Source organism: Gossypium hirsutum, chromosome D03, assembly GCF_007990345.1.
Source record: "Gossypium hirsutum isolate 1008001.06 chromosome D03, Gossypium_hirsutum_v2.1, whole genome shotgun sequence".
Taxonomy (NCBI): domain Eukaryota; kingdom Viridiplantae; phylum Streptophyta; class Magnoliopsida; order Malvales; family Malvaceae; genus Gossypium; species Gossypium hirsutum.
In genome coordinates, this window is record NC_053439.1 from 26,404,946 (window position 1) to 26,477,034 (window position 72,089).

The 72,089-nt window shown below is 31.8% G+C and overlaps 1 protein-coding gene, 1 long non-coding RNA gene and 1 other non-coding gene across 3 annotated transcripts; all 3 read right to left on the reverse strand.

Annotated features, from left to right (window-relative positions):
* Positions 1–21,984: 21,984 nt before the first annotated feature.
* LOC107950059 (agamous-like MADS-box protein AGL15) lies at positions 21,985–50,513 on the reverse strand. Its single transcript, XM_041089874.1, has 9 exons — positions 50,209–50,513; positions 49,792–49,867; positions 48,608–48,675; positions 48,069–48,168; positions 26,696–26,737; positions 26,547–26,588; positions 22,476–22,529; positions 22,298–22,363; positions 21,985–22,041 (listed from the first exon to the last, which is right to left on the reverse strand). The coding sequence occupies exons 1-9, from the start codon at positions 50,388–50,390 to the stop codon at positions 21,985–21,987; spliced, it is 687 nt and encodes a 228-aa protein (XP_040945808.1). The 5' UTR covers positions 50,391–50,513.
* Positions 29,922–32,007, reverse strand: LOC121215442 (uncharacterized). Its single transcript, XR_005911260.1, has 3 exons — positions 31,962–32,007; positions 31,450–31,524; positions 29,922–30,168 (listed from the first exon to the last, which is right to left on the reverse strand). It is a non-coding gene; the product is annotated as an uncharacterized lncRNA (long non-coding RNA).
* Positions 50,514–68,576: 18,063 nt separating the features above from the next.
* On the reverse strand, positions 68,577–68,683 carry LOC121215757 (small nucleolar RNA R71). The gene has a single exon (XR_005911732.1). It is a non-coding gene; the product is annotated as a small nucleolar RNA R71 (small nucleolar RNA).
* Between the last annotated feature and the right edge of the window lie 3,406 nt (positions 68,684–72,089).

Sequence of the window (72,089 nt, forward strand, 5' to 3'; positions counted from 1 at the left end):
GAGTCATCTTGGGACAATCTCTCTAAAGGTCATGCATGACTAGTTGTCCTAAAAATGAAATCTCATCTAATGAACCCACATGACAAAGTTTACCTTGGCATGCGACCAAGGTAGGAACTAGCTCGAAACTTTATCATGCTATCACTTAGGGACCATCAATGGAGGTCGTAAAATTTCTTGAACATGTAAAACCGGGTCATAAAATTTTGTAATATTTAAAACTTTTCTAAGACATGCATTTTGTCTCTTATATGGGCTTATAAAGCCCAAAACATCCTTTAGGATGGTTCGGGACTAAACTGAGATCTTTGGAAACTTTTGGGAAAATTTAGAAAATTTTTGTCAAAACAGGGGTCACATTTTAAGCCATAAGAACTATAACATATATGACAAAATAACCAAGCCTACTATACAAGCCATAACCCAAAAATTATTGTATCTAGATGTACCAAGTATTCCAATTGATAGTGTGAGCAAATCTCCAACGTCCACCGATCCTTGAGCTAACTTGGCGATACTACACGGCAAAGGAAAAGAGAAGGGAAGTAAGCATAAATGCTTAGTAAGTTCATACACAAATAATAAGAAATTAATAAACTTGTGTGGACAAATCCTCACAATAATTTCTTAAGATGATATAATCATTATATCACATGCTTACACCTTATTACTAATGTTCACATTAATCTGTCTACTTGAGTCATTGTCACTAAATTATATATTTCTTGAGCTACAGAGCTCCGAATGAAGAAACGTTAATTTTACCTGAAACTATACTCATATAATTTTTTACCATAGAAATTTCAGAATTTTTGGTCTAGCTAATTAATACAGTCTATTCATTAAATTTACCCCTATTTTGCTGTCCAATAGTTCTGACACTTCTTCACTACAAATCAATTTTCTCCTCGTAAAAAATTCATATAATGTTTTCGTTTAGTTCACTTGAAAGTAGACTTATTAAGAATTTCAAGCATATGAATTATACTTCATAATTATTTTTGTACAATTTTTAATGATTTTTCAAAGTTGGAACAGGGGATTCCAAAACTCATTCTAACAATGTCTCTCTAAATTTCAAATATCTTATAATTCACACTTCATTTGCTTACTTTGTTTCTTTTATTGAAAATTAGACTCATTAAGATTTAATTTCATATCTCACCCAATCTTTAATTCAATTTCCACCATTTTTGGTGATTTTTCAAATTTATACTAATGCTATTGCCCTCAACTGTTTTAATGTCAATTTCACTCATTCATTAATTCTTTATGTTCACTTTCATTTATACACACTTATACCAAAGCATATTATATATTGGCACATAAAAATCAAGTGATCATAGACACATCTTACCCGTTTGCATCCTTATCAATTATGCATCATAATCTGAGCACATTATTTATGAGTCTCGTATACATACCTGTGCCTAATCATAATACTCACATATCCTACTCTTACTTATCTTGCCCATACTCCTTGAATTTCCCGTTGAACTACTTGTAATAATAGGGATGTTCGGGATATCTCATACACATGATAGGATGCCAATGCCATATCCCAGATATGGTCTTACATGGGATCACATATCGGTGCCGATGCAATGTCCCAGACATGGTCTTACACTAACACTCATCTCGAGTCAATGCCATGTCCCAGACATGGTCTTACACTGACTCTCCTCTACCCGTGCTGATGCCATGTCCCAGACATGGTCTTACACTAGCACTCCTCGATCTGTGCCGATGCCATGTCCCAGACATGGTCTTACACTAGCACACTCACTGCCATGGTCCAACCATGGCCTTTTTTTGTCAATTCATCACGAGTTGTAGTACAAATGTACTTGACCCTGCATTTCTCATGATTGGTTCTTCAATCTAATCTCGTACTTGCATAAATTTATGATTAGATAACAAATATATATAAAATAATACATCATCTCAATCCAAATTTAATAATCGATCACTATGAACTTACCTCAACTGAAATCGATCATTTTGATTGACATTTCCCCGAACTTGGTCCAAATCTCGATTTCTTTGATCTAAAATGTTACATTCATCATTCATTGGATCCGCACAATTTGTACTAAATAATTTGTCGAATCTATAATGACGTTGCACAATTAGTGCTCTCTCTTATTTAACCAAATTGATCTTGGTATTGTACACTTAGTGCCCGTTATTCGACATCGCCATTTTTGTTTCACACACTTAGTGCCCGTTATTCAATGTCGTCATTTTAGTTTCATACACTTAGTTCCATTCGTATAGCCATAGCTATTCCATACTCGCACACTCAGTGCTAAATATCGGTAAATCACATCCACATCTATTTTTGTTACCCGAACTTAAACATATTCGGCTACATATATATATTTGCATGTTTTCCTTTCAGCATATATATAACTAATATTTATTTAGAATTTATATCATCTATTTTCTTATAAACTTACCTCGGACAATGATAAACCGGAACAGAATAATTAATCGACGACTTTTGTTTTCCCCCGATCTAAGTCTGATTTCTTTAATTCTTGATCTAAACATATTCAAATTAAACTCATTCAAACATAATTTCATTCAATTCAGTCAAAAACGCATAAATAAGTAAAATTTTCTTTTGGCCCTAACATTTCACATTTTTCACAATTTAGTCCCTATTTCACAAAATACAAAAATATTCCAAATTTGACCACACTATAGTTTGGCCGAATATTCCCTAGACTCATATAAGTCCATACATGTCATTTACTTCACATATTTAACACCTATTTTATAACCTTTACAAAAAAAGGTCCTTTTAGGTGTTTTCATGGTAACACCTTTCACAAAAGTTGTTTATTTAACAATTAAGACTCATTTTCTTCCATAAAAATGCAGCAACCAACATAAAGGCTCACATGGCAAAACCCTTGACTTCCAACCATTTTGCAAAATAGCCCCCTCATTAGCTAGCTCAAGCTACAAGGGTTCCAAAAGTACAAAAATTATCAAAGAATGATCATCAAAACACTTACTTGTAAGGAGAAAAGCTTGCTGAAATTTTTGAGCTATCAAACCCCTATTTTGCAGCTAATATTTTGGTGGTGAAGGTGGAGAAGAAAAGATGGTATCACTTTTTCTTTATTTTATGATAAAAATCAATTTAGTCACCAATTTTTTACCTAACCAATTGACCAAATCTTTTCTTTATCCCTATGGCCAGCCACCACCCTAAACAAGGCTTAGTTGCACATTAGGGATCTCCAATTAATATTTTATATCTTTTAGACACCTTTAGCTTGTAAAATAGAACTTTCACACTTTATGCGATTTAGTCTTTTTTTCAAATTAAGCACACAAACAGTAAAATTAAATCATGAAATTTTCACACATATTAATTCACAAATTATAAACATAGAAAATAATATTTAAAAATTTTTTGACTCGAATTTGTGGTTTCGAAACCACTATTCCGATTAGGATCGAAATCGGGCTGTTATAGTTATAGTGGCATACAGTAGTCCTAGTGGCATTCTCCCACTCAATATTTAAAAATAAAATGCAAGGGTTTTTTATCCCAAATTTCAAAAATGATCATACAGTAGTCCTAGTGGCATTCTTACCTAGTCTAAATGGCATGCTTCTAATATATGTATGGCATGTTATGACAATTTTATAATATTCACATTCATTCACAAGAATCAATCAATCATAAAAATAAACAAATTTGATTCTCCGTAGTTTTTCTTTTAAGTGAAAAACTGAAGTAGTGAATGTAAACCGTGCACCAAGTAGGATCCTAAGAAAAGGAGGTGAGTCAAATTTGACCGTTTAAAATCAAGTCTTTCATAGCCAGAGCCAATCCTAGACATGCACCTTCTCATTATCACACCTTACAGTAATTGAATAGCCTAAGGAAGTGAATACTACAATACAACACATGTATTTTCTCATTATCACACTTCTTATTTTTTTAATCGGTCAACTATGGATCATCTCATATATATATCACAATTATAACATTACATAATATAAATATTATAAACAATTATAAAACACATAGATAAGGAGATAGATAATTAAAATAAAATTACTAGCCAATGTTTTTATGGTTCTATTTCTAGAAAATAAATGAAAAATATTATAAAATTACATAGTTTTTTCGCCACAAGACATTCCTTGGGTCTTCAACCGACATCGCTCCATTTTCTCCTCATTATGGACTCCTTTTAGAAAAATTACATTTAAGTTCTATGCTCATTTTTGACTCACAAGAATTTTATGAATTTAAAAAGTAGCCTTACGTGAAGATGATAATTCACAGTCTATTTCCTCATAACCACAACCTCAGTAATAAAAAATAATTATATAAGAAATTTATAATATCGCATCCATTCTCATATATAACTCAAAACATGCATAAAATCTAAAGAATATCATTTTCTATGTAATCAAATCATTCAAGAAGAAGAAAAAATTATTTTGATTTTCTGTTTATACTTATAGATAGATCACAATCTGGTTCTGATACCAATTATTGAAAAATCAGGTTTGAAAAATGTAGTGGAAAAAATTTTTGGGAAAACAAAGTTTTAAATTTTTTTCCAAAACAAGATCTTGGTTGTGATATTTAAAATAATAAACACTTAATCAAAATTGTACCTTTTCGATTCGTCAAGGATGAGCGCTTCGACCGAGTAGTCTTCTCCGCTATCCTCAAGCTCATATCTGCCAAGTGTGGGTTTGCTTCGAATCAGAAATTTTTTTCACAAAAATTACCAGTGGAATAAGTTTTAAGTTTGAAATTTCTCTAAAATTTTGGGTCAAGTTGTAAATCAGAAAATTATCTCTAGAAATTTTTTGAAATAATCTCTTCAGAGAATTTTCTCTCTACAACTTTCTCTTGAATTCAAGTGTGTGTGAAATAATGATCCAAGGCTCTCTTTATATAAGGAGAGTTTAGAGAGTTCAACTATGATTAAATTTAATCACTTTAATATTAAATATTATTAAAATAATAGAATATTTATCTACAAGATAAATATTAAATTAAATTTAATATTAAGATAATCACTTTAATATTAAATTAATAAATACTATTAAGATAATTATTAAATTTAATTTAATATTAAACTATTAAAATAATATTATTTTTGGAATAATTAATCTAAAATCAAATTCTCTGGTAGAGTTCGAATAGGAGTGTAACTTTTTCACTGCTCAACCACCTAAGATCAACCGCCGCTGGCCATCAAAACATCATTGTCGCAGTCGTCATCACCGCCGTGTCCTGTGATACAGGTGCAACACCTTTACGGCACCCCAAGCTGATTAGGCTGTTGTTGGTTCGATCCGGATCAGTGAAAACCCGACTGGTCTGGTCCAGCCACCTGTTGAACCGTTGGCCTGGTTTCACATATCAGACCCAGTTCGATTAGTTTTTAGGTCTTGGTCTCGGTTTTGGGCTCCGAAGCCCAATTTACGATCTCAAGTCTAATTTTCAAGTTTAATTACCCATTATACCAATTGTCTAACTTGAAAATTAATTTCCAAAAATACCATATTAATTTTAATTAACTTGATTAATTTAATTTTACTTGATCAAAATTAATTTTTTTCAAAAATCACTTAGATTTTCCAAATTACTTTTTCAAGAAAAAGTTTTAATCAAATTCTTTAATTGAACAATTCTCACGACCTACTGATTTAATTCCACATTGAATAAATCAACTCAATTAAATTATTTTTAAAGTCGTAAAATTTTCTTTAGATTCAAATGCAGTCCAATCAAGCTTTTGTTGATGTAACATGTAACACCTCTTACCCGTGTTCATCGCCGAAATAGGGTAAAAAATATTATCAAACATAAAATACATATTTTGATACAATCGGAGTTTTTTTTTTATAAATTTTTTTGACATAATCCCTTTTACAAAATGTCTAATCCCTCCTGCAAATTTTCAAAATGCAATCTCAAACCAATTCAATATTTCAACTAATACAGCTATATACTTAAACATAATTAAATCATTCATGACATTCAAAATAACATCGCTAGCATTTTTTTAAAAAAAACAACCTATCAATTAATATACATTGACATCTTAAGCTAAGTAGTAATTAGTATATATATACATCATATTAAAATTAAGTCTTCTATATATGCCATAATTCAGAAATATTGGTTTCAAAATACCAAAAGATGTAGATAGTGTGGATGATCCCCGACTCTGTCCGAATTCCGAGATGATTTATAACACTATAAAACAAGAAAAAAGAAAGAGAAGTAATCATATAGCTTAGTAAGTACGTATGTAATTGATAAACTAATTTAAAACATGTTTCCATAGATAACATAATTTTAATCAACCATAAATTTGATATTTATTCAAATTCAAGCAAACTATTTTTCTGTGTCGTAGTCACTAAATTATTTTTATCTGGAGATACGGAACTCCAAATTAAGTTCCATAAATGTTTCCTGAAACTAGACTCATATACCGTATTATCATAAAATTTTCATAATTTTTGACTTGGCAAATTAGTACATTTTATTCTTTAAATTCACTCTTATTTCACTACTCAACATCTCTAACCTCTCTTCACTAAAAATAAATTATCTCACTGTACAAAATTTGGATAATATTTTTGTTTGTTTTTTTTGAAAATAGACTCATTAAGGATTCTAATAATATAAATTATATCTCATAATTATTTTTGTGTAATTTTTAATGATTTTTCAAAGTCAGAATAGGGGATTCCAAAATCAATCCAACCCTGCCTCACTAAAATTAAAATATCTCAAAATATACAACTCTTTTGCTTCATTTGCTTCTTTTATATAAAAGTAGACTCATTAAGATTTAATTACATATCTCATTCAACCAATAACTCAATTTTTACAATTTTTGGTGATTTTTCAAACTAACATCACTTCCACTGTTCGAATTTGTTCTGTTTCAATTTCACTCATTTACATAACATTACAACAATTTATTTTGTAAGCACAGTACGAAACTTCATCACTCCAGTTACTCTTAGCGAATTTTCACACTTTAATCACATACTCATATTTGTTTATCAATATATTATCCCGTTGAACACGTCGGTATAATAGCAAATATTCGGTGGTTTGCACAGAGTACCACCCATGTAATTATTATCATTCGATACACGTAGTAGCCTTCACATAGTACTACACACGTGATCAAACTTTTTGGTTCACGTAGTAGCCTGTACATTGTACTACACACGTGACCAAAGCCTTCCGGTACACATAGTAGCCTGCACATAGTACTACACATGTGACCATTATCTATCGATACACGTAGTAGCCTGCACTTAGTACTACACACTTGTTTATAGGCACTTTATTCAAGCCTTTCTTATTTCGACAATCCTACAGAGATTCTTACTTTTCAAGGATTTACAATTTATCCGTACACAAATCACAATTTCAATATTTCAGTCCAATCCCATAACAAATTTAATGATTCAATTCAACTACTTCACTTATTACTTGTCAATGATATATCCACAATTCAAGCAGATTTTAATCGATTCAACTATAAATTCTAAATTTCTAATTGTTATATAACTATTTCATATTCAACCATTTCTCATATATTATAACAAAATATCAGAAATAGTTATAAAAAATGTATTAATTACATATTACTTACCTCGATGCAAAATATAGGAATTTTGCAATTCAATCCACAATATTTTCCTTTCCCTTATTGAGGTTGATTCCACGTCTTTCTTAATCTATAATAGCAAATTTAGCTTGTTTAATATTCACATTTATCAAAATAATCCTCGACTCAACTTTTGAAAAAATTACAATTTTGTCCCTAAACTTTTGCATATTTACATTTTGCCCCAAAGTTCGGAAATTAAATTTTATTCCTTATTCTTATGTTTTATAAAATGCTGAACACTTTTCCCTTCTATGGCAACATCAAATTCTCACTCTAACTCTTACTTATGAACATTAAATATTTTTACCAATTATGTTATTTTGCTTGGTTTCACTTAAAATCGACTAGCAAAAGTTGTTTAACATAAATTCTAGCTTCATATTCTTCCATAAAACATCAAAATACATACATTTCACACATGGCTAATTTTTCAAATTTCAACCCTAGCTCAAAATAACAGTAGAAATAGATAAACCGAGCTACGAGAATCTCAAAAATGCAAAGAACATTAAAAATGGGGCTAAAATGCACTTACAATCAAGCTTGAAAGTGGCCAAAACCCTAGCTATGGAGTCCTTCAAGTTTCAGCAGCAAGCAAATATGATAACACCATTTTTTACATCTTTTTCCCATTTTAATTCTATTTATTTACTAAATAACCAAAATGCCCTTACTTAAAAAATCCTATTTCACTTATTTCTTGTCCATTTTTGTCCATCACTAACTAATGGTATAATTACCACATAAGGACCCCTAATTTATAATTCCATAACAATTAAATACCTTTAACAAATAAAACTCAAATTTTGCACTTTTTATAATTTAGTCCTTTTGACTAAATTGAGTGCCTAAACGTCAAAATTTTCAAACAAAATTTTCACGAAATCTTTCCATGAAATTGTAGACCATAAAAATATAGTAAAAATAAAATTTTCCTCTTCGAATTTGTGGTCTCGAAACCAGTGTTCCGACTAAGCCTTGAATCGAGCTGTTACATAACACCCCAAACATGGCCTAGACATTATGGTCGAATCTGACGATGTCACATGGTAGTGCTTTTTGAATAATATGTCGTCGCTAAATCCTCTTTTCTATTTAACCATTTTTTATTATCTTATGTTAACTTCAAATTGTGTCGTTCGTTTTCAAAATATTATTCATTTACAAATCATTAATCAATTTCAAAACATTTTTTTATTTTATTTTTATTGCGGAAGCTTTTAAATACTTTGCTTATTCGTGGTATTTTTGATAAAACATTAATTTCAATTGAAAACTCGAGTTTTACCTAACACTAGCAGATTTAAATCATAAAACCATATAAAATCTAAATTTTAAACCAAAATTCGTAAAGGCCATAATTATAGCAAAATACTCCCAAATAAAAGTAAAATCATAAATAGGTAGTAAACAATGTAAAAAAAGTCGTGTGGCCACCATTGAGTCCTCCGCTGTACCGATCCACCTATATCTAGGGATTACCTGTATAGATTAAACAGAAGGGGTGAGCTTATGTAAACTCAGTGTATAATCCCCATACAAATGAATAAACAGTAAAAAAATAATCACAGTCTGGGCTTAAGCCCTTTTCAGTATCAGTATCAGTCCAATTTGGGCCTTAGCCCATCTCAGTACAAAAACAGTCATGCAGTAGGGCTTTTGCCCATCACAGTATCAGTAGCAGTAACAGATATGCAGTCACAAAAATCTTACCCATCAAGCCTCTACACACCATCTCCGTCCAACCTTACATTCCATGTGGGGATATAATCAACCCACCCATCCCTACACTCCAAGTAGTACCGAATGTGGCACTAGACAGTAGTTTGCAGTTGAGCTGCCAGTAAATTAGGCTCGAGGCCTTTCAGTACACTTCTTCCAAACATTATAATCCCCCAACCCAACCCAATGCAATGTAATATATAGATATGACATGCTATAACATAATATCATTCATGTAAACAGGGCATACAGTATCAAATCAGTGGGACATCATCAGGCTTAATCATATCAATCATACAGTCATTTCAGTCAATTAGGGGTCTAGGTAAACTTACAGACCCTACAGTAGGTTCACAATCGACTTGGGTGACCCGTGCAACCTTATCATTCAAACAGTGAAAATGGGCTTACAAGCCTATAATGTTCGCCCGTGTGGGCCCACACGCCCTTGTACCCCACATGACCCAAATTGACCTTGGCCTCGTGATCCATTTTAATGTAACCCGTGCTGGTTAATTATTCATATGTGCTTCCACTATTTACTCATATGATCCTTCAAAGCTGTCTACTTGAGTCACTGTTACTAAATATTTTGTATCTTAAGCTACAGAATTCCGAATTAAGATCCACAAATTTTCCCTGAAACCAAACTCAAATATCTTCTTACCATAAAATTTTCAGAATTATTAGTTTATCCAATAAGTACAATTTATTCTTTAAAGTTTCCCTTATTTTGCTATCTGACAGTTTTGACCTTTCTGTACCAACAATTAATTATCTACTCTTACAAAATTCAGATGATGTTTCCATTTATTTCTCTTGAAAGTAGATTCATTCAAAATTTTAAAAATATAAATTTTAACCTATAATTATTTTTACACAATTTTTTAATAATTTTCCAAATTCAGGATAGAGGATTCCAAAATCATTTTGACCATGTCTCACTAAAATTCAAATATATCATAATATGAAATTCTTTTGCTTACTTTAATTCTTCTATGAGAAACTAGGCTCAAATATCTTTAATCCCATTTTTTTTCATCCTCTAATTCAATTTCCACAATATATGGTGATTTTTCAAAGTTAGCCTAGTGCTGTTGTCCAAACAGAAAGCAATTTCGGCTTTTCGTCGAATCCCTTATTTTTGTGTTTCGGATACACACCTAGTTTTGTTTGATGCTAAAACAGTCTCTGAGCACTCCAAAGCCTATAATTGAACAAATAACTCCATAATCAGTCTTACCTTGCTATTAATCAAAATCCCGAAACCAAAATACGTACCCATAAAACGATGAACACTTACCGCAAAAACTTCAAATCGATACGTTTACGAAGATCACGAGGAGAGCCTTAACCCTTGCAAAATGCTACTACCAACACCCTAGAATTAGACTATCGAACTCAAAATAATCTCTTAAAATGATACCCAACAACTTACTGAATTTGCACAAGTGTTGCTTAACACTACGAAATCATGAGGAAAGAATCGTTTAGGGGGAACAAGGGAATTTCGAAAGTAGAGGAAAGAAGAGAAAAGATAATTGAGTAATAAGCAAGGAAGAAAAAAAATCGGAAGAGATGGAAGAGAGAAAACGTCAAAAAGATGGAGAGAAAAACGTTTCTTTTTTTTCGAAAAAGGAAAAAGTGATCAGATTTTGGATATTATCCCCCATAATCCCCTAGTTCACTCCTAAAATCGCTCCCTCACTTCCCACTACACATCCACCACTCAGAAACCTCGTTCAGCACAGCTCTTGTCGTAAGATCCTTTTTCATAAACTCTTCTTGTAACGACCCAAAAGTCAGTGGAGTTGAAAACGGTGGTTTCAGAAAGTTGTTTTCCAAATATAGAATTAGTGAATATTATTTATTCATAGTTACAAAGGTATTATAGTATTATATTGAGGTTGATATAATAATTTTAATTATTAGAAAGTTAGACAAGGTACAAGTGTATCAATTCCAAAGTCGATAGTTTTGGGAATTGAGGTATCGAGACCTCATTTCCCTAAACTAGACTCGTAAATATTTTTATTAAATATTTACAGAGTTATATTAGAAGTGAATTAAATTTTTGGTTATGTAATTTTGACGAAAGAGTGTTTAATTAAAGTAAAGGGACTAAATCAAATAAGTGATAAAAGTAAGAATTAATATTAATTGCAAAGTGGGAATAGATTAAAGGACTATTTAAACAAATAGACCATTATTTATATGTGCTTTGCTAGTGGAGGAGTATGAGGTTATTATATAGATATAATATATGTATATGATAATTATGACATGTTGGTTAATTAATAAAATAATAGAAATAATAATAGTAAATGGAAGGAAACAAATAAGTTAGTTGGGGGGGGGGGAGAGAACAATAAGAAGGTAAAAGAAAAAGGAAAATGGAAATGGAAAAACTCATCCTTGCATGCCGAAATTGGGGAGAAAAGAAGTAGCAATTTTGGCCTTAACCTCTAATTTCTCAAGCTTAAATTGGTTGGTATTCTTTGATCCTTTTTGCATAAATTTTTTGTTTTTGGGAACTTAAAATCATAAGCTAAATTGCCCATGTTGAAATTTTTAGAGTTGTTAATGTGTTGGAAAATGTCATCGTTGTGAAAACTAAGTTTTTGATGTTATTTGATAGATTTTAGGGTTAAATTGTTTAATTATGTGAAGTTTAGGGACTGTTTTGGAAGTTTTTCTTTATGCTGGAAATTTAGGTTGAATTACTAAGTTTTAGTGAGTAATTAAAATATTTTATGCTATGGGTTTTTGCTAGTATTAACTTTTAAGGAGTTAAATGCTCTAAACTAACATGGTGTTAATTTATAAATTTCAAGAATTTTGGTATTGTAAATAAACCATATGTATATTGGTTAGTTATGGAAATTAAATGAAGATGTGATTAAGTTAAATATTGGTGTTAATGATTCAATTTTGTAATTGCCAATTATTGAGGGCTAAATGTATGAGTATGATTTTATGATAGAATGTTAAATTGAATTATTGTGATTTTGAGTTAGTAATTGAATTAGATTTTCGTATTTTAAATTGAAACAAGTAAAGCAGTCATAAACCGAGGGAAGGAGAAAGTTATTGATTAATCAACCTCGATCATCAAAAACTACCGTAAAATTTAGTAAGTTCGTAGTCTTTGAACTCAAACTCTATTTATTTAATTTAAATACTTAATTATTACTTTGATATCTTAATTATATTTATATATATGTAAATTATTAAATTATGAAAAGAGAAATAGTGAATTATGCATATATGAAATGTGGCATTATGAAATGAATCAGTGAATGATTAGAATTTAAATTGTTTGAATGAAATAATATGGAATTATATTGAATGTTATGAAATTCAATCTTGGGATATAACATAATTGATTAATGCGAAAGATTGATTATGAATTGATGGAATGTGATATATGCTTAACAAATTTAAAGTTGTGCCTTATTCATGACTGTCCAAAACAACCTTTATATGTTAAAATTTCAGCACTTACATGAGTGTTATTAGATCTTGATTACACTGTCTGAGCAGCCCAACATGTTAGAATTTTAGTATTTATTTAAGTGATTTGTAATTTATATTTATACATATTAAATTATAGCAATTATGCAAACGACCTCAATGACTCAATTAAGTTGTTCGAATAGTCCAGTACATATAAATTATCAACATCCATGTGAAGTAAATAAATATTTTCTTTAATGTTAAGTAAGTTCGTAATTCTTTAACTTGAACTATTTAAATATTTACTTGTGAACTTTGATGTTTATATATATATATATATGATACTTGTATACATTTATTAGCTATTTGGAGATATGATAAAATGTATATTTAATCCAATGAATGATTGATAAAATGAATAAATGAATAATTAGCCTTAAATTGATAGTATGGAAATGTTATATATGGAGATGTATTGCCAAATTGATGAGATTGAAGTTGAATAATGTTGATTAATGTATGGAGTCAAATAAAATCTTGTGTTTACATGCTAGGTAAGTTAGTAGTCTCGAACTTAATCTTCTTATTAATAATTTATTTAATTGATAATTAGATGTTATTTAAATACTGGATATACAATCTTATGTTCAAACTGGAATGATGATGTTAATTAATGAATGAGGAAATTGTGAAAATAAATAACTATTCATTTGTCTGTTTATCCGACTAGCGTTGGGCACTAATATCGTTGGTATATCCAACAAGAGCTGAGCTCATTAATTATTCGTTGGTTTATCCGATTAGCGCTGGGCGCAACTTCCATCAATTTATCTGACTAGTGTTGGACACACATTTGTCGATTCATCCTATTAGTGCTGGACGCAAATTCTTTCGCAGTTTATCGACTAGGCACCCGGTGTCGTGTATCAATCGGACTATACAGCAAGGTTATATGAACCATTGAAAAAGGCTGGTTATAGGTATTACTAAAGAAGAATTATATTTACTTATGTATATATATGTATTCCTTGGGAGATATGATATATTTCCTGAATTGGATTATTAAAGTTGTGAATTAAATTCAAATGCTTTAGATATATTTATGGTTATTCGAATAAATGAAGTTTACTTAATGTGGATTAGTTTCCATGTTTACAGGTAGGTAAATAGTAGACTCGGACTCAGCATCCTACAAGAATCCCGTACTCAATGTGATGCGATCCCGACCGCATCATCTAATGGCACCACCTAATGCCGTTGAGATTGGCCTAAACACGAGGGCCCCAAGTGCAAGATGAAGCTCATTTTTAGCTCAATCGAACTTCTTTTCATGTGGTTCAGCTCACTTGAGCTCAAGTCAGCTCATTCGAGCTCAAGTCAGCTCATTCGAGCTTAATTCATCTCATTGAGCTCGTTATTAGCTCTTTAGCTCATTTAATTTAATTTGCTGGAATAAATTAATTAGTTGAGTTAGTTATTTTAGCTCAAATAATTACTAAGTATTTAATTAAGAAATCTGGACATTTTAATTATATTTGTTTAATGCATGTTTTTAATTGTCTTAATTAGAACACATTTTTAATTTGTTCAGCTCTTGCACCTCTTTAATGTGTCCTGATTTCAACCGAATAAATGTGTGCGTGATAATTTTAATGTGATTTGATTTTATTCAGTTGCTGGAATTTTTAATGAATGATTAATAAGTTCTGGCCGAATTTATTTGATTACATTTCCAGCTGAATTAGCTAGCTTAAGGTCCAAGGAAGCAATTAAGGAAGAAACATGCATTTGGCTAAATGAATGGGACGACATTAAAAGGAGCAACTCCCCTTTGTTTCCAACTGACTTTTCGTGAAGCTTAATGGATTTCCAGCTCTTTAAAGAAGCAAATTAAGATGTTCATATTGATGAAAGTTCTTTTCACATTAAGTGGCTGATCGGTTTTGAGCATTTACAATAGGGAACCATTCAAATTCGTCCATTCACACTTGAGGACCATTGAAATGCCCAAGCTGCTCATTTAAATTACAAGACTATTTAGATTTTCAAGGCAGCTCAATTAAGGTGTATTAAGCTTCATTGGCCGAACCAAGACATCCAATTCTGCTCACCAACACTCCCATTCATGCCCAGCTGAATGGACTCCATCTAGAAGTTGTCCAATTGAATTCTCCATGCGTGAAGCTTCCCAAAACGTTCTAGGAAGGTTGCTGGAAATTTCCAGCCTCTTTTGCTTTAATTTTGGCTGACTATTCAGCGTCTTATTAGTCCATTGGGCTACCTTAGGCTTAGGCTATAAATATTTGCTCATTTGCATTTTGTAAGGACTTTTGAACTTTATATGAATTTTGATTACTTTGTGAGTTTGATTTCAACTCTCATTGTTCTCCAAAGACTGGTCTGATTTATCAAGTATCCCTTGTGGCGTCGAACCCTTTCTTTGTTATCCTGAACTTATCACTTTGTACCCAAAGTGTGGCGTTCACTTATACCAAGGTTCCTATCATTTTTTATAGCGGGTCGAGGTCTCATTCACCCATTTCACCATTCATTCACAACATTTTTTAAACCTAAGTATTCTTATAAGTCTCAGGTTAACATAGCCCATTGTATTAGTTCGGTCTTGAATTCTTAGCCAAGTCCATTCATCATTTCCTGAACCATCACATATTCCATTTGAACTTGTTTGTGCTGAAATATCCTCTTTCTTTAATCTAATCTTTGAAAGGTTTACAACTTACTCAATTCACGATCGGGCACATCAACGACTCGACTCACATCACCGAGCCGGATCGTATCATTTGGTATCAGAGCTAGCTGAATCGGAGTAAGAATCGACATTTTCGGCATTACGATATTGTAATTGAAAAAAAAATCGAAAAAAAAAATCAAAAAAATTCGAAATACAATTGTTCCTTTTGTATTCAGTATCTAGATTCTAAAAAAAAGAATTCGAAAATTATAAAAAAAAAGAAGTTTGACAAAATTCATTGTTGTTGAATTGTAAAGGTGTAAGTTGCTGCCCGAAGTACTAAATTCATTTCTAGCCACACTTAACCTTTCCATTTCTCCTCTTTTTTTTGATAGCCTACCCATTTCCAACATCATTACCCACCAAGCCAAATCAATTTTGTAAGCCGACCCCAAACGGTACTGATTTGTCCACTTAGTTTGTGGAGAACATCGAGAGGTGAAAACCGAGTGGAAAAAAGGCAAGAGAGATTGGTGAGACTAGCCGAGAGATTAAAAGCCAATATAAGAGTGAAAACACGAGTGGAGTGTCCATCACTTTATTCTTTCTTTGCGAGAGATTGGTGAGGATTTTGAATTGGTGAGGTTCAATCGTTGTTTGTTTAATCTTTCGTTTTCTAACATTTTCTTGAATCATGTCCCAAGAATTTTTTAAGTCTGATTTGCAACCAGCTTTCGAAGATGAAGCCCAAGACATCAAGATGAGTTCAATCCTTCAAAGATTGGAAAATGAACCACAACGTGAAAATATGTTTCACACGCGTTGTCGTGTCCACGATAAAGTTTGTTGCCTCATTATTGATGGTGGAAGTAGATCAAACATGGCCAGTATTTGAATGGTGGAAAAACTTGGCTTGGCCACTACCATGCATCCACGACCCTATCAATTGCAAGGACTTGGGGTTGAAGGCAAATTTAAAGTCACTCAACAAGTGTACATCGCCTTTTCCATCGGTAGATACAAAAATGAAGTTGTTTGTGATGTGGTGCCTATTCAAGCCTACCATTTGTTGCTAGGAAGACCATGGCAATTGGATAGAAATGTCACTCATGATGGACATACCAATAGGTGTTCCTTCAAGCATCAAGGAAGGAAAATCACCTTAGCGCCGCTCACACCGGAACAAGTCCATGAGGACCAAATCAAATTGAAAAATTTAGTTGTAAAAGAATGTGAGCGAGAAAAGAACAAAGAAAGACAAGAAATGTTTATGCGAGAAAATGAGTGAATATGGAATGAAATCGAGAGACGGAAAAAAGAAATGAAAGAAAAAGAAGATGAGTATGAGAAAGAAAAGAAAATTGAAAATGAGATTGAAAGTAAGAGTGCAAAAGAAATCAGTGATATGATAAAAGAGAGAGGATTTGCAAATGAGTTGAAAAAAGAAATAAACGAAAAAGATGAAAGTCAAAAAGCGAAGAGTGTTTTTACTAACCATCCTGTGAGTTCTCCTTGTGTTGTTTCTTCTTTTCAGGTTTCTCGAAATCCCATTGACAAATTTCAACTTCAATACCTTTCTGTTGAGAGACAATTCTGATTGATCGAGAAAGGTAAGAACATAGAAGACCCTTGTCCACCGGCACATAAAGGTAAGAAAGGTGAGGGTTCTATGTCGTGTAAGTATCCATCATCCCACTTGAACGTTTGTGATAATATTGCTGATGACTTAGTATTTGAAAGGTTTACAACTTACTCAATTCACGATCGGGCACATCAACGACTCGACTTACATCACCGAGCCGGATCGTATCACAATGTCGGTGATGTTCTCTTTTGTGTTTTTGGCATATACCTAGGGGGTATTACTTGATTAAAAATATTTTGATTATAAATAGTTTGTATAGGACGTTTTGTAGTGGTATCTTGTGAATATGTTAATTTTGTTTTGGTATATATATATGTTTTAAAGTTTGTATTTGATTTGGTGAACCATAACACTTCATTAAGTTATGTCATTTTGGTACCTTAAAATGCTTGTAAATGAAATACTCTTGGTATGTTGATGATAGTTTGGAAATGAGGCAATATTGGCATGTTTTGATAGTTGAAGTTTTGGTACAATTGCGGTGTCTTTGAATGGCATATTGGTTAGGTGATTTAGGTTGTTTGAAATGGCATGTTTATGTATGTTTGGATGATATTTGAACCCCTTAAAGATGTGCCCAAACTGTATGAATGGTTAGGTAGGATTTGGTTTTTGAATGGCTTGATTTTAGGTAAATTTTGGGCTCACGCAGCCTGGGACACGGGCTGTCACACAACCGTGTGAGGCACATGTCCTAGTGCCATAGAGTTCAAGTTAGTGAGTTACACGGCCTAGCACATGGCCTGGCACACGGGCATGTGACACGTCCGTGTGACCCTACTTAGTAAGTTACACAGTTTAGGACACGGACTGAGACACGGTCGTGTGTCCCTTGTTCGAAACTTACACCGCCTGGGGATATGTCACACGGCCTGGCCACACAGTCGTGTGACCCCTATTTTTTAATTTTTGTATCTTTTTCTTAAACTTTCTGTTTTATTTCAAATTAGTCTTAAATTGCTTCTATGGTATTTTTAGGGCCTCGAAGGCTCGATTTAGGGACAAAGTGCATGTGATTGGATGGATTATGATATGTTTAATCAATTTGAATATTATGATGTTAAATGTTTTAGATTGTGCGGTAATGCTCCGTAACCCTAATTTAGTGATGGAGACGGGTTAGGGGTCTTACACTTCTCATACATATATATAACCAAATCGCACTTAGTAGAACTTAACAAATGTCACTTAATTTAGATCTTGTCTTTCTTAATGGCCTGCAGATTCTGAGAGAATCATAAATGAAAATCCTACATAATGGATTTTGGACCAGTAAATCCAATTGGTTCCTAACCAGGTCATTTTACAACCCAACTAGCACAGTACTTCGAACAAACAAGGCGTACAATGCATTTGGCGATAATTCTTACCATAATTACCTTATCATTTAAAAAAAATCTTCCTCTTAAAACAACAAAATAACCTAAAATAGAATATTCACATATTTACATGGTGATTACTATACATCCATACATATACGCCAAAAGAAGCAAATGGGTGAATTATACTTCGCCAAACAGTTTATTTCACCACCTACACACCTAAATCTTGGATCCGCTAGACTTGGGGTGTGACATTGGTCATGTTCGATATACTGTTAGTCTAGTCAGTCACATCTATCTCTATTTTTTATTCGTCTACAAATACAAGTTGTCTTTTTGTACAAGGATCCGACCACGTAATACCACTTAGTATTAGTTAAACATTTAGACAACAAATGATCAACATTTTCTACCATTTTTATTTCTGTGCAAAAATCATGTAAGGACAATTGTACAAAGTATATTAATGTAATCAATGAGTTTGTTTTATTAACCAATCTGTTTGAAAAATTACAAGTGTACTTAGATGAAAATGATACACTTAAGGCACCAAATCCCACATGAATTTCATCTATTTGCCATATTTTATAAGCTAAAGAAAAACTTTTAATTATTTGAAAAGATTATATAAATGACTTGAATCAAATATGAATTCCATATGAAATTATTAAGTAATAAATTGAGACGAAGAAACTTGACATTCATTTATTTATATATGAATTCACAATATTTTGCGTGCTTAATCCTGTACTTTGTTTTCAAATTATGTTAACACCATTGAGTTCTTTTACTCAATGTGCATATTTTTTTTATTTTCGTGTTCATGTATGAAATAGGTCTCATGGGTTCGATAAGGTTAGCAACTCCAAGACTCACTTCTCAATTCAACAATATTTGTATCGTAAGTTGCATGTTAAGATAGAATCGACATGTACCTAGTGTTATAACTTAAATTTGGAGTCCATTTTGATGTTTTTGTTTCTACCATACTAAAGACTTGAAATTGAAGTGTGGTTATATCTGCATAATGGTATGTAAATATGTTACTCTATGGATAGGTTGATATGCATGAACTTAATGCTATATTAGTGCCATGATTCAAGTGTTACTTGCATGCCAAGTTTGTGAATTTGATGTTTAAAATTGGAAATGTTGTGATCATGATAGGCACCATGTGTTTAACTAGTTATATATGATGTTTAGAACTTGCATTTGATGCCCCATAATGTTTGGAACTGAAATGGTAATGTTTTGAGCCAAATAATGTGCCTTTAGTAGGTCATTTTTGGGTCCTAACAAACTTGTTTCGGTATAATTGGTAAGATGTGTTGTAATAAGTAAGTTAGTAACCAAAAATGAAAAGTACTAGCTAGATGTATCGGCACAAGTACCCACTTGTACCAATACAATTGGGTCAAACAAGGGACCCTTCCCTGTTTTGAGTTTTTTTTACTCCCAAAGACACGAAATTGGTCTTGATCACCCCCGAACACCTAAAACTCATTTTAAAATGTTTCTAAATAATTCTAAATGACTTGAAATTGATTTGAATGAATGTGAATGTGTTGTTATGATGTGTTAATGTTTGATGTTTTTAATGACTCATGAAATGGAAATTGGTTTGAGTTGCTTTGACAACGAATGTGGTGTCTCATACCTGAACTCGACGACCGGCTCGGGTATGGAGTGTTACTATTGAGTTGAAAAATGAAATGAAAGAAAATAAAAAATTTGAAAAATGCATAATTTTGAACTAACATACACCTCTCTCTTATTTTCTCTCCTTTTATCATTTCAATTTGGAAGAATTAATTTTTATACAATTGGATGGAAAATTATGTCTCTCTTGTTTTATTTCCTCTCACTTTTCTTTCCTACCAAAAACACTCAAAAATTCTTGTTCCTACAATTGTTGTATAAATGGTGTGTTGTAACCTCATCTCTATTGGTATAGGCTGTTTATAATCAAGAATTGACAATCATCACATCTTGTAAATGACATCCTTGGAATGAAGCTAGTAATAGGAGTGATGAAGTTGTAGGGTGGTTGGCAATAGCAGGAGATGGCTAAAGAGGGAGCATTAGCTAATTGCACTAAGGCTTTGTTTGTTTCACTTAAAATGGTTTCCGGAAAATATTTTCTACATTTTCTTATGTTTGTTTCATGGAAAACAACTTTATGAATAGAAAATGACTTACAAGTCAATGAAAAATAAGCTTTTTTTTTCTTGTAAAATAACCTACCCTTTTGAGAAAAAAGCTCTTTATGGGTGATTTTATTTTTATGAAAAAATTAATTTAAGTCAAGCTTAATATTATTATATGAATAATAAATTTTTATTTCTATTTTTAAAATATTTAAAATTAATAAAATATTATAAATTTCAATATTATTTTTATACATATTTTATTATCTATATTTAACCATATAACAAATTATTAATATAATTTATTATTTTAACAAATTACTAATATAAATTATTATTTTAATAAATTATTTAATATTTCAATTTATTTTAATAATAAATTTGAAAAATAATAATAATAAATAATCTTCATATATTATTGAAAATATTCAATATTAATATTTTAATAATAAATATTTATCACAATTAAAAATATATTAAGAATAAATGTTTTGTAGTATGAAGGTTAAAATATGCCATCAGTTTATGTACCATTAACAAATTTGAAATTTAGTCTCTATATTTTTATTTTCAAGTATTTAGCCCCTCTACTTTTCAGATTTGAAAATTAAGTCCAATTGTTAACATTGTTAATTTTTTTTATCAATTTTGTTAATGTCGCATATATAAATAAAAAATACTCGATATTTATGGAACTAAAAATAATGTTATAATGAACATGAATTTAACAACATATTTTTAATAATGCTAACAACTAAACCTAAATTTTGATATATAAAAAGTAGGACTAACCCAAAAATAAGAGTACATGGACTAAATTTCAAATTTATGAAGAGTTCAATGACTTATGACATATTGATCGACTGCTTAACGTCACAACAATAATGTGCAAGCGTACACTATCGATGCAAGTATAGTAGACATATATGAGTCTATCGAATATCGATCCCACGAGGATGGTTATCTTTTGTCTATCAATGCCAATGCAATAAATAGATAGAAACGAGATAAATTGTGATAGTAGTTGTCGAAGCAATAACTTAAAAACAATAAGATAAAGTATGATAATGATAAACTGGGATCCCCAACGTGAATACTCAACAAAATACTAAGTGCTCACAAGGTATAAAAGGATAGGTAATTGTCAATGCATTAAAGTGCAATGAATATCTTATGAAGCTTAACTTCTATATTTAATCTAAGACTTAAACATGCACATTAACCACACATTTCGATGAATACAATGGAACACTATTAAGAACAAGTGGATTAAATTCCTCTAATCCTCAAGCAACTTCTATTGTCATGCTTGCTAGCTTGAACTGTCGCTGCACTTTCCAATGTCAGTGACTGTAATAACACTTCCATGCTAAAAACATTCAAACCCAAAAATTAAACAGTAGAAGCAAGATTGAATAAAATAACATTTAACCCAGAAATCATGTGTACTTCTGTACAAACATGAAATAGAAAGTAATCACCATCATTTAGAAAAGAAATATAAAAGAAACAAGTGGAGAATACTATTCCTAGACAATCACGGCTTGAATCTCTCCATTCCCTCTTATGTCGCACTCAGGGCTCCTCATCAAGAGCTAATCTGCATCCCTTTCATGTCGGCTCACCCGTAAGAGACTTAAGCCGCCATAGCCGAAAAGCTTCAAAAGATAGGTTGAAGAAGATAATCCCCCCTGCTATTCACGTGAATATTACTATTTATCCAAATAGCACAGGTGTCCTTTCATCAGAATCATGCTGCCTTTGTACGTACAAGTTGGTTGTTCCAAACTGGACAGCTCACACCTTTTTGTTCTGATCCGGACAACTGTCAGGTGCGGCGACAATTCTGGGCGCAATCTGGAAATACTTATGCAGCAACATGAGTACCAAAATAGGACAAAATTAAGGATAAATAGGTTAAGATCCACTGAGTTATAAAATACAATTTACTGAACTGAAAATGCTAAAATATGTGCTAAAGATAACTAAATGGGGACAAATTAACCAATAAGTAGGGAGAAAACATATGTTCTTTCTAGTACTATCACATATTTTAACCTAATTTAAAAATATGAATATTTTAATTATATAAATATGAGTATTTATTTAAATAATGTTTAGCTTCATTTATTCCTTACAACTTTGGTGTGTCAATATGCACTTTTATATATGTACTATATGTAATTTAAATTAAGTTTTAATTAAGGATTATTTATTGTTAAGTTTATATATGACATTGATTATTACAAAATATTTTCTTATTATAAAATAAATTTTGATTGTTAAAAGGAAATTGCGCTGTAATATTTTATAACAAATATATTTTTGTCATGTTTGTTTTATAAAGAATAAAGTAAAATATAAATTTATAGATATAAAATAAACTCATTAAACAATGAAAAGATAAGAAAATGTTAAATGTCTGTTTGTTTCATTGAAAAAAAATTTAAGAAATATTTTTAAGAAATTTGCCAAAAAATAGAAAATATTTTATATAGATTCATCTAAACATTAGAAAATATTATATTATCTAAAAAAATTATTTTCTAAAAATTACTTTTCAGAAATGATTTTTAATTAAACAAACGGAGCCTAAATGTGAATCGATATAGAATATGTAAATAAATAAACAATATTTTTATATAAATACCAAAGCATGGCTAACAAGTCAAATATCAAATTTAAAGCACAATGTCAAAATATTAGCCGAAAAATAGAATTAAATCCAATCAAAGAGCAATTTTACGCCCGCTTCAAAATAAAGTCAAATAGACTCGGACTTAGGCATACTGAACAGAGTAACTCGTACTTACACTTTGAAAAAAATTAAAATAAATAAACAATACTTTTCCGTATTCAACACTCACTTAACCCAATAGAGAAGTTGATTGCATTTTGAATCAGCAAGTTGAGTTTTGAAACATGAGACTAATTAAAAATAGTGGTTTATTTGCTGACACCACAGCGTAGAGCACTAATCAATCTGCAAATTGTAGGATGAGAGAACCCAAAAAGAAATCTAATTGCCTAAAGAGATGATTAAGAGTTTGAAGAAATTAACTGAAGATAGCAGGTTTTTTTTTTCTTTATAAAGGTAGGTAAAATCATTCTAGGCTATTTGACTCTCTAAATCATTATTATCTGCTTCAATTTTTTTCAATTTTCTCTTGCGTTCATCATCTGATGACAACCTGAAAATCAAACATAAATTTCTCAATAAGTGCTACAACCTTACAAATATTAATTTTTAATTAATTCAAACTTTATCAAATAGGGTTAAATTATATTTTTATATTATAAATAAATCAAACACTTTCTTAATAGTATAAAAAAACAAATATAAAATCTTTTGAACCAACATTATTCACACTATTTCCAAATTTCTATTATATTTCATTATTAATAATATGGATTTTAATTTAAAAATATTATTTTTTAAATGAATTTATTAGATAATAAATAAAGAAGCTCAAGTTTAGATTAAAGTTTTTGCTTTTAAAGTTTTATTTTTATTTTTCGTTATTCTTAAAAAGAAACTTATTTGGTTAAGAAAAACATGGTATAAAATTTATGTATAACAAATTTATTTTAATATTTCTATTTCTTATTAACTTTATAAAATAAATTAATATGAAAATTGAAGTTTACAAAAGAAATTACTTTGTTTTCATGACATTAAATTTTACATTTACATTAAGAATAATAAGTATTTTATTATTTTGAAATAAATTTAACATCGAATCAATAAAATTTCATTTAGTATATAATAATTCATCACACCCTGTAAGAAAGATTTTAAAATAATAAAATTTATTTAAAATTTTAGTTTTAGAAACAAATTAATTAAATTTAAAAATGAGAAATTATTTAATACACTATCAGTAGAATTTTTAAATTCTACAAGTAGGATTAAAAAATTGACAAATATCTTATAAACATATAATAAAAAAATTAAAAATTAAAAAAAACACATTACAATTTTTTAAAATCTTTTTATGGAATATACTATTGAAGTTATATATATTAAATGATATTTATCCTTGTTTGATACGTTTACTATCATCAAATTGGATTTTTGTTATTTCCCTATTGAAGTCTAACTCAATAAACTTTTTTCTAATAATGTATAATCACATGTTTTAAAATAGTAGAACAAGTATATATTCTCAAATAATAATATTAATTATGAGAAAAAAATTAAATTATTGACAAATTTAGCCACTAATAGATGCGGACATGATTAATGAAAATAACGATAAACTAACATATAACATGTCACATGAATAAGCATTTTCATGATGCATATCACACTAACATATATCTAAAAATAACGAAGACTAAAAATTATAAAATTTACTAAAATGTGTACCTTCGTAATGAACTTGAAAAGAAAAATGTTCTCGTTCATTTGAACTTGAGCAACTGTCTAGATTCGGAAATGGTTTAGAATATTGTAAAAAATATTAAAATTTGTAAAAAAAATTTAAAATGGTAAAAATTATACATGATTGTTAATAATTATTCAAAATTTTATAAAAATCCTAAAAATTATTAAAAATTACTAGAAATAGATATATAAAATGAATTTTTGGATAAAAGATGTTGAAGTAGAATTGAATCTGAACAAATCATTTGTTTAGATTCATCATGGACATAATATTATAAAAATTATTAAGAATAGTAAAAATTATAAAATTATTAAAAATTATAATAAATTATAAAAATTAATAATTATTGAAAAATAACATACAAAAAGTATTACAATCATAATCCTCAATCTAATATTTAAAACTTAATTTGTTGTTCCTTCAATTACAGGTTTTGGATAGAAACACTCTAGCAGCTAAGTCTCTAAAAATGAGGCCCTCAAAAATTTAGAAATTATATGATGTTGGTACTCATATTTTCATATGAAAAGTTAATAATAAGTTTCTTCTATAATCTATGCTTCCTAAATTTAAAACTATTTACTTTTAAAATTGATAAAATTGAATAATGAATTGATAGACTTTTTTTTTTTACCAAAAATACTAACAAATCAACTATGATTGGATTAAAAAATTTAAATAACAAAATAGAAAAAGTTAGGAGTAAATCTTAAATCCTATTCGACTTATTTTGAGCTAAAATTTATGGACCCTAAAGGAAATTATTAAAATCCTGAATACAGATGTAAATGTCAAAATCTGATGATATTTTTTTATATAATTATTTATATATATATATTTTATAATATTTTAAATCACATTCTGAATGAATCGTAGATAAATGGTTGTTCATGTTCAAATTAGACTTTCACTTGTCAAAGTTTATTTTAGATGTATATTTTTCTAATTTTTAGATTTTTTTTATATTTATGAGTTACTTTTATAATGTTTCAAACCACGTTTAGAATAAACTTAGATAAATCATTGTCTAAATTTCATTTCCGTAACTTCATTTTAGAGGTACATGTTCTTAGTAATTTTTTAAGATTTTTTATTTTATTAGTTGTACACATGATAATCACACCAATGTCTGTTAAAAAATAAACTAGTGAATGGTATTTCCATTAATAAAAAGGTGTAATGGATATGCAGGGCTTGGTAAAAGTTTTTATTTAAAAAAAATGAAAAAAGAAAATGGGAATGAGCATACATACCCCAAGTCCAAGTGCAAGGAAGTGTCTGAATGATGATGATAGTGGTGGTCAAAATGAAAATCTGGCTTTGAAGTATTGAGAGAAATTTTTGTTTGCAGCGGATTGAAATCAAGTGAATTAGAGCTTGTTTTTTGCTGGAGTTCCTCAACCTTAGTATACATTAGGGAAAATAGAAGATTAGAAAGCCCGAATTGCAACACATAACTACCTCCTCTTCTTTTCTTATGGCCTACCTGTTTACGTAGACTCTGGTTCTCAAGAATAGCTTTCTGCTCCTGAAAATGAAATATATTAAAGCAAAATTGATGGTTAAAATAATGACGTTGTTTTCGTCTTAATGGCTAAAATAAGCCTTGGATTGGCATATCAAATTTTAATTTACCTGTAGTCTACATCTTTTAAACTGCTCTAGTAGAATTTGCTCCTGAAATAAGACAAGTCCAGTTTAAGAATTAAGGTGGTCAATGTTTTGCAAATAATGGAATGAGCAAATACTATTAGTATGAATCTATGTTACTGGAATTTAGAGTTGAGTGTCTATTTCTTATATGGATATTCGCAGGGATAAAACCATGGAGAGACAGGTAGGTCCTTGTTCAAATAGTTAAATTCCACTTTTTATTCTTTCTAAATATTTATAATTTAATCAACTTCTTTTAACTTCCGCAAATGAAAATTGCATATATTAATTAAAATTATAGCAATTTGAAATCTACCACAAAATTTGCCCAAAGTAGAAATATGGGAGTTCCTTGTAGATAGGGAAATTAAGTATGGGATTCTCAAGGTGTGTTTTCATTTTTGTGGAGACTAGGGTATTTAAAGTGAACTTCCAACTTGTTAGCCGTTATTTTATTTGCAAAGAGCTACCACCCATAGGGGTAAATCATGAATGGTCTCGAGATAAGGTCACTTTATAACTTACCTCTTAACTAGGGGTATAATTATTATACCACTATCTCGAGTTGGACATGTGACAACATGAGAAGTGATCGGAGAAACTCCTACGGATGGATTACCCTCTGCCTTATACCATCCAGATAATTACTCAATGACCGGCCGCCCACATGCTTCGTACCACCTGTGAGAAGGAACATCCATTCTTAACCATCTAATTGGACCCTCTGTTAGGCAACCCATTATTAGCAGGTGCATTCTCCTCAAGAGGGGACCACTTGGGAACCATCACCTACCTATAAATACCCCAATATACAACATACTAAGGGGCTTCCTCTTCCTTTCCAAAAGCCCTAACATACTAAACTCTTATCCTCCTCCACGCCATTCTCCTATTTTTTCGGCTCTCAGCCCAACGAGGGTGAACCAACCTACCTCGCACCATCACCCTCTCCACCTACTTCATCTTTGTTGATGCCCCGTATCAACAACCACCGATAGAAGTAACTAATTCTTTCGTCGTGAGTGCTCTCCAAAAAGGTAAATGACTGACAATGAAATGTTTTCTATTCTCATGACCAGGATTAGGCTCCCAACCACATAGTTAAATAATGAAGTGAACAACCACTACATCGTACTTCAATGTTCTCATGAGTGTTTTCTTTACCGATAATATCAGTGAATAAAAACACATTTAGTAGATTAAGTTGGTTGGTTCGATACTTAAACCATATAGGTTGAAATAATATATATTAATGAACAGTATAAATCAGAAAAGAGGATAAAATAAGTATTATTTTATTAACTTTTCGTTTTTTTTAATTTCAAAAATTTACATTATGTTTTAGATTCTTTTAACCCTATTTTAGATTCATTTTGTAACGTACATTTTAAAGACATTTATATCATTTGATTAATAATATAATTAAAAAAACAGTTTACTTTCATCCTTAGTTCTTTTATGAATATGATTTCCTTAAATTGTTTTGATTTTTGGGTTGAACTGAAAATGAAAATCTAACTAATTTTACATTTCATTCGATTTTTTAATCCTTGTTGTCAAATACCATAAACAAAAACGCAAAACTGGGACTGGACATTAGGCTTGAAACTCCATATATTTTTGTGTAATATATAGTTACATCACTATATTATTTAAATATTATATATTTATTTTATTTTGAATCTGTTAATGAAGAGCATTATATAGATTTTTGAGAATATATATATATTTGTACTGTGTTATTGTTGTAATGTCATGGTTTGTATCTTATTTTAATTATATTTTGTATTTTGTTTATGTATGGTATCCAAAATTACTAAATCTACTTCGGATACCTTCCTTCCTCTCTCATAGGGATGCTATGCAATACAAGAATCTTTTCCCCTTAACGCTTTCATTCATTCTATTTTGGTAAAATAATTTTTTAGTTTCTCTCACTTGAGTAACTCAGTCTTTTCTTTAAAAAAATTAAAAAAAATTAATTATTATCAATTTTGAAAATAAACAACTAAGGACAATTAATCACAACATTCGATGTCTTTCTTCAAATTGTATATGATTTTGATTCTTATAATAACAAATTTAGCCTTCGATGTTTACATATTTTATTATTTTGGCCTTAATTTTAAAAGGTCCAATGAATTCAACCTCAACATTTACACAAATGTAGTGGGGTAAATTTGTTAAATTAAAATCAAATTGACAAAATGTGTAAACTTTGATGGATAAATTTGTTATTATACCAATTAAAATCATGTACAATTGATGAAAAATATTAACCCTGTAATTAATTGTCCTTAATTACTTAGCCGCTTTCGAAGTTGACAGAGATTAAATCACTCTATTTTTTTCAAAGAGATTAATTTACTCAATTTTGAAATTGAGAAAGATGGGAAAGCTGTTTTAATTACCTTCTATGCTTGTAATGCAAAAAATTTTCCATTTGATAGTTATTTAGATTTAAATGTAACACCCCTTACCCGAGACCGTTGCCGGAGTCGAGCACGAGGCATTACTTAGCTTATTTTACCAATTCGGAGCATAAAAATTTGGTTTGAAAATTTATTTCACTGTTTATAGTAATCTGCCCAATCGCGCAACAGTTACTAAATTGATTATAACTCGAGCTACGGGACTCGAAATTTAATTCCGTAAATTTTACCTGAAACTAGACTCATATATATTTCTACCATAAAATTTTCAGAATTTTTTGTTTGGCCAATTAGTACAGTTTATTAGTTAAAGTCTCCCCTGTTTCTTCACCTGACTGTCTTGACCTCTTGCTACTAAAAATAAGTTTTCTCACTGTAGGATTTTTATATGAAGTTCTTACTTGTTTCTACAGAAAATAGACTCAATAAGGAATCTAAAGATATAAACTACAACTCATAAACATTTTTGTGAAATTTATAATGATTTTCTAAACTTAGAACAAGGGACTCCAAAAACAGTTCTGACCCTGTCTCACTAAAGTTCTCATATCTCAGAATATAAAATTTCTTTTGTTAAACCGTTATTTTTCCATGGAAATAGACTCAACAAGCTTTAATTCCATATATCATTCACCCTCTAATTAATTTTATGCTATCCTAGGTGATTTTTCAAAGTTACATCACTGCTGCTGCCTGAATTCTACTTCTTTGCAAAATTTTACCCTTTCATGATTTCCATACATAATTTATCACCTAGACCTTTATAACAACAAACATCTTCATCCTTGACCCTTTTAAACAACCATTCATCATCAAATACTTACACATCTTTCTATAGCAAAATCATAATTACAAACATACGAAATAACTAAATCCCTATACATCACTTAGGTATATACATTACTTAGGTATGTACATTACTTAGGTACATGCCACATTATCAACAGAAAGGTACATCAATAAAATGTCTCTGAGGTCGGGATTACTTTGGATGCTGGATCGAACACTGGTTTTTTTACTAACCTGCGCACGGAAACAACCGTACGCTGAGTATGGGTATACTCAGTGGTATTACCATAATTCAAATTAATAACATTAATCGATAAATTATATATATTTTATTTATGTCTACAATTATTCATTAACTATCTCATACATTAAATCAACTTGATAATTAATAACAATAAGCAATAATTCAAATCTTATATTTAATTGTATTCATACCTTATTTCACTATCTCAATTCCATGGGACTTTTCTTTACATCTCATTCCAATAGTTCATTTCAATTCATATACAATTCATTTCATTTAATTTATATTCAATATCAATTTTATTACGATTTGTACTCACTAATATCATATAACAAAATTTACTCTTTATCATATTATGAACTTTGGGTTCATATATTTAAATCTCATATCTCGATTTCCAATTCACATATCAATTCACAATTTCACTTTCTCATTTCTTTCCATATCCCAATCAGTCACACTTATTCAAATTTTCTCATTTCAATTATTTACCCCTATTAACAAGACTCGGACCTTGGCGGATACACGGATCCAACCAAACACACCAGAATGGCACGCAGTGCCTCATCGGATAGTTCGAAGCAATAGTTGACACTCAGTGTCTCATCGGCCAAGCCGAAGTAAGTTGGTACCCAGTACCTCATCGAATCTATCCGAAGTAATAGTATGACACCCAGTGTCTCATCGACTCAAGGTCGAAGTATCCCTGAACTCTTCCAATCCTATGGCATGCCAACTATATCCGACTCAGCTCGACTAGTTAATAGGGTTTCCGAATCACATTTCAATTCAATCACTTTCTCATACTTTCAATTCAAATCATTCCCATTTAATCACCATTTGTTTCAATACATTTTTCTATTTCAAATTCACTTTCGATTTAATCGCAATTCAACTCAGATTCACTTCCCACTTTCAAATCAATATACAATTCAATACCAATACATATTTCAGATATTCACATATAATCATACTTCAATTCAATTCAAACCACTTTTCAATCAATACACAATTCACATATTCACATATCTCAATTTAATATCTCATTTATTCAATTCATATTTTAATTCATTCAATTAAATATCGATATTCTCCTTATTTTTATTTACTAACATATTATTTAAAATTCAATAATTACTGTCAATAAATTCAATATCAATACGTACATATATTATTCAATTCAATTATGAAACTCACCTCAATTTGCTTATCGTGTATATTAATTTAATTTTAACAATTAATAATTAAATTCGAATTATGGTAATACTAACCGAAATTTCTCCCGAGTCAATCCTTGTCCACCTTCTCCTTTCCTTTCTCGGACAATGACTCGTACACGACATTAGCTACGTAATTAAACAATTAAAAATCATTAATACTCAATTTCATTAAAATATTTCCCGTATACCTAAACTTTACCCAAATTCTAATTTTATCCCTTATCAATACTAATTTTATTTTTCCATTCTAACTCTATATTCTCTCTTAATTCTTACTATAAACTCAGTTTAATTCTTCAATTTCCCCATAAATCCCTAATTTCGGGATTCTTTCAATTTAATCCCTATCAATTCAAAACTTATATTTTATTTTACAAATCAATCTTTTACTAACTTCTAACTTAAAATTCAATCATTTTAACCTCTAGTTCATCAATTAATTCAACATAACTCATGTCTAACAATCTACTAACTTTCAAAATATCAACATAAATCAAGTAGTATTTATCTCTAGGATTCCAAAAACTCAAAAATTATAAGAAAAGGACTGAAATTTGACTTACCAATTGAGCTTGGAACCTTAAAACCTGAAATTTCCCTTTTTCTTTTTCTTTCTTTCTTTCTTTCTTTCTTTCCTTCCTTCTCTGCCCGTTTTGCTCTCTGTTTCTTTCTCTGTTTCGTCTCTTCTTTTCTGCTTCTTTTCTTTCTTTTTCTATTCTTTCTTTTGTTTTATGTATATATATAATATAATATAATATATTAATAATAATATAATATAAAAACATAATCATTACTATAATATAATAATATTTTTTTAACACATAAAAATCTCAGATTTTTATACTTATGCCGCCTCAACTTTGGAAAAAGGCATAACTGCCTATTTGGTCCTTTTAACTTTTCTTTAATCTATAATTAAACTTTTATCCCTATTGCAATTTAATCCTTTTTCATAATTAACTATCGAAACGTTAAAATTTCTTAACGAAACTTTAATATTATCCTATTGACACTCCGTAAATATTTATAAAAATTTTTACGGCTCAGTTTATAATATCGAGGTCTCGATACCTCGTTTCGACCCAATTTACCTAATAATTTCTTTTAAATCACAAAATTCACTAATTCAAAAATATTTCTAAAATCACACTTAACTTATAATTATTAATTAATAAATTTTTCTAACTTTTTCATCGATTTTAGTGATCTCAAATCACTATTCTGACACTACTGAAAATTGGGCTGTTACATTAAAAGAGTAGGAGTAATAAGTTGATTAAAAGGAAATGAAATGCAAGCATTTTCTGTGTGGAGTGTGTCTCACATTTCGGATGAAACAGAGCCGACGACACGACACCGACATCTTGACGAGATGAATCGCTATGTCCCGATGATGCGAAGAAGGACGTCCCAACAAGGCAATATGCCACGTCACGACGTGGCAACGTGTTTCCCACTAAACTAGGTTTCTTCTCCTAGTTAAACTCGGTTATGTTTTCCCAATCAAACTCTGATACCTCTAGGATATTCTAATCAGATTAGTCATGAATTTTAGCCTATAAATATGACTTTTAGCAATTCTAGAGATATTGATTCAACAACATAATTAAGAGAGAGTTTGTGAGAATTTCGGGAGAACTTTGTATTTTTGGGTACGAGTTTGGTTCGTTTGTTCTCCATCTTGTACTCCTCTTTCAGTTTTTTGCCATTTTAGTGAAGTTTTCTTTGCCAGTGGTTTTTTATCCTATTCAGAGGATTTTTCCACGTAAATATTTGTATCCAATTTTTCATTTTTTGTTCCATAATTCAGGTTTAACCTAGCAAACTGGTATCAGAGTTTGGTTCAATTTTTGCATTCAACTCGTTCAAATATGGCAATAACGTACGATATCGAAAAGTTAGATATGATCACAAATTTTAGTTTATGAAAAATTTGAATGACGACAATTCTAGTTCAGAATGGTCTGAAAAAGGTCATTAGAGGGCAAAGGCCCGTAGATGCGAATACAAATAGAATGGAAGGAGTGTAACATCCTGTTCGACAGAATATTAATATTCGAATACTGTTCAAAGAATGGTTCAGATAAGATGAGTGGAAAAAGGATATTGTTTAAACTAACCTAACGATAAGAACCATTTGGGTGCGCCATTGACGCCTATAGATTCATCCCAAAAGTCTTTGATTGGTGTGAATGGAATGAGCAGAGTATGTTATAAGTAATGAAGAAATAAGCCTTGTGCTGAGAATTTTATGTCAGCAATGAGGGAAATTAGTAACGATGGCCTTAAGCTAATCAAGATATAAGAAAAAAATAGTTAGGAAGTAACCAAATGAGAACTAAGATAGTTAAGAACTAAAGAAAATACTTGATTAGTTTTTGGAATTTGTAAGATTTGGACAAGACTATCAAATGATTGATGCGGCATTTATTGAGTCCCAATAAAGTTTAGGGACAGGTTAAAAGGCTAATAAAGGAGGATAGGAAAAACTCCTTAGGGCTAAGTAAAAGGCCCGAGGATTAGGTGAGAGTGAGGTAAGGTGATGCCTGAATGGTGAAATATGAAGTCTATGAGTAAATAAAGTGTTGTTCACCCCATTGATGTTCTTGGCATATATGTGGGTGCGTAACCAGTATATATACATATATATAGAAATATGATATGAAGTACCATTGGGAAAGGACGACCAGAAAAGTACTAAGGGAAGTTAAGTAAATGAGGTTACCACCATAGAGGCGTGCTGTACCAATGCGTAATTAGTTGGGCTATCGGCTACGAAGGATGGGCGAGAACCCAGGTATAACCTATGTATGCATTTGTATGCCCACATGTGTTGCCTTACAGCTGTCGTGCATTTAATTGGTGATCACGTGGATTAATAAATGTATCGAACATCCACTTAACAAAGGAAAATATCTGATTACCGGGTAAGTGTTGGGGAACTGTTCATTACTTCCTCAGGAAGTATCCTTCATGTATATAAGGATGAGCTAAAGGAGAAAAAATAATCTCATCCTTTAGGATGAGCCGGGAATGAGAGGATCAACTTTGAGATACCCCTTTTGTAAGGTAAGTTTCCCGACCTAGCATGCTAAGTTGTCATGAGAGCAAATCTATTTAAGCTTAGTAACAAAAATGGTAATGCCTTGTTGTACGATTCTGGTGTTTAAGTGAGAAAAGAAAGATCTTAATGAGTTTCTTATGGTTTAATGTTTAGGAGCTATTGATCTACTCGATGTAAGCCTAGATCTGAAGTTAAGATGCCTTTAAGGCTAACAGGTGAGTCTCTGAACTAACTCTTACTTGCATGTTTGCATGATAATCTTGTTTGTTTTGAATGGCTAATCTACGAAATGAAAAGGTAATCTTGTTTCTTTTCTGAAGAAAGTATGTACGCATGAATGTGTCTGAAAGTATGATTTTGTCATGAACAAGTCTCTACATAAAGTTCAAATGCATGTCTAGAAGAGTAGTCTATTGTATGAGTTTGCATATCGAGTCTACTTGCATGTGAGTCAGTTAGGACAATAAACACGAATTCTAGTCATGGCAAGAATATCATATAGTGTAACACCTAGTTTGAGATTATGGCATCATTTGGGAAAATTGAAAACCGCATAGTATAAGACCTAGTTTGAGATTATGGCGTCATGTGGGGAAAGATAAAGGACGGTTGGGGTGAGTACCAGACAATGAGGGGCAAACCTCAAGACATTAAGTTTAGGCAAATCCCTATCGTCAAAAATGTTATTTACCGAAAAGTGAAAGCCTTTATGGTTGTTTTTTGTAATGTAGAACTCTTTGTGGCTGTTCTCTATTATATGTGAGCCATAGTGGCTGAATCTGTTACATGTGAGCCTTTGTGGCTGTTCTATTATGGGAAGATTCTTCGTGGCTAATATTGATAAAGTAAAGCCTTAGTGGCTAATTTTGTTGTATAAGAGCCTTTGAGACTAATTCTATTATGAGAAGAGCCTTTGTGTTTATATCTGTTAAATGTGCCTTCGTGGTGAAGTCTATTATATGTTGACGCCTTTATGTCTATCTACTGTAATGTAGACGCCTTTGTGGCTATCTATTTGTATGGATGCCTCTATGGCTATCTTGTGTACGTGTTTGGATGCCTTGGTGGCTATCTAATGTGAGTAGGTGCCTTTGTGGCTACCAAAAGTTGCGTGGATGCCTTCGTGGCTATCTAAGTTAAGTGGATGATTTCGTGGCTATCTTTTGATCAAACGAGTATTTGAAGCTTCCAAGAAACAATGGAAGATATTTGAGGTCAGGAATACGCTTTAGTGGTGTAGCCCATGAAAGTGACCACAGAACAAAGATTCAATGGCAACATCGAAATGGTGAACCCTGGTAAAGCTTGGGTGAATGAATATCTAAAGAAAAGGTAAAAGTACTGTAACACCCCGAACCCGAGACCATCACCGGAGTCGAACACGAGGTGTTAACAGACTTTTTAAAAATTTTCCAGACACTGCCAATCTGCGTAATAGTCGCTTTAAAAATCATATCTTGAGTTTCACAACTCGAAAATCAGTTTCGTGATTTTTCCCTGAAACTAGACTCATATGCCCATCTACATATTTTTTTCTAGAATTTTTGGTCAGGCCAATTAGTACAGTTTATTAGTCAAAGTCTCCCATGTTACAGGGATCGACTACACTGACCCTTGCGCATTACGAATTGGATATCTCCCTGCACAGAGCTTCTATACTGATGTCGTTTGTTTCTATAGAAACTAGACTCAGAGAGGAATCTGTACATATATGGCATGACTCCTAATTATCTCTGGTTAATTTATAATAAATCTCCAAAGTCGGAACAGGGAATCCAGAAACCGTTCTGGCCCTGTCCCACGAGAACCTCCATAACTCTTAACATACTGTCCATATGATCGTTTCGTTACTTCCCTATGAAAATAGATTCATCAAGGTTCGTTTACATAATTTATTCATTATTTAATTCCAATCATACTATTTTTAGTGATTTTCCAAATCTACATCACTGCTGCTGCCAACATCTGCCTTTAAGGTAGACTTTACTTATTTAATAGTTTCCATGGTTCAACTAGCCCCTTTAGCATGAATAGCACAAATTATGATAGTGATTAACCATTCCATACCAAATGATTATAACATTATGCTCAAACATATGTAAGCCATTTTCGCATGGCTATATACATTAACCAAAATATTCTTCCGCCACTAGTCTATTTTATACGTGCCATAAGACAATCCAAAACATTGCAGTACCAAACCGTGGATAGTGATAGTGTGACTAGTTGCTGACGATCCCCGAGCCTGTAGCTTCGCAATGAGATCTATAAAACAGAGGAGACAGAGTAAACGGAGTAAGCATTACAATGCTTAGTAAGTTTTAAGCAGTGGCAATAGATAACAATCAAATTATAACATAGTTGTTCGTATTTTTATTTCACTCTTCCTTCAGGCATACCATCCCTTTTCCGAATACGCACGTCTCATCATATACAATAGGCAGATAAACTTTCACGTAAAAGTGAGCTCATGTGACATAGATATATCGTATGATTTCCCATCACCTCTCACACTGATCCGATATCACATAATCATAAGAGTAGTCTCATAGATTGCTCTCACATGCATCACATAACTACCTTATGATTTAGTGCAATCAAGCTCACATATAGACTTGGAGTACATACCTGTTTAACCTTTCGCATTGAATATATTTATAAGCAACTCTTATTACGAAGTCTTACCCGGACATAATCTCCACACGAAGTTATCGAGTCTTACCCGGACAAAATTCCCACACGCAGTCATCGGGTCTTTAGAGCCCGGATATGGTACGAGCACGAAGCTTACGGACATTAATCAGTGATAATATTCTCGCATAAAGCCTGCGGGGTTTTAACCCGGATATAGTACTGACACAAATGCCCTTCGGGACTTATCACATTTATACACTTTCACATTCATCACATCGGCCATTAGGCCTTATCTCACATACACATGCTCACATTCATCACATTGGCCACTCGGCCTTATCACACATACACCTGTTCACTTTCATCACATTGGCCATTCGGCTTTATCACACATATACATGTTCACTTTCATCACATTGGCCATTCGGCCTTATCACACATACACATGTTCACATTCATCACATTGGCCATTCGGCCTTATCTCATATATGCATGTTCACATTCATCACATTGGCCATTCGGTCTTATCTCATATATGCATGTTCACATTCATCACATTGGCCATTCGGCCCTATTCACACATATACACTTTCACATTTATTCAATTAGACTTCACATACCACATATACTATCATGTACAGACTTGGGCTTGACCGAATCTACATCCATCACTTTCCAATGAATAATTCAATTTTACGCCATACTATCAGTTCATATTCGAATTATCATAAGCTTACAATATCACGATTTAGAATTCAAGTATGGGTTTAATCAATAGCTTATGAGTAACTAAAACAAGTTTTATCCATGTTTACAACAACATCACATATTCACTACGAGCTGTTTTCCTGAGCAATGGTCACTAAATTGTTTATAAATGGAGCTACAAAACTCCAAATCACTTGCCGTTAATTTTTCCTGAATATAGACTCGTATATCTTCCATCCATGAAATTTCCAGAATTTTAGGTTGGGCCAATCAACACCAGATTTTTCTTAAGTATTCCCCTGTTTCACTGTTTGACAAATCTGACCACTCTTCACTACGAATCAAATTTCTCATTATCAGAAATTCCTTTGTTTACACGGTTTCTTTTATAAGAAACTAGACTCATTAAGCTTTAATTTCATGTCTCATTCAGCCTCTAATTCAACTCCATGAATTTATGGTGATTTTCTGAATGCATGTTACTGCTGCTGTCCTGAGCAGGTTTATCACAATTTTACTCTTCTGACATATCCTTTCAGCACTTCATAATATCATATCCATTTGGCAACATATCATATCAATAACTTACCTATACTTCATAATAACCATTAGGCTATATGCATAAAGATTTACAATAGAGTTATGATTCTTTTAATATGTGCTTAACATATCATACTCAATCACATTATAGGCATTAATACTTAAAACTTACCTCGATTGCTAATGTACGTCAATTCCGACTATTCGACCAATTTCCCTTTTTCCACGATCCGACTTTGTTTCCTTGAGTTCTTGAGCTAATGAACCAAATTTAAACTTATCACATCACTATTGTGTAAAACCACATTCGATTATATTATAATTCGGTTAGCAAGAAATACACTTATTCCTTATAACATTTAGCTTCGAGATCACCACCTCAATCATCTCAAGTACCAAACATGCATTAATACTCTCTTTAGTACAATATAAAATAATCGTACACATCTTTAATCACCTTAAACAAATTACTAAGTATTATAGAAAATCAAAGCATACTCATCGTTAGTCTTATTCGGCCATCTCAATACGTTCTAAGTGACCATATGTATATACGTCTATACTAAAGTGCTTTACATTAATAACACCATATCAACAATGTATAATGCCGACCCCTTTAAACCAATTATCCATACAAATATTATTTGTACACATTTCCTTACCTAAATTTCACATTCGGCAACCACTTAATCAACTTAACAAATTTTCTATACTTCAAAACCACAAGTAAATATCATAATTTGTATCATTACATCGATTAAACTAAATCATGCATTAGCTTTTAGCACATTCGGCCATTAAAGAGACAACCCAATTTAACATTCAAACCTTTATAAGCTTAGATTTCCCAAGGCTGAATATCACATAAAAACCTTTAATACACATGCAAAGTTTACACTTTAACTAATTATGCATATACTAATAAACCGAATATTATTTAAACAACCATTTGAATAATTCTTTATCACATGTTCACAATCGGCATAACCATGTTACAAATTCAATACATAAAAATCTTCTTATCCAAGGCTATATTTGACCTATATGTATTTTCTTTACAACCATTCATCAACAATTAAGCACATGTTTAATGGCCGAATGCACATACCTCTTACTCATCCTTAACAGATTTTTTTTTTTATTATCAAGCTTCCATTTCCACTTAACTACGAACCATTTAAAACAATCAATATTTTACACATTGTCGAATGCATATATATATTCATCCAAACTCATAATTTCACAAGCTTAGCCTCATTTAATGACTACTTGTTCATCAAGACATTAAACACATCATGCATAACATACAAAGCATCCTTAGCCAAAAAAAATACTATCACAAAACTTCCTTGGCCGAATGTCATCTTTTTCCATTAACTAGATTTTGCCATGGGCTTGCTTCAATACTTGAGACCACTCAAATAATATTCAAACTTAATCCTTCATTTCATTTCTCATTTTAGCACATATTTGGCTAATATATAAATATATGCTATCAATTTAATTACAATTATAAATTTTCAACTCAAACTCATTCTTTACCTCGTCTTTCACCTTAATTCAAATTCGGCAAGTATATAAACATATATTAGCAATTTAATTATAGCATTCCACAATTAAGCACAAGTTTCATACTTCACTTTAATAACCGAATGATATTTTACTCAAACTTGCCCCTCATAGCAAATTTAATTAGTCTATCCTCATCCATAAACACTTATCATCAAAACATCCACAATCTAATCCTTGAAGCCATGACCGAATGCTTTATGAAATAAATTCACAAAAATTAACATATGGGTCATGTTGTGAGCTTCAAAACTAACAACATTTCGCAAAAATTAAAAATAAAATACATGAAATCTCACCTTAATTCCCAACACCAAATGACCGAGTGCCTTTGGTGTTCTTTCCTTTATACCCTAGCCGAATGCTCCAATCATCCATCAAAATTACAAATTTTAGCATGGGCTAAGTAAGAGTCATGATTATTTACCTAAAACAAGATCAAATTTCACAATTTGACATAATATACTAACCTTTTTAATGACTCAAGTGACCAAAAATTCTTCCCCTCCTTTGTTTCTTCTATTCGGCCATGTTGAACAACAAAGAAAGGATTTTGTTTTTCCTCCCCTTTCACAAGTCACGGCCATGGGGAGTAAGGGGGAGACAACTTTGGTTTCTCCTCCCACTCACCTCATGTTTTATCATTCTTAATTCATTCTTTTATTTTCTAAACTCATAGTGCTAATAAAAGAATTCATATTATCCTCAATGACCCATCCATGGCCGGCCACTACTCATTCATAAGGGATATTTGACATGCAAACCCTTTATTCATATGACATGCACTATTTAAGCCTTATAGATTAACTATCACATTTTAAAAGTGTCACACATAAGTCCCATCGACTAAATTCACATGCAATTTACTAAATCAAAGCTTAAAACTTTCACACATTCATATTCACATATAATAGTCATAAAATATGACGGCTAATTATTTTTATGACTTGATTTTGTGGTCCCGAAACCACTTTTCGACTAGGGTCAAATTAGGGGTGTCACAAGTACGATATCTAATGAACTATGTCAAAAAGGTTTCAGATGTTAAGGATGAGATGGACTCTGTATAAATGAAAGGGGAAAAGGGTCAGTAAGGTGAAAGGGGGCCAGAATGAAATGTGTGGTAAACACGAGAAGAGCAAGGATTCGATATGGATAAGAGGATGAAGAAGTAATGAGTGGTACATGTAGTACATTCTTAAAGAAGTTTTAGTAGATTACGCATGAACTGCACTATAAGGAACGATAGAGCAAAGTACCCACCAAAGAAGGACATAGGCCAAAAGAATACACAAAGTGTTCAGTACGCTACGATGTAATGGAAAAGGTAATAGAGATTTACTAAGTTCTCAAGAACTTACATAGGTTATTTCCTATTTCAGGTTGCAAAGAGTATTGTGTGGAGGGACAATGTCAAGGTTACGCCAGTAGAGCAGTGATTCGTGTTGATGTGCATACAGAGAAATAAAGTTACGAGAGAGAAGTCTACTTATTTAATGGAATAAGAGGTCATCATTCATGCCAAGAAATGCTATAAAAGTACAAGTTGTATAGAAAGTTATAAGGTGAAGTGAAGTCTGCACATAAGATTTTAAGTAATACTTTGTATACATGTAATAGAAAAGAGCAAAGTCTTAAGTATTGGACTTCGTAGTTTATTTCAAAATGTAAAGGCAAACATACATTTATACAAAAAGTTAATCATAATATGCATAAATGATGTATTTCAAGTAAAAGACTTATAGGTTTTATTAGGCCAACATTACAATAGTTACATAGGTGAATAGAGGAGTCTAGGTTACGTCTGTTTTAGGAAGTAACACCTAAGACTCATATCAGATCGATTGGGTCAGGTGGAGGGCGTTACAAGGAGCTTGATGAGAAAGCACTATCAACAATTCAATTGTGTCTCATAAACAATGTCTTGCAGGAGGTATTTACGAAAAAAACAGTAGCAACCTTGTGAGGAAATTTTAGGCCCTTTGCATGAAAAAGTCTATCGTAAATCGCTTGGTATTGAAATAATAATTATACACATTTCGTATGGAAGAAAGTGAGCCTATTAGGGCTCACATCAGTGAATTTTTTACTTTCCTTAATGACTTGAGGAATGTCGAGGCCAAAATAGACGAAAATCAGGCTATGTTATTGCTTTGTTCTTTACCTCCTTCATACAAAACTTTTAGGGAAACCCTATAATTTATGGTAGAGAGAGACTCTCGTTTGAGGACATGAAGGGAAATTTTTTAAGCAAGGATAAACTAGACAACAAGTTAGGTTCAAAGAACAAGTCAGATGGGCAATCCTCAATTTTGGTTGCTAGAGGAAGGCAACAGTCTAAGGATTCGGGTCAAAGAAGATTTAGAGCGAGATTGAAATCAAGAAACCATGACAAGCAATGTTGCTATTACAAAAGATGGGTCACATCAAGGTAGAATGTTATAAACTTCCGAATAAAAATAAAAGAGACGTAAAAAATGACAATAAAAGAAAGCAGAAAGCTGATGTAGCCAATGCTAGTGTAGTCGAGAAGAGAGGTGATGATTTATTATTGGTGTCAACTATCGAAAGGTCTAAGTTTACATCCGAGTGGATCTTGCATTTAGGGTGTTCTTACCATAAGTGTCCCAATAGAGACTAGTTATCCACATATAGTTCGATTGAAGGTGGAGTTGTGCTTATAGAAAACAACTCACCTTGCAAAATAAACGACATTGGTACCTTTCATATTAGGATGCATGACAAGATATTCAAAATATTATTAGATGTCAGGTATGTGCCTGATTTAAAGAAGAATCATGTCTTTTTGGGTATTCTAGACTTGAATGGTTACAAGATTGTCATTAAGTTAAACGACTTAAAAGTATCTCGTGGAGCTCTTGTTTTTATGAGAGGGCAGAAAGTTGGTAGCCTATACATTTTGCAAGGTTCAACAGTATCTAGTTCAACAATAATTATGGAAGCAAAGGTGAAATTTTCACCACGTTACGACAAAGGCTCTCCTGACTGTTAGAGTATGCCCAAAGACCAATCATGAGATGATTGTAATAACATACTTATTTTACCTCGTTTATTAATAAGACATTGCCATTATTATTTCAATTTCTTTCTATGTATATAAATAAACTGTTTTATAATAATATCCTGAGAATAATATGATTATTCTTTAAAGGTCCTTAGTCGAGTATTATTGTGGGCTTGGACAACAATAATACATTAAGACTAACATGTAATTTATTGATGACAAAGTGTTGTCATTGACATAGGATGTCAAAATCAATACATGAGTATGTGTGCTAGAGAACAATATATTGGATTGACCTGTTATAAGTATGTTTCTTGGATTATTATGTAATAGCCACAACATTACTCATAGTGATTACTATGTATACGATCCTCAGACTTGAGATCATCATTATCCCAACATCGTGAGTCGTATATTTTGATACAGTCAAACGTCCACCGTAACTGGTTGTTTTATAAAGGATGATGTTGGATATACCACAATCTATGTAGTAGGATATGGTTGATCAATATAGGATTTATTCCTCCTACATAATGGGAGCAATATCTTAGGTCACTTGATTGAGTGAGACTAGAAATGCATGGCCATGCTCGAGTAAGTTGATATGAGATATCATACTTATTTGTTTATCATAGTCTACTCAGGATATCAAGAAACATTAGATGAACTATGCAAGTGTGACTATTCCATGACTTATGTCCATTCTAGATATAAAGGACAAAATGATTTAATACATGATAGGTTAATCACAGAGAGGTTATGTCGAATCATGACTTCTTGTAACTTAAGTAGCAATGATGCATTGCTAGATGCCACTCATTGTTTGTAATATTAAAATCGTTCTAGTATTACTACTAACGTTACAAGACCCTATAGGGTCACACCCTATGGTCGAAACAAACGGAATCCAAACATAGTTGGTATTGTTTTTTACCTATCACATGAATTAAATTGATTATAGAATTAATTTAATTGAGTAGTTAAATATTGAATGAATTATATGTACAAGTATGTTGTGCACATAATGAGAACATGGTTAAATTAATATATATGAATTTGATCCGTATAAAATTTAACTAAACATAATTTTCTAAAATCCTTGTTATAATTGTTGTAATTATAATTTACAATAGAATATTATTATAATTATTGTAATTGTAATTTTTCTGTCAAACATTATTATAATTATGATAATTATAATTATTATATTCGGTTAATTATTATAATGAATTTTGATTCATATTAAAATATCAACTATTCCCAAATTAGGAAATATAGGGTTTTTAAGAAAAATCTAATATACTCAAAATATATAGAATGAGGTCTAGCAACCGTCAAATAGATTTTTCTCTCTGGAAAAGTTTAAAAGAGTTCTTGTTGTTCGTTTTCACACCGGATGGATTATGTAGAGACCGAAAATTTTCGTAGCGGCTTGGAATTGACACAAAAATGTGTAATCAGTTTCACAACAATTATCTTTGGTTTTCCAGATAATTAAAGGTAATCGTTCACATACCCTTCTCATCTCATTTGTTCCTCGCACATGGATCCTTGGATGTGATCACCAAGTTTTTTTTTGCTGTGCCATGGGGGTGTACCAATGTTCTAACACTAACGTCACAAAAACGCGACAAAATTCTATCTTTACAGATTTTGAATCAACCTAATTGTGGCACATGTGACTCGGTCATATAAGCGAAAAAGGCATGACCGTTTTGATAAAAAAAAGGTCTTCTTACAAGCACAAGAGTTGGAAAGCTAGATTTCTGCGAGAATTGCGTTTATAGGAAATAAACTCGAGTCAGCTTTGATTTGACAATGCATTAGACAAAAAGGACCCTTGACTACATTCATTCCGATTTACAGGGTCTGGCTCCATTTGTCTCCAAATGAGGTAGTAGATATTTTCAAACTTTTATTAATGCTCACTCCAAGAAAGTTTGGATTTATTTCCTAAAACACAAGAATGAAGCCTTCAAGATCTTTAAGCAGTGGAAGACCTTACTAGAAAAGCAGACTGGGAAGTCCATAAAGTGGTTAAAAACGGATAATGGTCTTAAGTTCTGTTCAGTTGAGTTTAACAATTTCTGCAAACAAGAAGGAATCGAAAGACATCACACAGTTGTTGGTACCCCGCAGTAGAATGGTGTTGCCAAATGAATGAACAAAATGTTACTTGAGAAAGCCTGATGTATGCTTTTCAAAGCAGGCTTAGAAAAGGAGTTTTAGGGTGAAGCAATTAACATGGCAAGTTATTTGGTGAACCAATCTCCACATCAAGCATTGGATGGAAATGTTCCTAAAGAGATTTGGTCAGGTGATCCTCCTAATTACTCTAACCTTAGAGTATTTAGTTGTCTTGCTTATGCTTGAGTTAGTCAGGGAAAGCTTGAACCAAGGGCTGTGAAATGTATTTTTCTAGGTTTTTCTACTGGGATAAAAAGCTATAAGTTATGGTGCCCAAAAACTAGTAAGATAATCATCATTAGAGATGTTATGTTTAATGAGACATCAATGATTTTCTCAAAAAAAGGGTCACCAGGTTAAAACAACATAAAGAACCAAGTGTTTCAAGTAAGGTGGTGTCGAAAACAAAAACAGACAATGATGTCACGGAACCCAACATCGCAATGTCAGAATGAAAAGGGGCGACTCCTAACAAGGAGAATCGCCACATCGCGATGTCACGTAAAAATCATGAAATTGATGTCTCTTCAATGTAACAAAAGGTTTTCGAAGCCACTCCATCCTAATTAGAGACCCCTACATCTCAACTTTAAAACTATAAGTTAGCTCGAGATAGAAAAAGGCGAGAGATCAAACCACCACAAAAATATTGTGAAGGAAATCTAGTGACATATGCTCTAAGTGTTGCAGAGAGCATTAATTTAGCCGACTATTTAAATTATTCAATAACAGTAAAAGCTTTTGATTCCAGCAAGTGACTTGTTTCTATGGAAGAAAAGATGGAGTCCTTCAATAAGAACGAGACTTGGAAACTCGTTAAACCACCCACTGGAAAGAAAATAGTTAGTTGCAAGTGAGTATCCAAAAAGAAGGAAGGATCGAGTCGAGGTGACACTAGATATAAGGTGACGGTCGCGAAGGGTTACAATCAAGTGGAGGGAGTTGATTTTCATATTTTTTCTCTCCTGTTGCAAAACATATGTCCATTCAGGCACTGTTAGCTTTTGTTGCATTACACAATCTCGAATTAGAGTAGTTGGATGTGAAAACTGCATTCTTTCATGGTGACCTAGATGAGGAAATTTATATGCAGCAACCTGAAGGCTTTAATATCGAAGGTAAGGAATATCATGTTTGTCTTCTTTAGAATTCATTATATGGCCTAAAGCAGTCCCCTCAGCATTGGTACAAGAAGTTTGATTTCTTCATGTTAAGTATTAGTTTCGTTCGGAGTTGGATGACAGTTGTGTACATCTACAATGTTTAGATGATAGATAATTTATTTAATTGCTACCTTATATTGATGATCTATTAATTGTGACCAAGGATCCATCAAAAATAAATCGACTTAAAACCATGCTTAACTCTAAGTTTGAGATCAAGAATCTTAGTGCAACCAATAAAATTTTAGGGATGGAAACTTCGGGAGATAAACACTCCAGGAAGCTATTTCTGTCATAATAGAAATAAATTGAAAGGATTCTCGAGCAATTTAAAATGCAAGATTCTAAATCAATTAGTACTCCCTTTGTGCACACTTCAAACTTTTGGCTTCAGAATCACCACAAACTGAATACGAAGAAAGGTACATGTCCTTGGTTCCTTATTCTAGTGCACTCGAAAGTTTAATATATGCAATGGTTTGTACTCATCCTGATATTTCACATGTTGTTAGTGTAGTAATTAAATACATGGTAAAACTCGACAAATTACACTAACAAGCTGTTAAGTGGATTCTTATATATTTAAAGGGGACAACCAATACTTGTTTGGAATTTGAAAGATGTTCAAAAGGCCAAGTCGACTATGTAGATTTAGATTATGTAGGAGACTTAGACAAAAGAAGATCTCCCATAGGTTATCTGTTCACTTTCGGCAATTGCACAATTAGCTAGAAAGCCACCCTACAGGCTACTGTGGCATTATCAATTACAAAGGCAAACTATATGACTATCATAGAGGCTATGAAAGAGGCCATTTGGTTGAGAGATTTATTTAGGGAGTTGGTTGAGAGGTTTATTTGCGATAGTCAAAGTGTCATACATCTCACTAAAATCAGATGCATTTCAAAAGAACAAAGCATATAGACATTCAGTACCACTTTGTTCGAGAGGTGATTGCTCAAAGAGATGTTCAGATTCAAAAAATCGGCATAGAAAATAATCCAACTGATATGATGACAAAAAATCTTCAAATCTCCAAGTTCAAGCATTACTTAGACTTGGTAAGTATTCGAAAAAGATCAAGTTAGACCGCGTCACAAAGAAGGCATTTCGAAAATATGAGTCAAGTGTGGAGATTTGTTGAGTGTGCCTCGCATTTCGAATGAAACAAAACTGACATCGTGATGAGGAAGAGCTGACGTCATGACGACATACACCGATGCCCCGACGAGAAGAATCGCCACATCCCGACTATGCGAAGAAGAACGTCCTAACGAGGTAACATGCCACGTCACGACGTGATGATGTGTTTCCCACTAAATCGAGTTTCTTATCCTAGTTAAACTTTGTTATCTTTCTTAGTCAAACTCTAATAACTCTAGGACATTCTAATTAGATTAGTCACAAATTTTAGCCTATAAATAGGGCTTTTAGCAATCCTAGAGAAATTGATTCAACAACATAATTAAGAGAGAATTTATGAGAATTTCGGGAGAACTTTGTATTTTTGGGTTCAAGTTTGTTTGTTTCTCCATCTTATACTCCTCTTTTGGCTTTTTACCGTTTTAATGAAGTTTTCTTTGTCTGTGGTTTTTTATCCTCTTCGAAAGGTTTTCTACGTAAATATTTATGTTCAATTTTCTCGTATTTTATTCTTGTCCATTGCATAATTCGGGTTTAACCCATCATTCTTACTAAATACTAAAACATCAGAAGGTGAATTAAGTTAGGTGGGTCAGACAATCCTTTCTCATGAAATTGATATTCGATTAGTAAATACCTTATGTTCTTTAACAGATAATATTCCTTCATTTAATTGATGCTCCAGTTGTTGTACTTCTTTGAAACTTAGACCCTCCAGCTCCTTACCATTCAATCGCCTGCAACTCCAAATCACACCTATTAAAAAATCGAAAACCAACTCGAACTGAATGTTTGGACAATTTATGGAATACAAGTTTAAAATTCATGATTACTTGAAATTGCATCAAATTCTATTTTTAGTAATATATAATTAATTTTAATTTTTTATGATATAAAAATAAATATTGTATATTTAAAATAGTGAAAAATAATTTAAACGTTCTTGAAAAATTATTATTATTTTAAATAGTGATGAAAAAAGGTAGAAATTTTGTCAAATAATATTCAAAAGTCATAAAACAAAGCTTATTTACTAAAATAAGTCTAAAAATTCTAAAATAAAAAATTAATATGAAAAAATTAAGAACCAAACCAACTTAACCGATATCATTCCTAATCTCAACATATATATATACACACACATATGTAGACTTATCTTTCATTGAAAAGACTTACATGTATGCCGCACGTAACTTTAAATACTCCTCTTTTAGAGCGCTTACGTCAAATGATTGTGAGTTTTGCTTATATAACCAAACAGAAGAAAAAGAAAAAAACTCTAGCATCAGAAACAATGTAATTTTTATTATTCACACCAAAAGGATGATCAAATGAAATACTTAATGCATGATTTGGCTCTTAAATAATGTCGTTTTGCTTTTCATTTTGATACTTCAAACTTTTTTTTAATTGACATCTAAAGTTATATTCTATTGTCCAATTTACTCTAATAGCATTATCAATGTCAAAAAACTTAACAGACACATATCACCTATTAGTGAGTACAACGTTGCACATCCATCCAATTAGAACGCGACATGAGGAATTCACATAGATTGAAATTAAATATTTATATATAAATTCTAAAAAAAATTTAAAAATAAAAAATTTGAATTTTTTTCGAAATAAAAATTTAGAAAATTGTATAATATATAAATTTAAAAATTTAAAATTGGAATAATCTAGTTAAATTTTTAGAAAAATACAAAAGCTATCTAAATTTTAAAAGGGAATTATAAATTCAATAAACTTTAAAATTTTAAAAAAATAAAAAATTAAATATATATAAACTCTAGAAAAATTGCAATAATTTATAAAAATATTTCTTATATAAAATCCAAAAATATATAAACAAATTCTTAAAACTACAAAATATCAAAAACTCTAAAAATATATAAATTCTAGAAAAATGGTAATTATTTTTAAAAAAGTTTTTTTTTAAAACCTCAAATATAAATTTTTTTCTAACTCAACAAAATTTTAAAAAAATATAAAAAATTCGAATATAAATTTAATTGCGAGAGTGAAATAAAGTCAACAATTGGTCAAAGTCAACGATAATTTTCTAAAATATTTAACTTTTTTCCTTTTTTATAAACTCTTTTCAATTTTTATATATATTTCCACATGTTGTATTCTAATTAGATAGAAGTGTCACCTAGTGCGTTGTAGTATGTGAACTGATTTTTATAGCACTATTGAACTGAATTGAATAACGAAATATAAATTTAGATACTAATGGAGGCCAAGCATTTAAGTGGGAAAAATGAAATGTGGATGTAGTCTGTACATATTGCATACTCATTGTAGATCCAACTAGAAATGCAGATTAGGGAAATTTTAGTGAATGTTAGCATTACCTCTGCTTTTTGATCATCAGAAGGATGTTGTTCCACTACCTTCCCTCTGTTGTATCTTAAAAGAGTGTCTTCCATGCTACAATCATTCAATAGATGACGATGGCTAACAACTCAGTCCAATATCTCCTCATTTTAAGACTCTCACAATAATTGGGCTTAAACCCATTATTAATATGTTGCCTTAACCTACCACTTTCAGCCATATTTTCTTTTACAAAACAAAGTGCCCATCCAATTCTACAATCTACAGATTCTATTTTCCTATTTTTAGAGTTGCCAATATTTTCTTTCTTCTTGCAGATTTTTCTCATAAAATAACGGAAACAGATAAAATAACTCACTCCATACAAATACCACCAATTAGGTAGCAAAGATTTCTTTTGTGATTACAAAAAAAAAAAAAGGTTTATAACGTACCTGGTGCTAGACCACTGGTAAAGCTTGCCGGTGGTAGAGAAAATAATGACACCAACCTCTGCATCGCATAAGATGCACAACTCTCTAGCTTTCTTCAACAACCCATTTCTTCGCTTTGAAAACGTTACTTGCCTACTAGTCAAATTCTCAATCTTCTTTATTTCAATCTTCCCTCTTCCCATTTTTTCTTTTCAAGCCAAAGCGACAGAGAAAAGAAAATTAAATAAATGAAAATATCTAAGAGAAGAAAGTAGTGATGTTTATATATAACTACGTTTCTGAGATTCTATAGGACAAATAATGGAAGGAAAGTGTGACCAAAATTAGGATATATTGTGTAAAAAAGGTGGCAGATGGGATATTGGGTTAATATACTAAATCATACCTCAATTTGATTTCAAACTTTAATGTGCTCTCCAACTTTCTTTTTATCCCAATTAAGTACTTCTTTTTGGATTTCCTACTCAAACTGGTACATAAAGTTAACGGGGTTAAATTTTAAATTTGAACCAATTGTATAGAATCTCTCTCTCTCTCTCTCTCTCTCTCTCTCTCTACATATATATATTAAAATTTTTATAAATTTATAAAAAAATTAAAAATTCAAAAAAATAATATTTATATTCTTAAAAAATTAAAATATTTATTAAAATTAAAAAAAGCTAATAGTTTAAGAAACTAAAAAAATAAAAATTACATAAATTCTGAAATAAATATATAAAAATTACATGTTATTTTTTTAATTTTAATTCATAAAATATTTAATTTATTTTTTAAATTTTAAACTAAAAATATTTAAAATTCAAAAGGCAAACACTCGCTGGCATTCCAGGCTCTGATCAATGCTGATCAACACTAGTCAACTATGAACAATTTTTGTGTTTTTAAAAAATAAAAAAATTAACTTCAAATTTTTTTTATTTTTTGCAATTTATTTTCAATTTTATATGTATAAAATTTTAAGTAAATTTGTAGATAATATATATATTTTTAGAATTTATATACATAATATATATTTTTTGTAATTTTCTAAAATTTTAAATTAATTAACCTTTTAAAGAATGTGATACTCATTGCATTTTCATTGGCTCAATTTAAAAAAATTAACAGAGTGAGTCTGGGATAAAAAATAAATCAAGTACCACATTAAGCTTTATAACCAACCGTTTGATATATTATCGCTTAATCTCATTATAGTGGTAGGTTATGTGATTTTTTTTCCTTCTTCCATTACTTTTTACTTTCATTTTACTCTAAATTAATTTCATTTTTATTTACGATTCTTTCTTTAATTATATTTTAAAAATAAAATATATTTACAACTGAAAAGTATATATTTTTACATCTTTTATTAACAAAATTTGAGCACTTTATCAATTTCTGATGACACGAGAATAAAGTTTATTAACTCACATATTCATTTGATTATAAAATACACAAGTCTTTCCAAAAGTAGGTTGAGCATGCGAAAGTTGCAGTGGATCATGAGATTTGTCATTTAATATATCTAAGTATTTTTGGTAATTTTAAGTTTCTAAGCTTCACAAATGTTACCACTTTTTATGTTGACGTAAATGGTTATCTAATGGTTTCAATGAAAAAAAAATCCATTATCAAATCGATTAAATGCATTTTGACTGATTTTCCTTTAATGTAGTAGTTATGGTAAAAATATATTCACAATTATATAATTACGGTTAACGCTCGAAAACCATTTAGAATGATGAGGAAAAAAATAAAATGAATATATTTTTCAACTTATAAATAACATTGAATCAAAATACAAAATATATATCTAAGAGTTCAAGGTATTTGCAAAATTTCTTTTTACTTTTTTATTTTTTTATTCAGCTTTAATCTAATCACTGACCTTTGAAATAGATAATTTTAGTTGAATTGATGCACCAGCTAATGATAATTTTAGAATTCTGTTACAGATACAAGTTCATCAATTATACAATTGCTTCACTTTCACCGTCCCTTTTTTTACTTTGAGATTCAATTTTTATGTAACAAAAGATACAATTTTATTCTTGATGCACAGTTTGATTTGTCAAAAAATTATCTTTGTCAATTCTAAAAATGTAGGTACTACTAGAATTATGTTATAAATACAGTTTCAAAATTTAACCACCAATCTTTTTACAATGAAAAAAAAGTTATAGTATAAAAATAGAAAGTGCATTGTGGGGTATGTCTCGCATTTATCGGGCTCTTTGTAAGTACTTAGAAAGACATTCTGACAAGCAACCGAAGAAGGCCTAAAAAAGGCCCAACGTCACGACGAGAAGCATCAGGACGACTCGACAATGTTGAAACAGTGAAGAAGAGATGACGTCGCGATGAGGCGATATGCCATGTCACGACGTCACGAAATGTCCTCCTATTTGGCAGCTACGTTTTAGACATCAAGCAGGGCTGCTTCTCCCAGTTAGACTCTAATTGTTCCAGGAATATTTTAGTATGATTAGAACTATAATCTTAACATATTTAAAGGGGGTCATTATATCTCTAATTTGATATGTCAATCAAAAAGGGCTTTTCTTTCTTTTTGGGGTTACAAGATGTAGTCGTAGATGAGTTTTGTGAGAGTTTTCGTGGTAATTATGGAGATAATTTTGTTCGCTTTTTGCTAATGCCCTATGAGATTTAGGGCTTTGTTTACCAATTTTCTCTTTGGGGTTTTGAGCTTTGTATCAGTTTAATCATATATTTAGTTTTGGAGTTATGTGTAGATGCAAAGCATGTCGGTACTACTTTTTATTATATGCATATATATATATATATCAATGAATTTAAGGGAATAATGCATGATTTTATTTTGCAAGAATTGAGATTGATTTTAATGGTACGGTTATAAACTTTGGTTGAATTTGGTTTTGACATATATGGTTAAAAAAATAGACAAAGATCAAGGTTTTTGGTTTTTTAATTGCACTATTAAGACAACCTTATTTTGGGTTATTTTGAAAACTGTAGTGCAATAAAAAATTTTAGTTTTGACCTTTGACTATTGGGTAAATTTTAAATTTGAATATTGGTATAATTATATATTTTTTAAAATAACTTAATTGAAGCAATAAGTCACCAAAGTGATCTTTTTTGTATAAATTATTTTGTTTTAAAATATAAAAAGGTTGTGTGCATGTAACTTAAGTTATGTTAATATTATTCGGCCCAAATGAAGATTAATAATATTACATGTGCAACTACGGTAATCAACATGTGACAATTATTATGTTTACATGTGAGCAATAAATTGGCCCAAAAAAAGATTCATGGTTCAACATGTTCTTATTGTCAGTGTTTGATTACTATAATAAGATATCACTTACAAGTTAATATTTTTGTCCAAAGATGACATATTAATGGAATGTCCGATATCTATAGATGGGGTTTACCTTTATTCAAATTATTTTGGTTTAAATTTGAAATATTTTAAAACAAATAAATTTAGATTTTGGCTTTGGGTTTTAATTAAGGATGTTTAATGTAACAGCCCGTTTTTCAGTGGTGTCAGAAACAATGATTTTGAGGCCACAAATCCGACGAGTAAGTTCGTAAATATTATTTTTTAATATTTACGTGTCAAATATGGTTTTAAAAAGGTTTTTGATATGGTAATTTATGCTATTCGAATAATTAATTAAGTTTAAGTGGTAAGACCCTAAAGTCAAGTGGTTTTAGAAAATGAGGTATCGGGGCCTCGTTTCTATAAACCGAGCTATAAATTTTTTTATAAATATTTATGAAGTGTTATTAAGGTTGTATTAAAGTTTCGTTAAGAAATTTTAATGTTCCGATACTTAATTAAGCAAAAAATGACTAAATCATAAAAGTTGAAAAAGTCAATCACTATTAGTTTAAAGGTCTTAATTGATTAAAGAAATATAATTGGATGGCCTTAATGGGTAAATTACCCATTCTTAATTTGGTCGACGGTTAAAGCTTTATTTTCTTTTAAATTTATATGTGTTTTATATGTTATAATATTATTGTTAAAAGATAAAGAAAAAATAAAGATTAAAAAGTTAATAAAATAAGAAAACAAAAGGTTTCCTTCTTCATTTGATATGTTCATCACTGAAACACCATGGCAAGAAGAACCAAGGTTCATCCATGCTTCAATTCATGCATGGTAAGTCATTTTCACCCGTTTCTAATAATTTTTATGTTTTTGAGATCGTTGCAACTAGGTCTAGCTAACCCATGCCTTCGTTTTTGAAATTGTTAAAGATTTTGAATGTTGCCATTGATTAATATTTGTGATTTTAGATGTTAAATGATGAATTTGAAGTATTATTTGTTATTTATAAGTATTTTATTAAGTGATTTTTGATGAATTTGTCGATTACAGACTAAATTATTGAAATAGTAATAGTTCAAGGACTTGATGTGAAATTATTGCAAAAATAGGCTGAAATGGATGCTATTAAAATTTTTTTGGAATGGTTTGCAATAAAAATGGTTAATTTGCATGTTTTAGGCTTAGGGGGCTAAATTGAATAAAAGTAAAATGTTAAGGGTAATTTTGTAAAAATGTCAAAAATGAATAAATTGCATAAACTAATATTTTCTACTATCTAAATTAATGAATTGAATGAAATTATTAATTTAGATCAAGATCGAGTGAGAAATTGAGGAGAATTGAAATTTACCAAATAACCCTTGTACTTTGACATTTCTACAAATTTGGCCAGGTAAGTTCGTATGAACTATAAACACTTTAATGTTGATTAGATTGAATGTTTAATGTGTTGTTCTATTTTAAATGAATCAATATATGTGTGTGTGTTATTACGAAATTTATCATGTAAAGAAACGATGAAAATCCAATGACATTTGATGACTATCGAGCCCCGTTTGAACCTTAGGAATGTATAGGATACAAATGACATGTCATTAGGGTTTTCATGTTTCGAGCATTGATCCTGAATGTCCTAAGGATGGCTGAGTTTCGACATTTGTTACGGATTAGCTTGTGTGAGCGATATCATGTAGCTACATTTCGACCGTTAGCTTGTGTAAGCAGACTCAGGTTACCATGTTCAAGGTGTTGGTCCTGAATGTCCTATCGATGGCTGAGTTCTGACATTTGTTGCAAATACTTGTCAGCTTGTGTGAGCGGCATCGTGTAGCTACATTCCAACCGTCAGCTTATGTGAGCAGACCCATTTATGGCTCTAATGAGCAATGATGATAAGAAATGGTTTCGACCATATGTTTAGCATACTTTATGTAAGCTTTCCCACATATCTGATATTATTCTAAGTGGTTCAACGAACATGAAAAGGGAAAGAACGGTAAGTATTCAAATGACTTATATCATGAAAACTATGAAAAATAATGAAAAGAAAAGGTTAAATGAAAGTATGTTTATGTTCATGAAATTGTTGATTTCAAGTGAGGTTATTCATGTTTAATGACTTATCTTATGTTAATTCAAGTGAATTATGAATTGATGCACTAACATGTATCGTTAATGATGTTTTGGCTTGTGCCAAGCTATTAATTGGATTATATTATGTTTACTTTTAAAGTTATGCATTGGAATGGTAAGTGTCCAAATGGAAATATGTTTATATTCATGAAAGGGTGGTAAGGATCAAAGTATGTAATTTATTATGAAATGGTTTATCTTGTAGTTGATTCCAAAAGAGTTATGTTTAAATGCACTAGTTTGTGGTCATGGTTGATGTTATGCTTATTTCTTATGTGTTATGCATATGAAACGGGTGAGGAAATGTAATGAAATGGTAAGTTCTTAGTTGAAATGTAATATGATGAGTTGAATGATGTATTTATATGTGAGAAATTTACGTATGCTATGGATGAATTTACCTAGTTCATGAACAAATATACTAATTAGTGAATTGATGTTGTTATTTGAGTTTTATGCTAAGTAAATGAAATGGAAAGTAAGTAAAGGGAATGGTAAGAAAATAAATAGAGAGGTTTATAGCATTATGAAAAGGTTAATGATTGAGTTAAATGTTTTACAAATCCTATTATGATAGGAATGAAAAATATGTGATATTGATAAACTTACTCATTTATGAGTTAATGGTTATAAAGTTTGATAAACCTTGTGGTATTGGTATAGGTTTATAATTACCCCATAAAGTTCATTATTGAAACAAATTGTTATTTTTAAAGTTTATACGAGCTTACTAAGCATTCATTGCTTACGTAGTTATTTTCCTTTACTTTATAGAATATCGAAAGCTCAATCGATTTGGAAGCTCGTCGGAGACCTATCACACTATCCAGTGAATATTGGTAGATTTTTATGTTTTAATGAAGGTTATAATGGCATGTATAAGTGGACTTGTGGTTTATGTTAGTTGATCAGTTTGGCATGTATATGTCATTTTGGTTGATGTAACCTTGGTACTTTTGATGCCTTGTTGATGTGTGTTATTTTCACAATGTGTTAATGCATGTTTGAATGGCCAAAATGGTAAGTGATGAATTGACCTCAACATGGCCAAGTTAAGGTATGCTTTGGAAAGGTTTTAAATAGATGTGCATGATTGAAATATGGTTTGTATATATGTTGGTTGTTGGAACCATTTGGAAATGGCTAGATTTGTGTCATTTAAATGGTTTTGATGCATGTGAGAAATGGTCCAAATGATAAAATTATTTTGATATGGAATGAATCTAATATGGTATGGTTGATATGTGTCAATTGTGATATGTTTTGGTATGGAAACAAGTTAGTTGATAAATGGTTAAATATGCACATGTTTAGGTATGTTTGATGTATGTGCTTGAGGTGCCTATATGACATATTGGTTGTATGAATTATTAGCCTATTGTATGGACCTTGTTATGCAGGTTTTGAGCATGTTTAGAAGACTTGATCATGTGTGCAAAAGTACTTAGGCTTATGCTTGAGAAGGGTGAAAGAAATGGCTTGATTTTAGCCATTTTCTTGTCCACGCGGCCTAAGACACGGGCGTGTGTCTCAGCCGTGTGTCCCCTGTAGGTTTTAAAGGGTTGCAAGTCAAATAGTTACATGGCCTAGTACACGGGCGTGTGGCTTGGCCGTGTGACCCAAGTCAGAGAGTTACACGGGCATGGACACGGGCTGGGACACGGCCGTGTGTCCCTATTTCGAATGCTAGACAGCCTTAGACATGGGTGTGTGTCTCAGCTGTGTGAGTCACACGGCCTGGCCACACGGTCATGTGACCCCTGCAGTGTGAAATTTTCTATTTTTTTCGATAAAGTTTTAAATGTTTCTGATTTAGTCCCGAATTGTTTTTAAAGTGTTTCTAAGGCCTCGATGGCTCTAATAAGGGACGATATGCATGTGTTTGCATGAATTATGCCATGATTTATGAAATGTTTAGAATTGAATGTTTTAAGTTATGATTTTATGGTAATGCCCCGTAACCCTATTCTGGCAACGGATACAAGTTAGGCGTGTTACGTCTAATATTTTAAATAGATTAGTTGAAAAAAAAGTCGCCAAAGTTACCTCTTTTGCATAGATTATTTTATTTAAAATATCATGATGATTATATGTTTTTGTGATTCATGCGTTTATTAATTGACCCAAAGGTAAGTTAATATTTGGTAGAATTTCAACGGCATATGTGGTGATAAATGTGTGACAATTATAAGATACTTTATGTGAGCAATAAGTTAGTCCAAAGATTGATTCATTGTTTGACATAATTTATTGTCAATGTTTAATTGCTACAACAAGAGTACCGCTTACTATTAATATTATTGTCCAAAGACTTAATATTAATGTTGTGTTTGGTATCTTGAGATGAGATTAGCCATTATCTTGAATTTATTGTTTACTTATGAATATTCACGTGAGCTGGTTTTTATCTATTTTATTCTATACTCAACTATCATCTTCTGCTGCCACAATATCTGATAATATAAACCTATACCTATTTTTAATGAGACTAATTTTAAGAATGGAAAAAAAACTGATAGTGCTTGGTTGTATGGACATAGACCTTACGCTAAGGGAAGAACAACATGCACCTTTCACTGCGGAAAGCACCCCTGATGCTAAAAGGGATTTTGAGAGGTGGGATTGTTCAAATTGCATGAATCTAGTGATGATGAAGCACAACATTCCAAAAGCCTCTAAGGGCACAGAATCTGAAGAGATTACTCAGGCAAAGGGTTTCCTTGACAAAATTGAGAAATATTTTGCTAAAAATAGTAAGGTTGAGATGACAACACTTTTGACTTCTTTGATGTCTATAAAGTATAAGGGTCAAGGAAATTTTGAGCGATCTAAGGGCTATGAGTTTTATGATCCCACAATTAGAAATATTTTTGAGACGAGAATTGCAACATTTTTTGAGGATGTTGAGTTTAGAGGGAGAAATAAGGTTAGAAACATTGTTTTTGAGGAGGAATTGGATTCTAACTTAGTTCCTGCTATCACTTTTGACGATGTTCAGGTTCTCATACAGTGAATTCAAAACCTCAACAAGACAAAGTTGAACAACTCCCTATTCAAGATAAGGTAATTGTTCCAGAAGAAAAAACTCAACAACCTTAAGAACTAATGTCATTACAAATGTCCACTAGAGAAAGGATTATAGGCTTTAGTGGAATATTTGACCTTAAACTGCACCTGATGAATATTAATTCAATGGTTTCTCAATGGTAACATGATCATACATGTATATGGTGCAACTAGAAAATTTTTTGTCTGATGATGCAAAGTTAAAGATTTGCAAATTAAATAACTTCATTTATGGGCTTAAGAAGACTTATCGTTAATAGCATTACAAAATTTACCAAATGATTACCTCATTCGGTTTAGAGATGAATTTGGTAGATAATTATATATGCCACAAGTTCAATGGGAGTAAGGTTCTATATTTGGTTTTATATGCTAGTGGCATACTACTTGTCAATAATAAGTTAAGTCTCAACTAGTACCCCAAGAATGATTTTGAGATTAACGAAATGCATAAGATTCCCTACGTCTCAAGAGTGGGGAGTCTAATGTATGCTCAAGTATGTACACATCCGAACATTGTGTACAATGTTGGGATGTTAGATAGATATTTAAGCAACCTTGTTTGGACAGTTGGATAGCAGCCAAGAGGGTTATAAGGTATCTTCAGAAAATAAAAGATTACATGCTGACATATTGAAGGTCTGATAAGTTAGAGATCATCAAGTATATAGACTCCAATTTTGATGGAAAATTGATACAAAATTTTGTCACTAGGGTGCAAATTGTGACAATAATTGGCAGTCCTTTATTCCAATAACAACAGGAGCACATCAAAGTCAAACCACATAGACTTTAAATTCCTAGTTGTTAAAGTAAAAAAAAAAATCAGAGTGCTTAGGTGCCTAAAAAATAAGCATATTGGGACAAACTTCATAATTGTGGATCTGCTTACTAAGAGACTACCACCCAAGGTTTGTCTTGAGCACACTACTTATATGGGTGTTGTAACACCCCTAACCCATATCCATCACCGGAATAGGGTTGCAGAATGGAAACACGGAAATTTACACATTTTTACATACCCTTTTAACTTAAAATCATACAGTTTCGATAAAATTCTTGTCAAAAAAAATTAATTTTTACAAAATAATTAAAGTGCACTTAAAGTATGAACATGTTCAATTTTAGTTAATTTTGTAATTAATTTTGATGAATTTTGGTTATTTTCGAAAGATTTGCACAAAGGGCAAAAAATGGCTCGGTAAACACTGCTAGAAGCATAAAATCGAGAAGCAATTTGAAGTATCGAGGTGAACTAAATTTCAGCCTAAGACGGTCCAAAATTATATGTATTAATTCATAATATAATTAATTTTAATTTATATCCAAATTAATTTGGGTTAGCAAAGTTGAAACTATCAACCTTGCCACATGTGTGGCTGGCCAAGGAAGGGCTCTTTGGCTGATAATTTTAGCTATTTTTAGCAGCCCTCCTCAGCTATAAAAACCCCCTTAGGTTGGTCATTTGAAAAACACACCTCAAGCATTTACATCTTTCCTCTCTTCTCTCCACTTTCTCTCTTCTTTTCCATTCCAAAATTCCATTGCTCTCTTGCTGATTTCTCCTATTGGGAAAAGGGCATTCATCAGCTATTTGGAGCAACAACTAAGTGTTCATAGCAACCTTGGTCGACAAGGACAACAGAGAAGGAAGAACGGAGCAACTAGTCAAGCCACGGAAAAACACCGGATTTGAATCTTGTTCCCTATCCCTTTAATTTTTGTTTTTGTTATGCTGAACATATCTATGAATATTTATGTTGTTGGAATGGTTAATTTAATCAATTTAGCTTGAATTTAATTCGTGAGGTTGATTGCATTTCGTTTGTTAAAATTATTGAAATTGTGTTTATGTTGTTATAGGCCTCGGGAAAATACTTGATTAAGTAAAATCATGACTAAGTTATTCTTGCATTACAATTGTTAGGTAACTAATGAATTAATTATTTAAATGGATTGAAATTGTAATTAATGGACACAGTACTTAATCAATGCGTGTTTAATCATCTAAGGTAGACGAGGGTTAGTTTAACAACGGTATCTAATGATACATTTGCCTTGCATAACTTGCAAGATTATTGTGATTAAACTGTTTCAAGGTAAGGATACTTTGTTACCTCACATAGTCTTTTATGTGCTTATTAAATCGAGTTAATTATTTGAATTGACATAGGGATATGTACAAGAGATTATTTCAATTTAATAAGTATGTATGTGCAATAACATATTTGCCTATTAAGATTTGTTTAATCGGTTGAATTAACATAGGGTGTAACAACCCGGTTTTGACCCTAATCGGAATAGTGGTTTCGGGACCACAAATCCGAATTAGAAAAATATTTTTATATATTTTTTTCTGTGTTTATTATGTGTGAATTTACTAGTGTAAAAATTTCGTGCTTTAATTTCGCCGTTTGAGTGTCTAATTAAATAAAAGGATTAAATCGCGTAAAATAAAAATGTAGTGGTTAAATATGAAAGTGCCTAATTGTTGTTGTCTTTATAATTTAGAGGTTTTATTATGCAATTAGCCTACTATGTAAGTTAGTGGATGGCAAAGGACTAATGTAACCTTATTATATATGTTTTATATATATTAGTAAAGGTTAATATAGTAAATTAACAATAAGGTTAATATATGTATAATATAACAAATTAAAATGCCATGTTCTTCATCTTTTGGCCGAATTGGAGAGAAAATAAAAGGGTTTAAAGCTTATTTCATTCGGCACTTTCAAGCTTTGATTAAGGTATGGATTTTGTTCGGTTTTTGATGATTTTTATGTTTTAGAGATCGTTGCTTTGTGTTCTTCAAAACCCATGTTTTAATTTTGTGAATTGTTGATGATTTTGAAATGTGCCATTGATGAATGCTTAGACTTTGTGATAGTGGATGATGAAAAATGAAAGATATGTGATAGATTAATATGTTTTGTATTGGAATTTTTAGGGAAATTAAGTAAATAGGGCTAAGTTGTGAAATTAAATTTTTGGGGGACTAAAATGTGAAATAAATGCAATGTGTGGACTTGTATGAGAACCATGAATATTCGGCCCTTGTGTGGTATGGGCAAATTTTGTATAAATTGTGTTTTATGTAATAGGGAGTAAATTGCAAAAAGTGAAAATATTAGGGGCAAAATAGTAATTTGCCAAATTATGCGTTTTTTGATTAAATTGAATGTGTTAATAAACAAATTATCTTATTTTGAATATATTTAGATCGAGAACCAAAGAAATTGGAGTTAGATCGGGGAAAAGCCAAATTAGTCGAATAATCGTCCGACTTCGATTTTCCATCGTCTGAGGTAAGTCTATTATCTATTTAATTTTTATTAAATTAGTTTATATGTATGAATATCAAATGTATTTATGTTGAGTTAAAATTTAAAAGTATATAAATCGAATGGAAAGTATGAAAATTATGTATATATATATGTGTTAGGTTCGAATGAGTATGAATATACAAATATACATACATCAATGCCCTTGTAAATAATTTAGATATGGAACTATATATATAGGTATGTGATGTATTCGAACATAGGTATGTATATATGTGAATAAAGTTTGAATTTAGTTAATGTTGTTTGTTATATATGTTTACATGATGTTCGAATAGATATATAAAGATATATATATGTATGTGTATCAAATATTGGTATAAGTTGGATTGAATAAGCATGTATATATATGAATAAATACTTATATATATTGAGTATAAGTAAGAAATTATATGTATATATATGTGTTAATTTTCGAATATGTATATGTATAAATAAGTATAATCTTTGAGTTTGATTAAGTGTAACACCCCGAACCCGATACCGTCGCCGGAGTCGAACACGAGGTGTTAACAGACTTCAAACCACTTATTTGACATTTCCCAGACAAGCTGCCAATCTGCGTACTAGTCGCTTTAAAAATCATATCTTGAGTTCTGAAACTCGAAATCTAGTTCCGTAAATTTTCCCTAGAACTAGACTCATATACCTATATGGTAGAATTTTTGTAGAATTTTTGGTCGGGCCAATTAGTACAGTTTATTAGTCAAAGTCTCCCATGTTACAGGGATCGACTACACTGACCCTTGCGCATTACGAATTGGATATCTCCCTGCACAGAGCTTCAATACTGATGTCGTTTGTTTCTATAGAAACTAAACTCAGAGAGGAATCTGTAAATATATGGCATGACTCCTAATTATCTCTGGTTAATTTATAATAAATCTCCAAAGTCGGAACAGGGAATCCAGAAAACGTTCTGGTCCTGTCTCACGAGAACCTGAATATCTCTTAACATACTGTCCATATGATCTTTTCGTTACTTCTATATGAAAATAGACTCATCGAGCGTCGAATACATAATTTATTCATCAATTAATTCCACTCCTACTATTTTTAGTGATTTTTCAATCTCACGTCACTGCTGCTGCCAGCATCTGTTACGAAAGCAACTATACCCATTTCGTGATTTCTCCTTGATCTAACTAGTAATTCACCATACATATCACAAATTATGATCATGACTAGCCATGCCAAAGGCTAATCATTGTCAAACATCCCCCTACTACACTATTGCCATATCATGAATTTTAACACCAAAATAATCAACCATGACATATGGCATAAAAAGGTCGAATTATCAAGATTTACGACCTAACGTTATGAAACCAAACCCAACCGAACATTTATGCCATTTTCGCATGGCTAAAAGTTTACATACCAAAGTTCAAACACAACATAATAGCCTATACATGCCGAAATGTTCTCCTAAGCCGACTAAGAAGAAAGTACCAAAACTTGCTAGCCGGTGTGATGACTCCAATGACGGCCCGATCACGCAAAAAGAGACGAGTCCAAGGAACCTAGAATAGGTGACAAGGAAACACCGAGTGAGTATATAACTCAATAAGTCATAAGCAATGCACTACCATCCATTAATAACATTATCACAATAGGAAACAAAATGGAACGAGGCTAGTTACTCCATCCATACCGAACCATGCCATAGTTCCTCAGACCCATCGGTTCAATCTCATACCAAATCATGCATTCACATTCCATATACTCATCAATAGGATATTTGAGGCATTTTCATACATCATTTTATTTTCGTTACAATCATACAACTAAACGGCCTTTCACCTATTCCACGATAAATCTTATGTACGTGACTTCAAGTATATTTGTCACATAGGTTCAAACTTACCAAGCTCAACTCCAAATATAGTCATAGCACCTATTAGCCATGAACTCAAGGTACTTACCCGATCCGCTGTCCGTGATCGACTCAATAATGTCGCACACTTAGTGTCCATAATGATTCAAAAGTATATATTAAGTCCGCACACTCAGTGCTATATAATCAACTCGCACACTTAGTGCTATATAATCAAACTCGCACACTTAGTGCTACATAATCAAACTCGCACACTTAGTGCTACATAATCAAACTCGCACACTTAGTGCTACATAGTCAAACTCGCACACTTAGTGCTGTACAATTTAAACCCGCACACTTAGCGCCAATCTCATGATCATAAATGTTTATACCTGCACTCTTAGTGCCGAGGTCAACAACTCAATACATCTCACCTCTTTTCTCTTCATTCAACACTTTCATCACCACATACATACATGTATATAAATTTATCATTCCATTCAGCATGATTACATAGACATTATGTCTATTTAGATCAATACAAAATATATGCTTGATGACTTACTTTGTGTTGGGTAAGACGGTTCCAACTCGGTTACTCGATGATCTTTTCTTTGCCCTTGCTTGCCTCTCCACCTTTAGCTTCTTGAGCTAAATCGATAAATTAACTAGTTTAACCATCTTGCTAAACATTCATACTTCAATTACACATGCATATGTATGTTTGTATATTCGGCAATGACAATGGTAATTTAGCAAACCTTAATTTAACTTATAATTGTTCATAACACATTTAAAGCATCCACTCCATTCCATCATTTTAAAGCACATACATTACTCAATATTATCCAAGTTCACATTCGGCATTTTCACAAATACACATGCCGATTTCATTCAGTCATCTCTAATGTTAATTAAGAAATGCCGAATGTCGCCAACTAAATGGCATACACACACACCCACATGCATAAAAGTCATCCACACCTCCTATAGCTCATTCGGCATTCACCTTTGCTAGTTTTTCCCATTTTTTGTCGGTTATATATACATAGTCCTAAGGTAATATCACGAATGGGCTTACATATATATGTATATATATATATATAGCCGAATATGCAAAGCTTAAACTCAACATCACATAAGCTCCTAAGTGATGGCCGAATATGTATATCTATATATATTCATCAACTATACTATTACCTTTAATTTATCTAATCACACAATTTCATCTAAGTTTAGCATGAAACACAATCATCACCCTTATTAATCTTTTATAGCCGAAAACCATACTTACCCCCAAATCGAAATTTCAACATGGTTTACAAAAATCACTTGATAACTCACTCAATATTAACTAAAATTTCAAAAGCTAGTACAACTTCCTTACCTTAATAGTGACTTAAGATGACCGATTGCTCATGTTACCAACAAGATTCAAGATTTGAACATGGGCTAACTAAGGGACTTAGTAACTAGCTTAATACATTCAACAATTTCCAAAAGCTACCATGCATTACATACCTTATTCAAGACTAGAAGGAGTGGCCGAATGTTTTACTTCCCCTTCCCCCTTCTTCTTAGCATTTTCGGCCAAGGATGATAAAAGATGAACAATTTTTTCTTTCTTCTTTAGATTCGGCTAGCAAGAACATGAATGATGATCCCTTTTTTTTCCCTTTCATCATTCTTTTTTTTTCCATTTCTTTATTACTAACTTTTTATTTTGTTATTCATCCCATGATGCACCAACAAAACATGTCTATGACATGTTTTGCCCATCACACCTTGTCCACCTTATTTGTCATGGCCGGCCACTATAAAAAGGGGGGGGGAATTTGACATGCAAGTCCTCCCCTTTTTCCACATGCACTAATAGGTCCTTACGCATTGACCTATCACATTTTAAAATTTTCTCGCATAAGTCCTATTGACTAAATTCACATGCAATCGACTAAATCGAAGCTTGAAATTTTCACACATTCATAATTACATATTCTAGACAATAATTATCACATTCAAACATTTCGGTGACTCGGTTTAGCGGTCCCGAAACCACTTCCCGACTAGGGTCAATTTTGGGCTGTTACATTAAGGGTATATATTGTATATACTTTAATAATTTTGAATGAATGTCACTGTGGGAATTGAAGAATATACATGTATATTTTCGAATAAGTTCTGAACATATTTCAAGGTTTAAATGTTAAGTATATTTATATATATGGAAATATCGAATAAGTAATAATATACATATATAGTTATTTCGTATAAGTGTAAGTATATGAGTTAAAATATAATGTATGAATTGTATATATATGTATTAGTTAATGTATATTTGAGTTTTATAAGTTAAAATAAATTGCATAGATTCTATTTATATATATATTTAGCCGAATATATATATATGCTGAATTTTATAAGTTGGATGAAATTTAATAGATTACATGTATGTTAGCCGAATGTATGTATTGAACTCGATAAGTTGAAATTAATCACATGAATTATATGTATGTAGTTAATGTTTGCTTTGAGTTTTATAAGTTGAAGCTTATAATATAGAAGAAAATATGTATAATATTCGAATGCAGGTATTGAGTTCTATGAACCGAATTTAATGATATGAACTATAGAGATGTTATTCAAATGTATGTTTGCTACAAAGATTGGAATAATAATTCGATTCTTGCTGAGATACAATTATTGAAAAGATTTATATGAGATATAAAGAATATCTAGATTTTCTTATAAAGAATTTTGTGAAAGACCAATTTCATACCCATGGTATTCAGGCTCGATGCTTAGCGGGTGTAGTGCCAGTGAATTAATTCAAACTTTAAGTCTAGCAGGCTACGTGCCGGTGATCTGAATCAGGTTATAAACCTAGCAGGCTACATGCCGGTGATCTGAATCAGGTTATAAACCTAGCAGGCTACATGCCGGTGATCTGAATCAGGTTATAAACCTAGCAGGCTACGTGCCGGTGATCTGAATCAGGCTATAAGCCTAGCAGGCTAAGTGCCGGTGAATATGTTAAATTAAGTGATTATATGCATGTGATATATATATATAAATGATTTTGGGTTATATATATAATGAATAAATATATGAATACTTATTTATATGTATTCGATGAGCTTATAAATGTTTGGATCTATGTGTTTAGTGAGTAAGTACATATATTGGTTGCTATGAATTTGTTGAATATACATGTATGAAATTGGCACATGTGGATTAGAAGTATAAAAGTGCATTTGATTCATGTAGTTGATAAGTAAAAATATAAGCTTTTGAAATATGTATTTGGAAGATCATAGATATGTATTCATGAAATGAAAATGATAAGTATATTTGGAATTTGTATATGCAATTAATGATTGTGTACGTAACTTGATTATAAGCATATAATGATTTTTCATATGTTCGTTTATATGTATTTTAGATATGCTATAAACTTACTAAGCTATAAAAGCTTACTTTGATTGTTCTTGTTCATTTGTTTTATAGATTTTGGAGACGCGTTCGAGCTCGGGGATCATCAGCATAGTCTGTCACACTATCGACTTCTTTTGGTATTTTGTTAAAAATTTGAACTCGATCTTATGGCATGTATAGGTTTGAGTATATTTTGGTCAGATTTGGATTGTAAAATATATAAATAGTCATGCGAAAATGGTTTAATTTTTATGTTTGTGATCAGTTTGATTATAAAAATGGTTGTGTTTGTTAGGTAATGCTTCGTAACCCTAATTCGGCGACGAATACGGGTTAGGGTGTTACATAGGGATATAGTCAAGAGATAAATGGATTTTGGTAGGTGAGTATGCTCATAAGTTAGTAAATTATCGAGTTGTCGTGAACTTATTCGTAATAATATAAACACGAGTTTAATAATTCTAAGTTAAGAAATGTAATTAATCTAACACAATTATGACATCTAGATGAAAATCATGCAGTTGAGATTTATTTATTTAGTTTACTTAGTTTAAAATCTTAGTTTTTAATTACCCTCTTCAAGCAAAATATTTTTCTTCACCAAAGTGTTTTACATAGCATTTATAAATAGTTCTTTTCACAGTCCCTGTGGGTACGATAACTCGATATTTACTTGTCACTTTATTACTTGTTGCGATTGTGTACACTTGCACATTTCTGTCGTTCCAAGTTTTTGGCGCCGTTGCCGGGGACTGTAGACCCTGAGATTGAACAAAATTTTCAACAGCGAAGAAGACAAGTAAGTCAGAGAAGGGCTGACGAGAAGAACTTCAAAAATTTGAATCAAGGAAACGAAGCAAACCTTGCTCAAAATCCTATCCTTATTGCTAATGATAGGGATAGAGCTTTGAGATAGTATGCCGTACCAGTATTTCATGATCTTAATAAGGGTATTAGGAGACCCGAAATTGAGGCACAATAGTTCGAGTTGAAGCCAGTCATGTTCCGGATGCTTCAGACAGTGGGCCAATTTAGTGGAATGCCTTCCGAGGATCCTCACCTATACTTAAGACTGTTTATGGAGGTGAATGATTCTTTCAAGTTAGCTAGAGTACCCGAAGATGCATTACGATTAAAGTTGTTCCCATGTTCACTAAGGGACAGGGCTCGAGCTTGGTTGAACTCATTGCCACCAAAGTCAATTTCAACATGGCAAGAGTTAGCAAAAAAATTCCTTATGAAGTATTTCCCACCTAGCAAGAATGCTAAGTTGAGGAACGAGATCACTGCTTTCCAACAAATGGATGATGAGTCATTGTATGAGGCATGGGAAAGGTATAAAGAATTATTACGGAAGTGCCTTCATCACGGAATCCCACATTGCATACAACTTAAGACATTTTGTAATGGCCTCAATGCTTACACGAGGATGGTTGTGGACAATTCTGCTAATGGTGCTCTCATTTCTAAGTCTTATAATGAGGCTTATGAAATCATTGAGAAGATTGCCAGCAAAAATTATCAATGGTCAACCAATCGAGCAGCGTCAGGAAGACGAGTTGTTGGAATACATGCAGTAGACGCTCTTACTTCACTCGCATCTCAAGTATCATCAATATCCTCAATGTTAAAAAATCTTACTACTAATGGGTGTAATAGTTTTGCATCACAGCCACTGAATCAATTTGAAAATGTAGCCTATTTTTATTGTGGGGAAAGATATTTGTTCAAATAATGTCCATTGAACCTAGAATCTGTGTAGTACATGGGTAACCAGAACCACAATCGAGGAAGGCAAGGGTTGCAATCTAATTTCTATAACCCATCATGGAGAAACCACCTGAGTTTTTCCTGGAGTAACCAAGGGGTAGGAACTAGAAACAATTATGTCCAACCTAGATCGACTCAGCCACCTAGTTTTTCCCAACAAGCTCAGAAACCAACCCAAGCTGAACCATCCAATAGCCTAGAGAATCTATTGAAGGCATACATGGCGAAAAATGATGCCTCTCTAAAGAATTTAGAGAATCAAGTGGGCCAGCTTGCAACTGAACTCAGAAACTGACCACAAGGTGCTTTACCTAGTGATACGGAGAATTCGTGGAATCCAAGGCAGGAGCATTGTAAAGTGTTAACATTAAGGAGTGAAAAGACTTTAAAGCCCAATTCCATCGAAGTTGAGAAGGAGCCAGCTGACGTTCAAGACTCAGAGGAAGTTCAACCGAGTGTTGAAATTCTAGTTTCACCGGAAATTGAATCTGTAAAATCCGATAAGGAAACTTCTAAACCAGCTAATTCTGATCAACTAATAACTTCGTTAGATATAGAATTGCCACAGAAGACGAATCAACCAGTTCCAGTAAAGAAACCTCCACCACCCTACCCTTAAAGACTTCAGAAGCAGAACTAAGAAATTTAATTCAAGAAGTTTCTAGACATACTCAGGCAACTTCATATCAACATTGTGACAGCCCAAAGTTGACCCTAGTCGGGAAGTGGTTTCGGGACCGCTAAATCGAGTCACCGAAATGTTTGAATGTGATACTTATTGTGTAGAATATGTAATTATGAATGTGTGAAAATTTCAAGCTTCAATTTGGTTGATTTCATGTGAATTTAGTCAATAGGACTTATGTGAGAAAATTCTAAAATGTGATAGGTCAATGTGTGAGGACCTACTAGTGCATGTGGACAAAGGGGGGACTTGCATGTCAAATTCCCCCCCTAATGAGTAGTGGCCGGCCATGACAAGGAAGGATGGGCAAAACATGTCATGAAACATGTTTTGTTAGTGGAAGAATAAAATAAGGAGTATGGGTAATAAAGAAATGGAAAACAAAAGAAAAAAAAATGTGTGTGTGGTGTTTGTCCCCCCCCCATTGCCGTGAGCTAAACAAGAGAAAGGGGGAATTTTGTTCATCCTTTTCTCATCTTCATGCTTGCCAAAAACTAGAAAGAAAAACAAAGAAAAATTTTCTCATCCTTTGGTTCATCCTTGGCCAAAAATTTTAAGGAGGAAAGAAGAAGAAAGGTGAAGAGATTCGGCCATGCATGTAGCTAGGCTAAGGTATGTTTGATGATGTTCCATGAGAGGCATGCATGTTTTAGTTGTTAGCTTGAGTTCTACCTAACCCATGGTCTAAATCTTGCTATGTGATGGAAATGGCACTTGACCATGGATGAATCATTCTTGGTTGATGTTTGATGTTGTGGTGATGAGGCATGAGGATGAGTTAAGATTCGGCCTAGGTGGAGGTTGTGTTAATGCCATTGCATGCAAAATATGAAGCTTGTTAATGATGCATGTGATGATGGCTTGATGATTCTTGAACCTCCTTTTTAGCATTTTTTGTTGTGTGAGCACATATGTGCATTGGTTGCTAAATGGAGAAGAATCGGCTAGCAAGATGTGTGCTAAGGCCGAATGTAACTTTGCATGTTAATGAGCAATGCATGTGTTAAATTGATGAAAAGGGGGAGGATGCTTTACTAGTGTGTACATGTGTGTATTAAGTGTTGAAATCGACCCCAAAAATGGACATGCATATTCGGCCAAGGGCAAGAAATTAGCTAATATGTGGTGTTGATGCATGATTTTTGCATGTATGAGACTTTAATGTCTAATGTATAAATATGGGCTAAGTGCCTTGTGTTCATCTTTTGATGCCTAAAATGATGAAATCAATTTATTTGTTTGATTAAGCTCAAGAGCAAAGGGGAAATAAAACCGATAAAGGGAAGGAAAGAGTGGTTGAATAGCTAGCGGAATCGTTCGACAACACCCGAGGTAAGTTCTTGAGTAAGAGAGCTTAAATTTCGATGTGATTAAATCATGCTCTATGTGTGGCTATTGAGCCGAATGTGCAAGGACAATATGTGCCTTGTGTTTGAGTTTCGTAAACGAAAATGAAATATGAATGTGCTATGAATTATTGTTAGATGTGCATGATTAATTGAATGCTGTCCGGGCTAAGTCCCGAAGGCTTTGTGCTAAGTGAATATATCCGGATTAAGATCCGAAGGCCTTTGTGCGAGATACTAAATCCGGGTTAAGTCCCGAAGGCATTCGTGCGAGTTATTAAATCCGGGTTAAGTCCCGAAGGCATTCGTGCGAGTTATTAAATCCGGGTTAAGTCCCGAAGGCATTCGTGCGAGTTATTAAATCCGGGTTAAGTCCCGAAGGCATTCGTGCGAGTTGTTAAATCCGGGTTATGTCCCGAAGGCATTGTGTGAGTTACTAAAACCGGGCTATGTCCCGAAGGCATTTGAACGAGGAGCTATATCCGGTTAAATCCCGAAGGTACGTGATTTGGTAATGAATGAGCTTGCTGTAAAATTCCAGCGAGTACTCGAAAAACATCCCAATATGGGGATATGTTACGTATGTGTTGAATTTAATCGAGCCCTTACAAATAAATGTTCGCTCAGTTGATAAACGAGCTACCGGCCTTCGGCCAAGTTAGTTTATTGTGTATGTACATAAGGGTTGTTAATGTTGTGAAGCAAGTTTGATATCGGTAAATTGCATATTATGAAATATTCCGTTTAGCTAAATGTGTGCTATTCTTTGTGCATGCTGGAATTCCTTGCTCAAACTTACTAAGCATAAATTGCTTACTCGTTACATTGCTCCTCTGTTTTATAGATTTTTGGTTCTCCAGCTATCGGACTCGGGATCTTGAAGTCGAAGTCGCCCACACTATCAAAGGCTCTTTTGGGTACTATTTTGGTTGAATTTTGTTATGGCATGTATAGGACTACCCATTGTTGTCTTTCGAGT

Coding starts and splice junctions, on each gene's coding strand:
- LOC107950059 (XM_041089874.1), bottom strand. CDS start 50,390: ATGGGAAGAGGGAAGATTGAAATAAAGAAGATTGAGAATTTGACTAGT. Junction 48,676..49,791: donor CTGATGATCAAAAAGCAGAG/GTAATGCTAACA, acceptor TGGTTATATAAG/CAAAACTCACAATCATTTGA. Junction 26,738..48,068: donor TATCTGTTAAAGAACATAAG/GTATTTACTAAT, acceptor GTCTTATTTCAG/GAGCAAATTCTACTAGAGCA.